Source organism: Rosa chinensis, chromosome 1, assembly GCF_002994745.2.
Source record: "Rosa chinensis cultivar Old Blush chromosome 1, RchiOBHm-V2, whole genome shotgun sequence".
NCBI lineage: Eukaryota > Viridiplantae > Streptophyta > Magnoliopsida > Rosales > Rosaceae > Rosa > Rosa chinensis.
This window is the reverse complement of record NC_037088.1, coordinates 44,771,059-44,832,006: the sequence shown is the minus strand read 5'-3', so window position 1 is coordinate 44,832,006 and position 60,948 is coordinate 44,771,059. Positions and strand designations below refer to the sequence as shown.

Below are 60,948 nucleotides of genomic sequence, written 5' to 3'. Positions count from 1 at the left end.
CTTAATTCAAACTTTATTTGAAAGATATAAGAGCCAATGGTTTTCATGTGGAAACACATTGTGAGAATGGACAACAGTTCCTTTGTATCACCTCTAATGTAGGGCTGGGCTCGGGTCGGGCCGGGCCCGAAAATTAGTGAGACCGAGACCGAACCCGAAAATGTCGGTTCGGGCCAGTTCGGTCTTTTTGTGAACTGAAAACCGACAGAAACCGAACCCATTCGGGCCGGTTCGATTTTCGGGCTTTTTCGGGCCCAAACATTTATTTTCAGTTTTACACCGAAAAACAATAATGAAACATTTTTTTTTCCTTTTCTAATGCCCAACACCACATCATTGTATATGTTACATGTGATCAAGATAAAGATTTCATTTAGCTACAAAATCAAAGGCCACCAGCAGCCACGGGGCCCCTGGATAGGTCTCTTTCTGGCAACCTAATATAAGGTGTGTCACTGTGTTGTAATATATAAATTGTAAAGTATCACAAGAATATAACTATCCTAATGGAAACTACAAGGGAACCTTTCTAGGTTGTACATTGGAACGTTTTACAAGTCATCCTGCAAAGAAAAGAGAAAGGAAAACTTATGTAAGGAAAACTTTCGGGTCGGTTCGGGCTTTCGGGCCCTGAAAATATGGAACCCGAGACCGAACCGATTACATAAATTCGGGTCGGGCTTTAGACCGAACCGAAAATTTCTATTCTAAAACCGAACCGAATCGGGCTTTTTTCCTCTGTTCGGGTCGGGTCCTCGGTCTTTCGGGTCCGAACGCCCAGCCCTACTCTAATGACTACGGACATAAACGAGTATTAGAGAAACTTATGTGTCGCTCTAGTGGGTTGTATGCAACCACTATTCGAGTCATTGAATCCAACCATGTCATGAGAGATGATTTATGGGATTCTGACACATATAGACTTTGGCATGACTGTTTGGGACACCCAGGTCGTGACATGATGATCCGTGTATTAAAGACTTCACACGGACATCCATTTTTCAGAACGAAAAGAAGTAAGAACCAAGAATTGGTTCGAGGAGCTGCACATGCGCCTCATGGCGCCATGATTGTGCAAGACTGGCCACACATGGCCAGCACCGCCTACCCCCTGCGGCCAGCACATGGCATTGACTCCATGTATGGAGACTTGGCTCCTCTCTCTACTTCTCGAAGTAAATTGTGACATTCTGGCTCAACCAAAACCTTCATCGATTGATTATACGGCCAATCTTTCGTTCTGTAAAGCCTGTTTTTTTTAAGGATCACGACCATCCTATGCAAAGGACACTAAAGGAATAATTTCATTCTTACAAAGAATCCAAGGGGATTCTGTGGATCGACTCAACCAACTTGCGGACTGCTTAGATGTTTTATGTTGTTGGTTGATATGTGGACACGCTGGTCACGTGTTGCACTATCGTCCACTCGTAATACTGCTTAAGATGCACTCCTAGCCTAAATCATATGGCTACGGGCTCACTACCCGGATCATCCTGTTCAGTCAATTCGACTTGAAAATGCTAGAGTGACAAGACCCGCCCCGAATTCCACCCTGGAATCCGAAGTGGCCCTGCGGGACCCACCTCTAAAGGAGATTTACCAAAATTTTCGGCATAACCTCCCTAAAAAATGGGTAACCCAAAATCCTGTTGAAAGCTAATAATTCACTTCAAAAAAAATCCAACCACAACTCCTGGAGCACCCTGCTCCCAAATTTAAACAACCCAACTCAAAGCTATCCACATCAAACATAAACTCCGAAAGATACAATTTACTACAATCACCAAAGTTAGGTCATCGACCTCGAATATAATACATATAAGTTGGGTCACATATCCCTTAGTAATCAGAGCATTCTAGGAATATAAATAGACAAGGAATACAGTAGGTTAACCAGGTAACCTACAGAAGGTGATGGCGGAAGCAGGTGCGGTCACTATGGCTCACACTCGTACACCGAGCAACAACACTGCAATCTGGGCATTTGAAACCGAAGGGCCCAGGGAAAAGTATATAAGAACGTTAGCGTGAGTGGACAAAAATAAGTAATTGAAAGAAAAAGGGTTTTATACTTTTCCACAATTATCTCAATAAAACTCCCGATGCATGCAATAATTAAGAAAAGACCGACTAGCCCCGCTAGTCAAGAACAACAACAAAGAATATGGGGAAAATGGGTTCACCATACGGGAATGGAGCCCCTCAGGCTCAACCTACCCTCGATTGCCACTCACACATAGATTGTGCGAGGAGGAGAACTAATAACCTCAACTTCCATTCACACATAGATTGTGTGAGGAGGAGAATATCACCTCGACTACCACCCACGTGAGGAGGAGAAAGCTACCTCACTGCCACTCACAAACACAAAGTAAGTGAGGAGGAGACCTATTCACATGACCCGCGTATGGTGAGGAAGAAGATCGTAGAAAGCCAATAAATCTGTATAGTTTCCCCACATATCTCAAAAGCAATTTCGGAAACAAATCAATAAACAAAGTATTAATATGAGATAATACGAAATCAATTTATAATCTCATACTCGAAATGTAAATTGATGAATAAATAGAGCATAATTTTTTTTTTAAAATAATGCATGCATCAATTACTTAAAAACAAAAGTCCACTCACGATATACGGCTAACGTGGTATCCAAGCGTAAGGATCCTCGTCAAGCGATAGGTCGGTATCACGTCCTGTACACAATTATAATCCGTAAACAACAAATTGCTAAATATTTACGATAATCAATAATTAAATCTCAAAACCCAAAACCTCAACTTCTCCAATCCTCTTTCACACCCAATCAAACTTCACCATTAATATCCATCCGTCGATTGATGTATTCCATATCGGAACAAGGGAAATCCGAAGGTCGGATTCCCACAATTCAACAACCGAAACTCCCAAACTTCGGAAATTCACAAACAATTCCAAACTCCTCCAAAATTCACCAAACTTCACATACAAGCTCTATGATAATTATAGAATTTAACTAGCCAGAAATTGAAATTAAAAAGCTACCCTAGCCGCCGTTACAGCCGCCCACAGTGGCGGCGCCGCCGCCACTGCCACCAACTCCAATGGACACCAAAATTTGACAGTAGCACCTCCTCAACACACTGATTCAACTTCTCAACTACAACATTCCCAAATAACAATTAAAAACGGCCGAAATCGATCAATGAACAAAAACCCAGAAATCCTCAAGAACCCTAGAATTTCAATTCGTCGATTCGGCATCTACACAACAAATCGTGATACAAGGCCATAGGGGAAATGATCAGTGATGAAAACCGAACCTTCGACGGCGAGATGGGGACCGGAGGTGGCCGGAATCGCCGGAAATCGGCAAAAACTTCAAACTGCAGCCGGGGGGAATTTGGCTTCGATCCGAGCTTTTCCGGTCAAATCGTCGAAAACCAAGGTTACTAGGGTGATGGGAGGGAGGAGGCGCTCCTCTGATGACCGGTTGGTGGCCGGAAAGCGGTAAATCGAAGGGAGAAAGAAAAAGGGCCGAACGGAGAAGAGAGAGGTCGGGGGAGAGGAGAGAGAAAGAGGAAGGGGTGGGTTTCCGGAAATGGAAACCTACCTCGGTAATTTTCTATTTTTATCAAAATTTTACCATGAACAGTAACTTCCTTATTTCGCTCATAACTTTCGCATACGAACTCCGATTTTTACGCACTACATATGCACGCGCTCAGTTTAACGTCCCCAACAACTTTCATGAAGGAAATTTTCTCAAATTTTGACCCGAACAAAAAGTCGACTTTTAGGGCCACTAAACGTACTGAAACGATAGTAAAAGTGAAAATAAAAGTCGTTTACCGTCCAAATGACTAGTAAACGGGTAATTGAGATACGGGACGTTACATAGAGAGTTTACATCGAAATTTTTTGATGACTATTGCATATAATTGGGTATTGATATCAAGTATCATATTCCCATGTACACACCCAATTGGTCTCGCTGAAAAGCCACCATTAAACGACTACGATGGTAGCCCGGACATTGGTAATGCGCACCAATATTTCCGCTTGGGTTATGCAATATAGCATGCAGCTATACTAATTCGTTTACGACTTATAGCAGCCACTCAACTTTTATTTGCGTTACAGCTAGTGACTAGGTTCGAGTCTAGTATCTCGTACTTATGCATATTTGAGTGTGCGGTTCATGTGCCACTTGCGCCGCCACAGCGCATCCACATGAGTCATTGCAACGAATGCATATATATATATTTGTTGGACATGAGTCTCCAACTATAAGTCCGCTATGTAGAACCCTTGACAGGCGATCTTTTTTCCGCTGGATTTGCGGATTGTCACTTTGATGAGACAGTCTTCCCATCGTTAGGGAGAGATTAGAACGCCAACGTTCAACAAAAACGACAGGAACTGTCATGGTCTGTCCCCACTATGGCTCATCTTGATCCCTTAAAAGTGACGAGATTACATATACCTGCTGCAAACATGTCTGCAAGGATTGATGTCCCCATAGGAGGACATGGTGCTACCCAGAGGAGATAGGTACGGCACCACTACCATGGATGGTGGTATGGTGACGCCACAAAGTGGCATAATGGCGTCATAGACCATGGGTTCCGCTAGAGAGCGTAGGAGACTCATAGGTTCGATGGATTCTCACCCTAGGAAGAGAGCGAGTTTGGCACAACTTGATCCATTGATCATTGATACTCAAAATCCGTCTCATGAGAATATCCTGGATTGTGGTTATGTCCAAGAGACATCATTGGGGGACGCCTCAATGTTAGAACCAATTCCTGAGAATATAGAGATCTCTACGAATTACACTAGTGTACATGGAGACGTGGAATTATTTTGACCAATGACATTGAACCTTACTCCGTTGAAGAATGCCAACGTAGAGAAAATTGGCCTAAATGGAAAGATGTGATCCAGGTTGAATTGGATTCACTAACGAAGAGGAAGGATTTCGGGCCTGAGATGCCAACACCTCCTAACATAAAACCTGTTGACATTAATAGGTCTTCGTTAGATAGCGTGATGAGAAAAAGAGATGATAATCTCGCCTTATGGCGCAAGGCTTCTCACAAAACGCCCTGGAATCGACTACGAGAAGACATATTCTCTCGTAATGGATGTCATTGCACTCCACTACCTTGTCAGTTTGGTAGTTTCCAAATAACTGAACATGCAGCTTACGAATGTGGTCACTACGTATCTCTATGGGGATCTAGATACGGAATATAATGAAGGTTCTTGTGGACTTCATTTACCCAAATCAAGTGGCTCTTGACCACAGAGCGCGTTTGTAATGAGGGTGAAACGCTCACTAAAGTGACAATTTGATTGGGAAGAGATATGATGAACTATGCCCCTGCGTTTTCATGACAAGTTCTGGATTTGCAATTGTCATGGTTTATGTTGATAAACATGATTGCAACCCTTGAGAGTTAAGGGAAACCGCTGAACACCTGAAATCCGAGTTTGAGATGAAGGACCTTGGGAGAACACGGTTTTGTCTAGATTTAGAACTTGTAACTGTGTCAATAAATGCTTTGCATTTTGATAAAGTCAAAGATGCACTCCCATGGTCGTCCGGAGTCTTGGCCCTAAAAGGGATCCGTTTCGTCCCAGGGATGATGACGAAAACGTGTTAATAGCAAAAGTGCTTACCTGAGTACAATAGGCGCATTATTGTACTTATCACAATACAAGACCGGACACCTCAATTGTTACGAACTTGTTGGCTAGATATAGCCCCGCGCCAACGCAACGTCATTGGACTGGTATAAAGACAATCTTTCGTTACTTAAAATGTACGATAGATATGGGCCTGTTCTATCCCTGCAGAGAGAAAAGAATAACGGAAGAATGAGAAAGGATCTCATTAGCCCAAGTGGCGCCGTCCAAGACGCCATGACCGGCAAAGCTGCCACCGCCAAGGGTGGCCGGCGTCATCCTCCTCCCTTACACCAAAACGATGGTGATGTTTGCTGATGCAGAGTATCTCTCTGACCCTCACAAATGTCGCTTCCAAATGGGTTATGTCTTTACCATGGGAAGCACTGCGATATCTTGGAGGTTTACAAAGCAGACCCTTGTTGCTACTTCCTCAAATCATGTAGAGATTATCGCTCTACATGAAGCCGCGCGAGAATGCAATGGCTAAGGTCTGTAGTTAGACATGTTCGAGGAACTTGTGGTTTGAAGTCTACCACAGATGCACCTACATGCATTTATGAAGATAATGCAGCTTGTATTGAGCAAATGAAATTAGGTTTCATCAAGGGCGACAACACCAAGCATATATCGCCTAAGTTCTTTTACAATCAGCAACAACAAGCACTTCTAAAGATTGAAGTGAATCAAATCCGATCAGAGGATAATGTAGTGAACTTATTTACTAAGTTGTTACCTAAATCCACCTTCGAGAAACATGTGAGAAGTATCGGATTAAGAAAGTTATCCGAACTCCCATGATTGTAGCAATCAGGGGGAGATATGATGTCTACATGTTTGATCTCGAACAGTGAAGGACGTGTTGTGCTCTTTTTGTCCTTCGACCAGGGTTATTTTTGTCCCACAGGGTTTTTGTTACCTGACAAGGTTTTTAGTGAGGCAACGATCCAAGCGTCATCACCAAGTTTGAGCGGCACAAGGGGGAGTGTTGAAGGATGTTGACATAATGTGTGCCTCTACAAACTAGAGTTTAGAGTTGTAATAGGAAAGTGTTCTAGGTATTTAATTGTATTCTGATTACTTTTTATGTACCTTGTAACTCCCTATATAAGAGCTCCTATTATCAATAATAAACACAATTACAATTCTCCTACAACATAAATGTGCCTATGAGACCATGTTTACTAAATTTAGCATCCGTTTCCTCCCTTTCCTGCTACGATTGAAAATCCTGTATTTTACATGACATGACTACCAACAGCAGCCATTGGGAAACTAAATTAAAGTCCAAATAAATGCATTGTTCGTAACAGTTTTTGCTGTTGAGATAGAAAACGCAACAAAAGTTGCCGTGTATTAGCTTTAGTTTTCATCTAGAGTACCTTATAAGAATTCCCCCTGAATGGTCACAAACCTCATTAATTTGCTTTGCTTACCAGAAGACTAACTCCTCACTCTACAATTCTAACACCTTGAACAGTGAAGTTAAACAGTAAACAGAATAAGGACTATCAGCATCATCACTTCATTTGCTTCAATGACAAAAATTTGACAGGCAATTAAGGAATATAACTGGGTCGGGCCCTTATACATTACAGTATCCATGCGAACAAGGAGTTCAGTTAAAAAATAGCTTTGATACACAAAATACAGGCAAACAAAAAAGGGCAAATAGAATCATATTTATTCATCCATAGACTGGAGTAATCAACGGTTTATTGGAGAAGAAAGCTTCCAAATTGGCGATCATTACTTCACTTCCTCTCTTGAAAGACTCTAGGGTATAAACAGACTTATGTGGAGACAGAACAACATTGTCCATTGCCATAAGCTCTTTCGGTATATGAGGCTCATTCTCAAACACATCCAAACCAGCACCTCTGATCTCTCCATTCACCAAACACTTGACCAATTCTTTTTCATCAATAATTGCCCCACGCCCTATATTAACTATCACTCCATCTTTTCCCAATGCAGATAAGACTTCCTTGTTGATCATGTGGCGGGTTTGGTCTGTCAATGCACAACAGATGATGAGAGCATCATTATTAGCTGCAAGCTCACAGACATTGGAATAGAAGGGGTATGACAAAGATGGCCTTTCACTCCTTGAGTTGTATGAGATCTTGCAGCCAAAGGCCTCAAGTCTTTTGGCAACTTCATAGCCAATGCTTCCCAATCCAACAATACCTACTCGCTTTCCACCTATCTGCAATTAAGTTAGGAAGTTGTTGAATTATGAGAAATCACAAGTTGAAGCTGAGTAATCCTGAGGACTACATCCACATTTACTTGACAAAAATTATTGTGATGGGGCGGGCTAATGCATGCCATTAGAGAACCGTAAGTCTACCACTTATCGGATTTTCTCTGAAGATATGAGTTTTGGTGGATTTTCTACTGGGCACATCCCTTACCAAACTGCAACTACTATATTCGAACAAGATAGACAGACGCACAAATCCTTGGTTGCATTAGTATGCGGAGATGGGAATGAGGCAGTGCCACTAGGACACACACACACACACACTCATAATCTCATTTCTAGCCAGTTCCAAACAAAACACTTGGCAACAAACATAGGATTTGAAATCCAAAGTTCCTAACTTAAATTCCCTGATCCAGTTAAACACATAGAAAAGTTAATAATTCAATGTTGGGTGGAAGTAATGAAAGACCTTGGAACCAAGAGGATAGTCTCCTTTGCTAGACCAAAGCCCACGTCTCACATACCAATCAGCTGCTGAAATTCTCCGATTCACATCGATGAACAACCCAACAGCGATATCAGCAACATCTTCCGAGTACACATTTCGGGCATTGGCCACAGCAATCCCACGCCGCCGGCACTCCGCTTTGTCCACGTGATTGGCGCCGGTGCTGACAGTCACCACGAGCTTCAGGGCCGGTAGCATCTGGAGGAGGTCGGCGTTGACCGGAGTCACAGCGCGGCAAAGGAGGGCCTGGACTGATTGGGCGTGGGTGGTGAGGAACTGGTCCAGAGGGAGTGGTGATTCCCATGCTCGGAGGATGTTGAACTTCTGGGTGAAGTCGGATTCGAAAGATATGAAGGCCGGTGGTGGTTTGATGATCAGGACATCTGGGAGGTTTTGCAACTGCTGGTCCATTAGAGACTCAGAGTGAGATCCAAGATTAGTTTTGCCTTTTGTTCCCAAAATGATGCACAGAAAAGATAAACTGTACCGACACTGATTTTACAAGCTGAAGTTCTTGTATGTTTAGTGCTCCTTGAGATCAATTTTGGAGTTTTGGAATTATTTTCTAAAAATGTTTCGCATAAATCATGAATAACTCTCTCGGTCATTCAATTTGACAATAATGGGGTAAAACTAAGATAACCTAGGCTCAAGAATTCTCTTATGATTCCACATCCCAAATATTTCTCGTATCATTCCACTGTAACTTTTTTAAAACAAGAACAAAGTTTTCATTACGCTTTAATCAGTGAGCAAGTAGCTAAAGGAAAATCAGTACCACTCACTAGTAGTCTAGTACAATGAAGCTTTGTTTATGAAGCCTATTACTAAAATCTAGTCTCAACTCTCAACACGCTTAACCAAACTAAATGAATATCTAACCGTCAATGCACTCAACAAAATACTCTTTTATCAAAAGCAAAAGAAATAAATGATAGCTGTAAACAAAGGGGCATATGAGTCGCTCCAAAACACTAACCCCCTACCCGTATAAACCAAATGATGAGTGAGTGAGGGTGACAAAACATCATCTATACTTGTTTGAGCAGCCCAAGCACAAAATCCAACCCAATATAGGCCCAAGCTTGAACAGCACAACCTCCCACCAAAAAGCTTGCTGCGTCGACCGCGTTGTCTCTCCACAGCAGCCGCGACGATCTCTTCCGGTAGCCCTTGTCACCATCCAACCTTGATCTTCAATCTGACCATATTCCGACGAAGTGAAATTTTGACACCCTAGATCCCATTACCGCTGTGACTGCTTCCAAGATTAAAATGTCACATCGTTGGAAAGAAAAGATAGGAAAGATCCCCTCCAAAGCCGTATGGATGATTTTCATCGAATATAGCTTTCTATGGAATTTTATATCTATCTACGCGATTGAGTATGAAATTCTGTTTACTCGCACTAAGTTTACGATTGAAAATCCTATATTTTACATGACTACCAATAGCAGCCATTGGGATACAAAATTCAAGTCCAAATGAAAGCATTGTTCGTACCAGTTTTTGCTGTTAAGATAGAAATGAAAGCAGCAAAAGTTGCCCTATATTAGCTTCAGTTTTCATCTAGAGTACCTTTCAAGAGTCATGGTGACAAACCTCATTTGCTTACCAGAAGACTGACTCCACACTTGCCAATTCTAAAACTTTAAATAGTGAAGTTAAACAGAAGAATGGCTATCAGCATCATCACTTCATTTGATTCAATGACAGAAATTTGGAAAGGCAAGGAATGTATTCTTCAATTTAAATGGAAGTAAGACTCACTCAACAAGAAATCATATTTATTCATCCATATATGACTGGAGTGACCAAAGGTTTATTGGAGAAGAAAGCTTCCAAATTGGCGATCATTACTTCACCTCCTTTCTTCACAGACTCTACTGTATAAACAGCCTTATGTGGAGACAGAACAACGTTGTCCATTGCCACGAGCTCTTTCGGTATATGAGGCTCATTCTCATACACATCCAAACCAGCACCTCTAATCTCTCCATTCACCAAACACTTGACCAATTCTTTCTCATCAATAATTGCCCCACGCCCTATATTAACTACCACTCCATCTTTTCCCAATGCAGATAAGACTTCCTTGTTGATCATGTGGCGGGTCTGGTCTGTTAACCCACAACAGATTACGAGAGCGTCACTGTCTGCTGCAAGTTCACTGACATTGGAATAGAAGGTGTATGACAAAGACAGCCTTTCGCTTCGTGAGTTGTATGAGATCTTGCAGCCAAAGGCCTCGAGTCTTTTGGCAACTTCATAGCCAATGCTTCCCAATCCAACAACACCAACTCGCTTTCCACCTATCTGCAATTAAGATAGAAAGTTGTTGAATAATGAGAAATCACAAGTTAGAAGCTGAGTAATCCTGAGAACCACATTTTCAGATATGTACTTGTGACAAAAATCATTATGATCGGGCTAATGCATGCCATCAGAGAATACGTAAGTTTCCCACTTATTGAATGTTTTCATTGCAGAAATAATTTTTGGCGTATTTTCTACGAGCATGGCATAGTTTTCCAAATTCTATGCATGAACCAATGAGATGGTGTCCCTGGAACTGGGGCAGAGCCACGACTAACCGAGACATAAGGTACTAAAAAAATAAATGCAACATCTTCAAATCGATTGACAACATTATCTATCAATTGAAATCGAACTCCATGATTTGTACTTAACAGTCAAATAAACTTTTAAAATCATCACATCAATGTAAATAAAAATCGTACAGAAAAGTACTCTATTGAATTGCATCAAAGAAAAGATGTTATACGAAAAGAAATCACAGACCTTGGAACCAAGAGGATAATCTCCACTGCTACTCCAAAGCCCTTTTCTCACATACCAATCAGCTGCTGAAATCTTCCGAAACACATCGATGAACAACCCAACAGCGATATCAGCAACATCTTCCGCGTACGCATTTCCTGCGTTGGTCACCGCAATCCCACGCCGCCGGCACTCGGCTTTGTCCACTTGGTCGGCGCCGGTGCTGGCGGACACCACGATCTTCAGGGCCGGTAGCAGCCGGAGGACGTCGGCGTTGATCGGAGTCTCGGCGCGGCAGAGGAGGGCATGGACTGATTGGGCGTGGGTGGTGAGGAACTGGTCCAGAGGGAGTGGCGACTCCCATGCGCGGAGGATGTTGAACTTCTGGGTGAAGTCGGATTCGAAAGATATGAAGGCTGGTGGTGGTTGGATGATCAGGACATCTGGGAGGTTTGGCAATAGGGCCATTGGGGTTTCTTTCAGTGGTTCTGAACTGGGATGAGGATCCAGGAATATAGTAGAGGGTAATCAAAATCAATTTTTGCTTTCTCTTCCCAAATTATGGAAAGAACAGAGAATTAAACACTGGGCACAGTAAGTCACAAATCTTGTTCTCGTGAAACAGTAAAGGATTTTTACCGAGCCTATTCCATTTACCCGGAGGCAGAGTTAAAAGTGTTTGATAAAATTAAATAAAGAAGTTTATTTCAAAAGTTACACCGTTAAGTCGCCACTTATAGAAGTTAATAAAAAAATAGCATTCATAAGCCGAAGGCTGCAGCTATTTTTGAATGAAACTAATTTTTGTGACGCAAGTTTTTTCTCGCTTTCGAAATCAAATGAGGTCAGAAACAGAAATTTGAGAAATAGCAGGCAGGGAGAAGCCTAATTTTGCATGAAGGTCAAATCCCTATAACACGAGTATACTATTACTCCCGCTAGCCATAACATCAAACCTATCCAATAAGAATTTGAATATGGTCGTATCAATTTTTTGTTCTTCCTCCTAGAAACATATTTGCTACTACTGGATGCTGCTTACAGCAAATTTCCAACTGAAAACCACATCGAACATTATACACTAGACTTCATTTGAAATCGGACTCATTGAGTCCGTACAGAACAGAGTTCAGTGACAAAAAGCTTTAAGAAACAAAAGATGGACTAAATAATCCAGCTAATAGGATCAAATTTATTCATCCATGACAGGCGTAACCAGAGGTTTATTCAAGAAGAAAGCTTCCACATTGGCGATTAGTACTTCTTTCACGCTCTGCAAAGATTCCGGAGTAAAAATAGCCGTATGTGGGGATAGAACAACATTGTCCAATGTAAAGAGCTCTTCAGGAACTTGAGGCTCATTCTCAAACACATCAAAACCAGCACCTCTTATTTTCCCACTCACCAAACACTTCACCAGTTCCTTCTCATCAATTATTGCCCCGCGGCCTACATTAACAATCACACCGTCTCTTCCCAGTGAAGCGAAGACTTCCTTGTTAATCATATGGTGGGTTTGTTCTGTTAACGCACAACAGATGATGAGGGCATCACTATTGGCTGCAAGTTCAGATATGATGGAATAGAAGGGGTATGACGAAGTTGGCTTTTCCCTCCTTGAATTGTATGAGATGATGCAGCCAAAGGCCTCAAGTCGTTTAGCAACTTCTAAGCCAATGCTTCCTAATCCAACAATCCCAACTCGCTTCCCACCTAACTGAAATTAACCAGTTGACAATTGCATAAGATCAGAAAGTTGAGCAACCATTTGAACTTGCAGGTTGAACAAGATTGAGCACTACTGAGGAATCACATTTTCAGACCGTGGTCGTATTAGTTTACAACATAACGTGAAAAATTATGTGCATGTGTCTATTGCACTAATCAGACTTTGAGTAATGCTTGAGGGATCAGATTAACTAGGGATCTTGGTTATGTATCCGTATGCCATGTTAATTTTGAAAGTCACATGTTTTAAATAACACAATGTTAGCTTCTGTCATAGGTGGGTCATCTTCTCACCATCTTATTGCCTCCAAGCCAAAATTGTGGTAATCACCCTTACTAATAAACTCAGTACCTTTACAAATAACTCGATAATGTTTCCTAAAAAACATGGCATATATGCAGAATTAGCAAGGCGTGCAATCCATAGCAAAGAAAAACAATATTATGAAACAATCAACAATCCACTCAAAATGGAGGTAGAGGTAACCTTGGAACCAAAAGGGTAATTTCCTTTGCTACTCCAAAGCCCTTGTCTTACATACCGGTCTGCTGCTGAAAGTTTTCTAAGCACATCAATGTACAACCCAACAGCAATATCAGCAACATCTTCCGAGTATACACTTCCTGCATTGGTAACAGAAATCCCACGCCGCCGGCACTCTGCCATGTCAATGTGGTTCACACCAACGCTGATTGTTATGATGAGTTTCAGTGCCGGTAGCTGCTGAAGGATGTCTGTGTTAATCATAAGAAAGCCGCGAATGAGTAGGGCTTGGATTGAGCGTGCATGGCTGATCAGGAACTGGTCTAGAGAGAGTGGTGACTCCCATGCTTTCAGGACACGGAACTTTTCACAGATTTCAGATGGGAGACGTGTGAAGGATGATGGTGGATGAATGAGTAGGAGATGTGGGAGTTCCTCGGATGGTACATCATCCTCATTGGCATCACGGAATTGCAATCTGGCCATTTTAGCTTCCTGCCTGGTTGGAATCTGCGAAGATAGAAAGGAGACGATGAATCAGTGGAAGATATATGATTAATTGTCAATTTCAAATGAAGAATAGTCTGAACTTTTAATTTGTTTTGTTTTGTTTTTTTTATTCAATTATTGAAGCATAAAGAATCCAACATAGTGGAGAACGTCAAGAAAAGCCCTTTTTAAGTATTTTTGAGCTGGGGTGGGTGCTGAACCCTTGCCGGCCACAATAAATTGATAAAAATTATACGAAGTTGACATGTTAGGTGTATTGCCAAATATCTTAGAGAAAAATTCAGTCACCGTCCCCAAACTATGCTGCCAAGGCCAATTTGATACCCGAACTCTCAAAAGTATCAATGTGATACCCAAAGACATATTTTGATATCAACGTGATATTTCCGTCAAAAATTCCTAACGGCTCCGTTATTTGATGACGTGGCAAGCACGTGGAGACAAAAAAAGAGGTTAAATGACCAACTTACCCTTTTGTTTTTGTTAATTCATTTTTATTTTTATTTTTATTTTTATTTTCCTTTTCATTTCTTCTTCTTCTTCTTCTTCTTCTTCTGTTCTAACTAAGCCGCAACCTCCGAAGCAAGCTCCGCCACCAGCCACCAGCCACCAACCACTCACCCCAAAATGAATTCCGATTTTGGCCTCGAACGTGAGCTCAGCCCCGACCACAGTTACCGCCCCCAACATCAAGAATCTCACATTACATGCAAATGCAGCAATTTGAAAACTTCTAATCCAATTCAAATTGAGAAAACAAGAACAAACAATGTCTGAAAACAAGAACAAATAATTCAACTTCTAATCCAAAAGTTCAATCTCCCATCTCCACTCCCAAAATTGGAATCCCACCTGAAAACTTTCACGGTCAATCTCCTCATCACCACTTCCATTACCTATCTGCTCTGCACCACTTATCTCACCTTCTTCAAGTTCACAAGCCTCCTCATTGCCCTCCTTCTCCGCCTCCGCCTTCACATTCCCTTCTCCATCCTTCTCCTCATCCATATCATCACTCTCTCTCTTTCTCATCCTCCTCCTCCTCATCACTAGAGCGACTACTCGAAGAAGATGCTGCTACTGATGAACTCTCACTCTCAATCTCACTTTCCAAATCCGAACTTTCGCTCTCAATCCCACTCTCCATTTTGCTCTTCACACCCTCCACACCTTCGATTTTGGTCTCCAAATCCTCACTCACTTCATTCCCACTATCAAGAACCAAACTTTCTTCATTCCCTCCAACCAAACTAACCTTCCCCAACTCTTCTTCAATAGAACTCCTCAAATTTTCTGAAATTTCAGACTTCACGTTCACCACACTACCAAGCCACAATCAATTGGGTCGGACCCATTAACGATTTGGCCTCCACCACCTACCTCAGACTTCACCTCCACCACAGAACCACGCTCATAGTCAATTGGCTCGTCGTCGCTCTCTCGGTTATCGCCAAATTAGAATCCTCCCCAATCAAACCAGACGAGAGCTTCGACCTTATCTCATCAATCCTCCCCACATACACATTCACCAAGTCGTCTCCCTTTGTAATCGTCTGCAAATCCGACGTCGTACCGGCGCCAGAGCTTGAAGTCTGAGGTGAGCTGCGCGGTGGGCTCGACTCCGGCGTTGAGGGCGAATTTGTCGGGGGTTTTGATGGTGACGTCGACGTTGCCGTAGAGGCCGTGGGCAGTGAAGATGGTGATCATGAGATGAGGACCAGATAAAGTAGTTGGTGGGTTCGAGGCGGATGGGTATGAGATATGATGTGTGAGGACCAGATTTGGGGTTTTTGGGTAGGAGGAAGCGGCCATGGTGGAGAGAGAGAAAGGAGAGAGGATCAGATTGCGAAAGGGGGAGAGAGATCAGATCTCTGTTTTTTTTTTTGTTTTTTTTAAAATTAATTAATTAGTAGAGAAAGACAATTTTACCCCTGATAGAAATATCACATAGGACCCACGTGCTTGCCACGTCAGCAAACAGACGGCCCCGTTAGGAATTTCTGACGGAAGTATCACGTTGATATCAAAATATGTCTTTGGGTATCACATTGATACTTTTGAGAGTTCGGGTATCAAATTGGCCTTGGCAGCATAGTTTGGGGACGGTGACTGAATTTTTCTCAATATCTAATATCTTACGTCATGATCGGGGAAGCAGGGAGATATGGTAAAAACATCAAACACTAGCAATGTGTTAAAAACTAGTATCTGCATTTACTACCCAAAAATTTCACAAAGGAATTGAACAGCTCACACAGAGCCATTGAAGCCTTGAAGAATCCCGCCAGCAAAATGAAAAAGGCAATTAATTAAAGCTTCCATTTCCTAATCTAAACCTAAGTTATTAATCATCTATGATGCACGGATACGGCAATTTGGCCTCGTATCCCGTATCGATCAGGGATACGGGTACGATACGGCTTGGATACGCTCGGATACGCGGACCCAGATTGGATACGGTTTGGATACGTCAGTATCCTTTGCGGATACGTAGTATGTAAATAAACCGGATACGCCGCTTGGTCATTCACTTCTCTTCTCATCTTCTTCGCAAGTCACAGACTACAGATCAATCAGACTTGTTCTTCTCTTCTCCTCTTCTTCGATTCACCTGGAACTTGGAGGTTGGAGCTTCAATTAGGCTCGCTTCGTTACGTTCTCCCCTCTCTTCTTCTTACCCATATGAATTTGATTGCTTCTGTGATGGTACAAGTTCTTCGATTGGTTTTAAGGGTGTGATGCTTTCATGGGTTTGATGATAAAAGGATAAGGATGAAAGGATTTATGGGTTTGATTTCTTTGATTCGACCAGAAAGGTCTGATGCTTTGGTTATATGGGTTTGATTGCTTCGATTCGACTAGAAAGGTCTGATGGTTCTGGTTTTTTTTTTTTGATGACAATCTGATGGTTCTGATGGTTTTATGGGTTTGATGCTAAAAGGATAAAGGATATTTTAATACCTTTTTAAAAAATATTAGTTGTTGCCACTCATAGTGATGTTAGGATTCGGAAGAAGATAAGTATAAAATATATATATATATATATATATATATATTATTTAATTGACGTATCCTTCTCGTACCTGTATCCAACTATATTTCAGATTTGCCGTATCCACGTATCCGATCGTATCGTATCCAGATACTCGTACCCGTATCAATGCTTCTTAGTTAATCATAGATACACCAATTGCTGCATCTTCACAAACAGTGGGATGATGAGGGAATGAAACAGATGGCTTCTTCTTCGTTAAGTTGTACAACAATTTGCAGAAAGCTCCACTTTTTTTTGCAACTTTTACAGCAATGCTTTCCAAACCAGCAGTCCCTACTTAGTACTTACTTACTTCCCTACTCAATTTAGCAAATTATCAACATTGAACAAAAACAAAAGAGCATTTCTATAACATTAACATGATGTAAACTCTGCATTCTAGACATCAAATCACAATCCCCATCCATTAGCTATAATTCTTACCCCAAATAATAAAAAATTAAATTGCAACAATTCATTTTGCCTAATCGGAATTAGAATTATTGTGTGAAATTAATCTTCATATTCTAATAAAAAAGAGAAACGAATACAGTAAACCTTTTACACCGATTAATTCCTCTATTCTCCTTCTGGTCTCAAAGAATGACAATAAACATAGAGGGAAGCTACACAGTGGCATAGAAAGAAGCATCCATTATATCATACGCAACATTAAAGCTGATTGATACATCAATACATACAAGGTACATATGTTTTCAGATGAGACTACGGCATACTGATTCCGTAAGAGATGGAACCCTCTTGAAAACCAGAGCTAAAGTTCAACAATCAACATCATTGGCAATCTCTTTATACTGACCACAACTTCTGCATAATACCAGTAACTATAAAACTGCAGTTATTAAGCACTGTCTTCCCTCATTGCCTTATTAATTGTATCAATTTTGTACCCTGCATTGATTCAAAAGAAAGTGCTGCAACTTTCTAAAAGAAAAATTACAACAAATGTCGCAGAAACTCTAATTTGAAACTACACAGATTGCAAGCAAACCAAAATGACGTGCAATATGCTTACAAAAGTATGAAGATACTAACCTGCAAACAGAACTCCATTCAATCAATCACAGCCGGAGAAAGTAACGGTTTGTTTGAGAAGAATGCTTCCAAATTCCCTGTTACTAATTCACCCAAACCCACGAAAGCTTCATGTGTAAGAACAGCTTGATGCGGTGACAGTACAACATTATCCAATGCAAAGAGCTCTTTAGGAACATCAGGCTCATTCTCAAACACATCCAGGCCAGCACCCCTTATCTCTCCTCGCACCAAACACTGCACCATTTCTTTCTCATCGATAATTGCTCCGCGCCCTACATTAACAACCACCCCTCTCTTCCCAACGCAGACAAAACTTCCTTGTTGATCATGTGGTGGGTTTGCTCTGTCAATGCGCAACAGATGATGAGAGCATCACTGTCTGCTGCAAGCTCACACACATTGGAATAGAACTGGTATGACAGATACGGCCTTTCGCTCCTCGAATTGTACGACACACTGCAGCCAAATGCCTCCAATCTTTTTGCAACTTCGAACCCAATGTTGCCCAATCCAACAATACCGACCTTCTTTCCTCCAATCTGAAATTTTCAATCATCATAACGCCTATAAATTTCTCATTACATCATTCAATTAGTTTCATGCTTAACCCAAATAAATAAATAAATATTTAATTTAGATATGTGACTATATATATGAGTAGCTAGAATTGCTGCTAACCTTAGAACCAAGAGGATAGTCTCCTCTGGTAGACCAGAGCCCATCCCTAACATACTGATTCGAAGCCGAAATCTTTCTCATGACATCAATGAACAGCCCCACAGCCGAGTCAGCAGCGTCCTCAGCAAAGGCTTTACCGGCGTTGGAGACGGCAACACCGCGGCGTCGACACTCGGCCAAGTCAACGTGGTCAATGCCGGCGCTGGTGGTGGCTATGAGTTTGAGGGAGGGGAGCAAGTGGAGGATTTGGGTGGTAATGGGCGGCCCATTGGCGGAGGAGATAAGGGCCTGGACGGAGCGGGCGTGGGTGGTCAAGAACTGGTCTTGAGGGAGAGGAGAGTCCCAGGCTTTCAGTAAGTTGAATTTTTGGGAGAGTTTGGGTTCCATGAGACCAATGAATCCGGATTGGCGAAGTATCAAAACTGTAGCCGTAGGGAGCTCACTTTGATTATCATCCGCCATCGGATTTTGCCCTTCTTTCACGGTTCATAGTACGCCTTTGTAACAGGAGAAATATGTCAACTACTTTTAAAATCATTGCTTAGGACTCATCATAAAGCCCGCAGATTAAGTGAACCGATGGAGACCCGCAAGTCCGACAGATGAAAGCCCGGCCTACCTACGCTTGTATAAAAGCCCTCTTTAGTGGGTAGAGGACCGGACTTCGTTTAGGAGTTTAAAATCCGGCCCGAACAGCCAAAGGCTCGTAAAAGCCCACCCAGCCCGTAAGCCCGCAAATTAAATATTATACCATGTGTAGTCAAAATTATATACTATTGTTAAAGGAAAAACACATTATGTGACTTTGTCAAAGTAACTGACGAAGAGGAAATTAAAGAATTAACGATTACAGCTAAATCAGCATCTACTGTCATTATTGTAATTAATATTTTCATTGTGATTCTCTCCTATAGAAAATGGACTATCAAATGAAATGAATAGACCAATTCCCATTTTATATTTACAACTATATATATATATATATATATATATATATATATAATGTATAATCTTTAACCTCACACTTTAATTTCAGAGTGAGACCTCACTTTGTATCTGTATGTATGTGTGTGTGTGTGTGTATATATATATATATATTAACACAAAAGGAGAAATTTTATTGATGTAGCAGAAATTTTTGTAAGAGTTTGGACAAAGAAAGGAAAGAGCAACCAATTACAAAGACAAGTATGGATGTGAAGAGACCGTGTCCCTTAACTTACAACATCACTCCTATATATACAATTGAGAAGTAACTATGGTTAACAAAAAGTAACTTGAGTTAATTAACTACAGTTACAAAAATAACCTAACTAGAGTTACAAATTATCAAGTCACTAACTATGGTTAGGTTGAAGTGACACCTATACAATATTTACAAACCTCTACCACCTTCGAAGCGACTGTAGACCTTTTTATCTTGTTGTCGTTTTTGTTGTTCTCTTCTGATTCAGGTTATTGATTGTGGGTTTCGGAAATTGGGAATTGAGTTTTGTTGTGTTGGGTTTGATTAGCTTTTTACGGTTAGGATTACTGAATTAGGGGTTTTCTTGGGTGATTGAATTTGATTATGTAATTTCAGAGTTTCGATTCTGAGTTTGTTGAAAGTTAAATTCAGTCAATCATTGTGTTTATGCTTAATTGAAGAGTTGGCTAAGATTTGGTATCTACCGAGGCCTGTAAGTATTGTAATAGCAACATAATTTTTTTCCAAATTTGGTTTAGTGGTTTCCATTTAGTTTTGATTTACCTTCTTTAAGTGAAAAAAGGGAAGTGTTTAAAGGGACATCCTTATTACTGCTGTGTTCAAATAGAAAAATGAACGCTGGTTGTTTGGTATTCAGTTTACTGTTGATATTCAATTTATGTTGTCTCAGAACTAAACAAGATCTAGTTTGTATATAGCCTTCAAAGCTTGGAAGCTTGAGGAAACTCAAGCATCAAGTTTCATCCTTGTACATATCCATCTACCAAGTGTTCTTACTATGTAAATTACTTTTCGATTGTTATCTTATTGTCATACTTCTTTGTTCATCTATTAGAGCTTAAATTTTGTTATAAAAAGATTTGATATACATATTTCATAGTAAAACCTATACTCTCTCGAAGCTCATATCCTTACATAGCCATTTAAACCAAGTAGTGGTTGTTAGGCTTTTTGGGAACTGGTTTGAAGCACTAGAGAGAACCGGCTTTAGGTACCATCTATGAAGTATTAATGGCTAAACTTTTTGTAACAGAACCTTTAGAATGTTTATATGATGAACAAAATTATGATCATACATTACATATTCCTAAAAATTATAATAAGGATATTTCTGTTCTTAGTAATACTGTAAAATTTATCTGTGATATGTTACATATGCTATCAAAAAATCAAAAAACATATAATGAAAAAGTTGAACAACAACTTTCTAATCTTAGTACTACAACAAGCAAGATTGAAAAAAAAAATCAATCTCTTGCTCAAATTGTAGACATAGATCTCAAAACAGAGACTAACGAACAAATACAAGAATTAACTAAAACAGTAATTAATACTCTTATCTTACAACAAGATGAGATGAGTTACCCTGGAGATAACCAAATCCCCAAATTGTTCTACGGAACAGAAGATATAATGGTTCTTCAAAACAAAGAACAAAATCAAGATGAATATAATAATATAGTTGAAATTTTAGACCATTGGAAAACAATCTATAAAGATCCTCAGTCAACAATTGAGGAAATAAATCATATATTTTAAACCAAATAGGAACAACTTGTTGGGAATATGAAGATTTACTTTCTTATTTCAACTATGATATTAATACGCTATCTGATGATGAAACAACATCTTCAGAATCACATGAAGATGAAAATGAAATAAATATTTTAAGTGATGAAGAAACGGATACAGAAGAAAACACTTCTGAATCTCGGTGATGGTCTTGTTAATAGATCCGAGTCAGACTGCAAGGTTGTCAGGGAGGCTATTTGAGCCGAATTAGGCTGTTCTTGTTTCCAGTCTTGGGGGATTTTTGCTCAGTCCGGTGGGCAGATTCCTGTTGTGAATGGTTGGATGATGATTTGTCGGAATGGTTGGTCGCGGGAGATGGCAGCAGTGCCACTTTGGTAGATGGTGCGAGCTGGCTGTGCTCCTGCTAGCTTTGCTAATGCTTGGTCCTGGGCTTGGACTCAAGTTTGGGTTGTTTTGGCCTCTCTTAGGGGCTTTCAAGGAAGGTGCCTTGCCACCCTCACATATTACTTAGTACTCTGGGCTGGCCTAGCCCGAGAGTTGAACCTACTTGGGCAGGTTAGGCCTTTAGGTGGTCTACAAGTGCTAGTTATGCAAATCATGACTTCTGTAAGAGTTGGTAGCTATCTTGAATGTGAGTATGTAATTGGTTTCAAGCCTAGTATGCATAGGGATAACTTCTAAGAGCTTTCTAAGATGTTTTTATTCTTCATATGTGCCACAATTAAGTGTAGGCAGCGATTTTTCCTTGGGAGGCGATGGTATTTTTATTTGTACTAGTCTTACATTTATGCGAGCTTCCTTGGTTTGTAATGAGCTACAATGGTTGGATTTCCTTGCCAATTGCTCTGTTTTAAGTGTTTGGCTAACAAAGTCTATTCTCTTAATAATAGTATAGATATAGATAAATGAGAAAATTAAAAAAAAAAAGTCGGCTATGTATCATAAATTTCTGTTTAATACAATCTTTCAATATAGTTTTTGATTCATTGTTGAATTATTTACTAATTAATTCAACATCAATATGGTAATTACTAATTACTAGTTGATCGTCATATTCTATATAAAAGGATAACCGTATTGAGTAAACCTTTTACACCAATTCATTCCTCCATTCTCCTTCTGGTTTCAAAGAATGACAATAAATATAGAGGGAAGCTACACAATGGCATAAAAAAAAAGTATCGATTATATCATCCGCAACATTCAAACTGACTGATACATCACTATATACAAAGCTGCATATGTTTTTGGATGAGAGACTAAGACATACTGATTCCGCAAGGGACGGAAGCCTCTTGAAAACCAGAGCAAAAGTTCAACAATTATCATCATTGGCAAATTATTCACGCTGACCACAACCAAAAGATAATACCAGTAACAATAAAACTGCAGTTCTTCAGCACCGTCTTCCCTCGTTTCCTTATTAATTGTATCAATTTTGTACCCTGCATTCATTCAAAAGAAAGTGCTGCAAACTTTCTAGAAGAAAAATTACAATACAAATGTAGCAGAACCTCCAATTTGCAGCTACTCAAATAGCAATATGCTTAGAAAAGTATGAAGATACTAACCTGCAAACAGAACTCCATTCAATTAATCACAGCCGGAGAAAGCAACGGTTTGTTTGAGAAGAATGCTTCCAAATTCCCTGTTACTACTTCACCCAAAGCCACGATAGCTTCATGTGTAGCGACAGCTTGATGCGGTGACAGTACAACATTATCCAATGCATAGAGCTCTTTAGGAACATCAGGCTCATTCTCAAACACATCCAGGCCAGCACCTCCGATCTCTCCTCGCACCAAATACTCAACCATTTCGTTCTCATCGATAATAGCTCCGCGCCCTACATTAATGATAACCCCCTCTCTTCCCAACGCGGACAAAACTTCCCTGTTGATCATGTGGTGGGTTTGCTCTGTCAATGCACAACAGATGATGAGAGCATTACTGTCTGTTGCAAGCTCACACACATTGGAATAAAATTGGTATGACAAAGATGGCTTTTCGCTCCTTGAATTGTACAAGACACTGCAGCCAAATGACTCCAATCTTTTTGCAACTTCTAAACCAATGTTCCCCAATCCAACAATACCAACCTTCTTTCCTCCAATCTGAAATTTCCAATCATCATAACCCCTATAAATTTCTCATTTCATCATTCAATCAAAGTTTCATTCTTAACTCAAATAAATATATATAAATGTGACTGCATAAGGAGCTAGAATTGCTAACCTTAGAACCAAGAGGATAGTTTCCTCTGGTAGCCCAGAGCCCGTCCCCAACATACCGATCCGAAGCCGACAGCTTTCTCATGACATCAATGAACAGCCCCACAGCCATGTCAGCAGCGTCCTCAGCAAAGGCTTTAGCGGCGTTGGCGATAGCAACGCCGCGGCGTCGACACTCGGCCGAGTCAACGTGGTCAATGCCGGCGCTGGTGGTGGCTATGAATTTGAGGGAAGGGAGCAAGTGGAGGATTTGGGCGGTGATGGGCAGCCCACCGACGGAGGAGAGGAGGGCCTGGACGGAGCGGGCGTGGGTGGTCAAGAACTGGTCTTGAGGGAGAGGAGAGTCCCAGGCTTTCAGTAAGTTGAATTTTTGGGAGACTATGGGTTCCAAGAGAGCAATGGTTGGGGATCGGCGAAGTACCAGAACTGTAGGGGGCTCACTGTGATTACCATCTGCCATTGGATTGCCTTCTTTGACTGTTGAGAGAGTGAGAAAGGTTCCTCAAGTAGGGAGGGGTTCGGGAGACGAGAGAGTAATCTAATTTCTAATTCATCAGGAAAAAAAAACAGAATTAAGTGTTGGAACTTGGAACACTATAAAGGCAACAGGCAACTCCAACCATTATGTGCTATTTGGTGGCTATCCTCATTTTAACCCTTCCTTTTGTAACACTATTCATATAGCACTTATTCTCATCTCTAATAATAAGGTGTTATATGAGTGTTATTTTCACTATTGTTGATTAAAAATATAATATAATAATAATATTTATGAATATTATATTGAAAATATATTAATTTAATTAAATAAAGTAAGATTTCATATTTTTATTTTTATTATGAATGATAAAAATAATTGTTATCATTTAATAATATTTAATATAAAAAAATGTCAGATTATATTTTGTTTGTCATGTTGTATCGGCATGTATGACAAACGATGAAATTATTAAGAAGATATTTTGACCATGTGTATATAGATAATTTCTTATCCCGAATTTGGGTTGATTTTGTTGCCACGTGTCAAGTTGTATGTGGTTGTCTAAATTACGGTTTATATATTATCTGCCACGTGTCTTTTCTTATTTGATGATCTCCTTTCAAATCGTCCATAAATATGGAGTCATTGTCACCTTCATCTCTCACAAATTCACAAAGACCTCTCATATCCAAATCCTAGAAATCTCCATATTATTTCCTTTTGATTTTTTCAGTTCATTTGCAATGAATCGATTAACGAAATGGTTGTTAAAAGATCAAGAAGATGCGGTCACGAGAAACCATCGAAGATCCATGATGATGTTTGCCGCTGCCGTGCATATCCAATCCCAGGAAGATGAGGAATCACAATGGGGCGGTTCTTCAGAAGGTCGTAAGTATGTCCGCAGAGATCGAGAGCTTATGGATCGACCACTCAAAGCTCAATACTTCACCGACCTGTGCAGGTATGAACCAAACATATTTTGTAGGCGATATATAATGCAATCTTGGGTCTTTGACAAGATGATGCGTGATGTGGCCAACTATGATCCATATTTTATCCAAACAAGAGATGCTACCGAGAGAGTCAAAAGCTGACATGCGCTATGAGGATGCTTGCATATGGCATTACAGCTAACGTCTTTGATGAGTTCCTAGACATAGCAGAATCAACTGCCATTGAGATTTTGGAGCACTTCACATGAGCTATCTAGAATGTATACCACGAGACATACCTCCGCCGACCAACGAAGGTAGATTTGTGACGACTGCTTGACAAAGCTGAAGAAAGAGGATTCCCGGAGATGGTCAGGAGACTTGATTGTATGCACTGGCAGTGGAAAAAATGTTCCGCCGGATGGTCAGGGCAGTATACTGGCTACAAAGGAAAACCAAGAATCATCTTGGAGGCGGTGGCCTCTTACGTTACTTGGATTTGGCATGCCTTCTACGGACTTCCAGGTTCCCTGAATGATATTAATGTCCTTGGATGTTCACCATTGTTCAATGATGTATGCCTTGGTCAAGCTCCTCAAGTCCATTACCATGTAGGTGATAGGCAGTATGACTATTGTTATTACCTAGTTGATGGTATCTACCCTAAATGGGCGGCATTTATATAGGCAATTAGAAATCCGAGGACGGCAGAGACACAACATTTCACAAAGATGTAGGAGGCATACAGAAAAGATGTGGAGAGAGCATTTGGTATTCTCCAAACTCGTTGGGCAATCATCAGAGAGCCAGCTCGTGGGTGGAGTAAAGAGAACCTTCAATACATCATGATGACGTACATTTTCTTGCACAATATGATTGTCGAAGATGAACATGATGAAGATGCAGCAGAGCCATTTGACCCTAACGATATCTCGACCCAACCAAGGAAAGCACATATATACGCTAGACAGGAAATTGACACCGATGTTCATCGCAACCTACAACGGCTAAATCAATTATTGCGTCGTTATAAGGAGCTTAGATCGATGTCCAGTGATGAATAAACACCTCCAAGAAGATATTGTCAATCACCTGTGAACCATGAAGCTGCAAGTTGATCAGAATCACCCATGAGGAGTTTGAGATTTATTGCTTTAAATTAGTGGCCATGTTGTGATATAGTTTGTTTGTATTGTTGTGTGGTGTGTTTTTACTTTGTGTGGTATGATTTTCCTTTGTTTTTTTTACAAAGAAATTTAAAATTTGGGAAAATGTCCATTTACCCAAAATTGAGCTACATTAACCCCACTTACCCAAGCATCTTATAAGATTTCCCACTTACCCAACAAATTATATATATTTTTTCCATAATACCCAATTAAGTATTTTTTTAATTATTTTTTGTACATTATTGAGACAATTTTGCCTTCCCTCCCATTGTCACTTAGAGAGAAGTCAACGGAGACTTGACCGGAGTCTAGTCAATGCTTGCCGGACTCCGGTCACCGCCGCAGGATTCCGGCAGCCGGAGTCTCATCACCAGTCGCTGGAGTCCGGTCAATGCTCCCCAGAGTCCTGTAATTGGCCGCCGGAGTCCCGTCACCGGTCACCGGAAGTCCTCAAAAAGCTCGTTGGAGATCTCATAGGTCACGGGAGAATATTATTGCTCCTCAATAATATTATTATTGCCTCGCAATAAAAACATTATTGGGGGCAATAAAAATATTATTAAATAACAAGTAATTTTCGCTGACCTGCAAGTCTACAACCTACTCCTAGTATGAAAAAACTCTACGGAGAGACTCTCGACAACAATCACATATATAAATATGGACAAGGTCCAACTCACAAAAAGAATCTAATCAGGAACAAAGCTGGGTGATATGTCTAGAATGATTGTTAATATGGAAAGGTAACTGTATAACCAGAGAGAGAAATAACAGTTCATGATGAAGCAGTTCATCAAGGATATATTACATGTACAACTTCAGACTGATAAGACTTGGTACAATTGGAAAGCCTATTAGCAACAGTAAATCTCCTCCCTTATACAATGAAGGATTCAAGCAAGTAGGTTTAGATGAAGTTTATGCATGTAAATTCTTTTGGTAGGATTCAAGTTAGTAGGTTGAGAGTTAGTTTACGACATTGCAAGTTTTCTCCCTACTTATCAGCTGACTTTTCTAGATTCAGGGTCACATTTGTATCAAGTTATTCTTAGTATATATGCAAGTTGTTCTTGTTGTTTACTATATTAAATGCAAAAAAAAAAAAAAAAATCTTTCCTGCAGTATCGCTCGGCTGGGTTAGCTAGTATTGATTCTGAAAGGATGAGACCCTAAGCCTAGGGATTCGTGCATAAAGGCAGTCATGTCTGATTGCATCTAGCACCAGCCTGGGCTTGGTGAAACGGTACTGGATCTCGGCTTGTCGAGGCAGACAAGCTCTATGCGGTCGTGGTGGTTTGGCAAGGTTGGTCGATTCCAACCCTGGTGGTGGCGGCGTTTTGGTTTATAGGGCGCGATTTGATTGGAGCGCGTGAGGTGTGGGGTCTCAGGTGTCACTAGTAGAAGCCTGACATCGGTGATGGTCTTATCAATAGATCTGGGTCAGACTGCAAGGTTGTCAGGGAGGCTATTTGAGCCGAATTGGGCTGTTCTTGGTTTCCAGCCTTGGTAGATTTTTGCTCGGTCCGATGGGCAGATTCCAGTTGTGACTGGTTGGATGATGATTTGCCGGAATGGTTGGCCGCCAGAGATGGCAGCGGTGCCACTTTGGTAGATGGTGTGAGCTAGCTGTGCTCCTGCTAGCTTTGCTAACGCTTGGTCTTGGGCTTGGGCCTGGACTCAAGTTTGGGTTGTTTTGGCCTCTCTTAGGGGCTTTCAAGGAAGGTGCCTTGCCACCCTCACATATTCCTTAGTACTTTGGGCTGGCCTAGCCCGAGAGTTGAACCTACTTGGGTAGGTTAGGCCTTTAGGTGGTCTTCCAGTGCTAATCTATGCAAATCATGACTTCTATGAGAGTTGGTAGCTATCTTGAATGTGAGTACGTGATTGGTTTCAAGTCTAGTGTGCATAGGGATAGCTTCTAAGAGCTTTCTAAGATGTTTTTATTCTTCATATGTGCCACAATTAAGTGTAGGCAGTGTTCTTTCCTTGGGAGGCGATGGTATTTTTATTTGTACTAGTCTTGCATTTATGCGAGCGTCCTTAGTTTGTAATGAGCTATAATGGTTGGATAGAGAGTTAGTTGTTTCCTTGCCAATTGCTCTGTTTTAAGTGTTTGTTCGTCTCTGACCGTTTTGGCTGTTAATCTCATGTTATCAACTTATCTGAAGAAAGAAAGAAAAAAAAATAGGGACAAATTTTATATGATTACTTAATGCAAAACTCTAAAACATTTTTTGTCTCATTTTTCCATCAAATTTCCATCTATGCCCCTTCTCATTACATAAATAAATGAGAAAAAAAAAAAAAAAAAAACAGACGGCTATGTATCACAAATTTCTGTTTAATATAATCTTTCATCCCAGTACCATTTGGTCTAGTGACATAAGTCTTCCCTTTATAAGTGGGAAGGTTGTGAGTCGAACTCACAAAAAGATTAGTTATTGATATGATCAAAATATATATATATATATATATATATATATATATATATATATATATATATACGGGCGGGTTCTGAAGCGGACGTCCGCACTTGGCTAAAGTGCGGACGGCGACGCAGCGGCGGCGTTCCAGGCTTGGCCGGCGGCTCGGGGCTTGGCGGACGGTTCTGGGCAGCGTTCGAGGTCGGAGGAGGTCGGAGTTGCAGGTTTCTGGGCAGCGAGCTCACCTGCAACTGCAGGTTTCTGGGCAAGGCTGCAACCACGTCGCCGGTGACTCCATCGACTGCAGACCCGTCCGTCTGACCCGTGGCGTCCGTTCGGCAAGCTCCGCCGCTCCGTCGCACCCCGAGCCGAGCTGCAGCAGCGCCGTCCGCACTTTAACAAAAGTGCGGACGTCCTCTTCAGAACGCGGTCGTATATATATATATATATATATATATATATATATATATATATATATATAATCTTTCAATATTCTATGTAAAAGGATAACCGTTCAGAGTAAACCTTTTACACCAATTCATTCCTCCATTCTCCGTCTGGTTTCAAAGAATGACAATAAATATAGAGGGAAGCTACACAATGGCATAGAAAACAAGCATCGATTAGATCATCCGCAACATTCAAGCTGACTGATACATTGGAGCTGCATATGTTTTCGGATGAGAGACTAAGACATATTGATTCCGCAAGGGGTGGAAGCCTCTTGAAAACCAGAGCAAGAGTTCAACAATTATCATCATTGGCAAATTATTTACACAGACCACAACCAAAAGATAATACCAGTAACAATAAAACTGCAGTTCTTCAGCACTGTCTTCCCTCCTTGCCTTATTAATTGTTCAATTTTGTACCCTGCATTCATTCAAAAGAAAGTGCTGCAAACTTTCTAAAAGAAAAATTACAACAAATGTAGCAGAACCTCCAATTTGCAGCTACTCAAACAGCAAGCAAACCAAAATGGCATGCAATATGCTTAGAAAAGTATGAAGATACTAACCTGCAAACAGAACTCCACTCAATTAATCACAGCCGGAGAAAGCAACGGTTTGTTTGAGAAAAATGCTTCCAAATTCCCTGTTACTAATTCACCCAAAGCCACGATAGCTTCATGGGTAGCGACAGCTTGATGCAGTGACAGCACAACATTATCCAATGCAAAGAGCTCTTTAGGAACATCAGGCTCATTCTCAAACACATCCAAGCCAGCACCCCTTATCTCTCCTCGCACCAAACACTGCACCATTTCCTTCTCATCGATAATAACTCTGCGCCCTACATTAACAATCACGCCCTCTCTTCCCAACGCAGACAATACTTCCTTGTTGATCATGTGGTGGGTTTCCGCTGTCAATGCACAGCAGATTATGAGAGCATCACTGTCTGCTGCAAGCTCACACACATTGGAATAAAATTGGTATGACAAAGATGGCTTTTCACTCCTCGAATTGTACAAGACAGTGCAGCCAAATGCCTCCAATCGTTTTGCAACTTCTAACCCAATGTTGCCCAATCCAACAATACCGACCTTCTTTCCTCCAATCTGAAATTTTCAATCATCATAAAGCCCATAAATTTTTCATTACATCATTCAACCTAAGTTTCATGCTTAACCCAAATAAGTAAATATTTAATTTAGAAATGTGACTATATATATGAGTAGCTAGAATTGCTGCTAACCTTAGAACCAAGAGGATAGTCTCCTCTGGTAGCCCAGAGCCCATCCCTAACATACCGATTCGAAGCCGAAATCTTTCTCATGACATCAATGAACAGCCCCACAGCCGAGTCAGCAGCGTCCTCAGCAAAGGCTTTACCGGCGTCGACGACGGCAACGCCGCGGCGTCGACACTCGGCCAAGTCAACGTGGTCAAGGACGGCGCTGGTGGTGGCTATGACTTTGAGGGAGGGGAGCAAGTGGAGGATTTGGGCGGTGATGGGTGGCCCATCGGCGGAGGAGATAAGGGCCTGGACGGAGCTGGCGTGGGTGGTCAAGAACTGGTCTTGAGGGAGAGGAGAGTCCCAGGCTTTCAGTAAGTTGAATTTTTGAGAGACTATGGGTTCCAAGAGAGCAATGGTTGGGCATCGGCGAAGTATCAGAACTGTAGGGAGCTCACTGTGATTACCATCTGCCATTGGACTTGCCTTCTTTCACTGTTGACAGAGTGAGAGAGGTTCCTCAAGTGGGGGTTCAGGAGACGAGATATCCTGAATTGTTTTCTTTGGGCGAAATAAATTTCCTAAAGGATCCAGGACTGTTGGTGTAGCGGACTAAAAGAGTTTAGGTGGCCCAGGACATTAGTGGAATCTTCTGCAGGTTTGAGACACCACTCAATTTTTTTATACCCAAAAAAAAAAATCTTAAAGACTATTTGCCTGCTTCTAAAATTTATTTAAATATACTTAGTGTTTAAGGATATCTCTATTTGTGTTTGGTCCAAACTCTAGGTTACTTAACCTAGTGGTAATATGGTTTAATTAGAAGAGTCTAGAGATTATCTTTCCTTGTATGATTCTAACTCTATGCATTGTAATCCTCCATATAAAGAGGCCTCTATTATCAATGAGAATACACAGCAAATTTCTCTCGATTTCTAATTCCCTAAAACACGTTATCAGCACGAAGCCCTAACCCTGAAAACCCTAATTTCGTAAATCTCGAAATCCGGCAACCACCACCCTACATATCGAAGCCCTAATCCCAAGGAACCTAGAACCGGCGACGGAACCACAGGAATCGGCCGGAATAGACCCGAACCGGCCATCGGAAAATCCGAACCGGCCCCTGCCTTGTGCCTACCCTCTGCGAGCCTTGCCAACAGCTGCCGAGATCTGCCGAGCCCTGTGCCTGCACCTGCTGAGAGTTGCCGACAGCCCCTGCAAGCATCTGCCGAGACCTGCTGACAGCCCCGCGCAGGCCCCTTCCGAGAGTTGTTGAGACCTGTTGACAACCCCGCACAAGCCCCTGCGCTGCACCTGCCGAGCATCTGTCGACATCTTCCGACAAATCCCCTGCACGCCATCGACAGCTGTCGACAGCCCAGCCTAGCACCTGCAAGAGCTGCGCAGCAGCCTTGCAGCAGCTTCGCACAAGCCCTACAAGGCTCTGCCACCTCCGCCTGCAGCCACCACCAGCTCAGCTCCGGCCACTGGTGACCACCACTTTTCCGGCGACCTCCGGCAAAGTTTTCCGGCCAATTTCAAAGTAAACTTTTCTAAAAGTTCCCGTTTTTGAAGTTTTTTTTTAATTCTTTTCTTCTTTTCTCGGGGACTTGCAACCTCCCTTCTTCTACCCCCCTTTCTTCTTCATAGGGGAGACCAAAAGCCGAACTGTGGGGGTTCGTACTCACTCCAAGCTTAGAGCTTGTAGAATCCTCCAAACTTAGAGTTTGTTGAGAAGAATACGATCAACCACAAACATCATTATTTCGATCTAATCCAACCCCTCTTGGAATTGAATTTCTTGGAAGCGACTACGCTCGAAAATTCCTAATTTCTTGGAAGCGACTACGCTCAGAAATTTAATAGTTTTTCGTGGTAGCCTTTTCCGCTCCGAAACTAACCCTAATCTTGTGTTGTTTTTCAGGATGAGTTACCTGAATAAGTTAAACTTTGTTCCACTAGAGACAAGTAGCACAGGATACCATAGGTGGGTCCGAGATGTGCGCCAACATCTTAAGGCTGATGGACTTTTGGAAGCCATCCAAGAGCCTAGTCAGAACGTGCTTTCCATTGAAAAAGCTACTGCTTTTGAAGAAAATCAAGCTAAAGCCATCATTCTCATAACAAGGCACATGAATGACGCGCTCCAAAGTGAATACCTCAATGAGGAAGACCCAAGAAAGCTATGGGTTGAACTTGAGCAGCGATTTGGCAACGTTCGTGACTCCCTGCTTCCTGATTTAGAAGTGCGATGGCATAGCCTCCGCTTCTGTGATTTCAAGTCTGTGCTTGATTATAACTCGAAAGCTCTTCGTATCAAGTCTCTGATGGAGTTTTGTGGCCAAGCCATAACTGATACGATGTTGATCGAGAAGACTCTCTCTACTTTCCCCATCTCTGCCCTGATGATTTCAAAGAATTATCAGATTGATGTGAAAGCAGGACGCATCACAAGATTTCATGGCACCATGAACGTAGCTGAAAAGCACGACAACATTCTTGTGAAGAACTATAACGCTAGTCCCGTGGAAACCAAGTCTATTCCGGAGTCTAACTATAGTCGCGCCTCCAAGGGAGGACGCAAGGAGCGAAACCCTAAGAGTAGGGACAATTCTGGACGTTTTGGTCCATATTCTCACCCTAAAGAGGAAGGAAATCGCCAAGAGAGGCGTGCACGGAACCGAGGAGGTCAACGTGTGAAGAGAGAGAGAGGCGGAGCCTCCGACTATGGTGGTGACGCCACCAAGAGTAATGGTCGTCCAAATCATGCACCAAAAGCATCTCGATCAAGGGAGCTTGACCATAAAGATGTTTGTCTTCGATGTGGATCAAGTGGACATTGGGCAAAGAAGTGTACTGCATCCCAGAACGTTGCAAACGCATACAAGATGTATCGTGAAGCAAGGGAGGCAAATTACATGGAACAAGAAGATCAAGATGGCGATCTTGATCTAAGGGTGGAAGACTACAAGGGTCAAGACCCAGAAACTGGCTATTTTGATTAAGTCTTTTTATTTTCCAAGAGATGTAGGCAATTGCCACATTACTTTTATAGTAGATGCCAATGATATTAGTCTTTCTTCAAAGTAGGCGTATTCAATGTAAGTGTGATGTCTAGGAAGGTTTTGAGATAAGTGGTACTTAAGCGAGCTTTGCTCCACCGACATCTCTCTACTCACCTGGTCACATTTACATTAGAATTACCGAAAGGAGTTAGACGACTACCATTGTTTTGCATTAACTAGTGTATTGGATTAGATTTCCTTTGGTTAAAGAAATGATGATGTAATTCCATTTGGCTTATTAATAAAAGTTGAGTTCTTTTCATTATGACTCCTTTTTAATTACGAGCTTTTCTTTTAGGAATGGATGAACTACAATGTCTTGCGGATAGTGCGACTACGCAGACCATTCTACGACATAGGCAATTATTCTTCGAGATGTTGCCTACATATTCCTCTGTGACTACGATGGCTGGGCCATCAAGTTTAGTTCAAGGACATGGAATGGCACTAGGCCAAAAATGCTAACAGACAACGGACCAAAATCATTGTGTGATTTGGACGATCTCCGTTGTGTATCGGAGCGTTGTGTGATGAAAAATCACACAACGGTGCTGCACCGTTGTATGACATAAAAACAGTCAACATATTTTTGTTATAAGTGTTGTGCCTTCCCTCGACAGATGCTAGGCAAAGCTGCTGCGCAGCCATGCCATGCGTGGCAAGTGCATGCTTCAGACAACAAAACTTGTTTTCAAACTGTTGTTGGTTAAGCTCGTCAGACAACATGCCTTTGAATTTTACTGTTGTGTGATTGCTCCTCCCACTTCAGTTTTTAGACTATGACTGTTGTATGATTTAATTTCACACAACTAAATTTTGGTGTGTTATAAGAAGTCTGTTGTGTGAATTGTTGCTTGATTATTATGTAATAATCCAAATTTTGCATAATTAATACTCCATTGTTATCTAAATAATAGTATCAATCCATATTAGAAAGAAATCTGAATGCAATTCATCAATTCAAGTACTCCAATCCATACATTAAAGCATCAAATGTACCATAAACATAGTATTTCTCAATCATTCATACATTAAAACACAAGAACAACATTGAGAACAATATCACTAAAGGCTGAACAGCTACTCTTCCTTGAACCTCTTCTTCACTTCATCCAAGCTTTCAATATCTCATATAAATGACTTTATCTCTCTGTTTTCAAATACCCAGCAAATCAATAATCTCAACTGCAATAGTATTCCAATCAATCTTTGGAAACATTTGCGCTCCCCAGAAACAAAAAGTTCTTTTAATTTCCTGCACACCGTAAACATCTAACTTTAGAGTCAAACAAAAGAGCAGAATTGAACTACCTTCAAGTACAATGAATCATTAACTAATGAGTAAAATTTTAGATATATGTACGCTTAATTATAGATATAGAAATACATGGAGCTATTCAATAAACCAAGATCAGTACTTGAAAAGCAAACACCAACTAAGATAAAGATCACTTACACGTAACGTAGACTAAGCAAACTCCACCAAAATGCCCACCAATCTTTCAGCTTAAGACAAATATATCAATTCCATTAGTACTCAGTGTTAACTCCCATGTTTGATTACCAAACTGCCCAAAATGGGATTCTTTTGAAACCCTTAAAATGATAGGAATCCTCTTAAGACACTTACTTCTGCCACTCAAACCCAGATGGGCATGGGTTGAACAAATAGGGAGCAAAAAGCCAAGAAAGTGCCATGAACCAACTGGTCATTGTAAGAAGAATGTATGATAGAGCACTGCCATCATCATATCTATAAGCAAGGTATACTATGAACAAAAGAACTACTTCCAACCTGCAAACCAGAAGGAAAATAAATTATCAGTACACATACAAAACCTCCAAATCAATTTTCTTTTATAGGAAGCACATATTTCTTTGCTAACAAAGAAAAATATGGATTATACCTTTTTTTTAATGCATTATCTCTTGATATATCACTAAACTGCACATGATAATTGACCATGTCTATGTTGTGAAACAACATTGCTGGGAGATTATACTTGAATAAATTAACTTGCAAGTAAAAAATTAGAAATATCCCAACATATCTGCCAAATTTTATTACTTCCCAACCTTCCCAGATGCTATAGCAATATAGAATTTCATAATTCACCATTATATAGTGCAACTTGTCAAAAAGAGAAGAGCGAAGAGAAAGAACAGGAATCACACCCTTGGATAAAATGACTGCGGAAGTAAAGCCTGTAATTCTCTGTAAACTTAGTATGCCGGACTACAAATCCCTTACCAATTGCTTGATAGTATTAAAAAAAATAAGCAGAAGCCCAATTGACAAAAATCCCAAACTGAAAACAAAACCACTCAAGAGCAATCAAATCAAAACTACTTGCCCTCTTTGTGTTTCCTCAGATACTACATCTAAAAAGACATGACTATACCCTCAGATTCAGCTAATTCAGCTACTTTGCTCAACTAATAGAATAACTTATTTTCATTCCTTGTGACTCCTAATGGGTTTCCACCATAAAAATGTGCAAAAGGAACAAACTTGATCCTTGGATTCAGCTACTTTGATCTTCATATACACAAACAAATTAACTTATTTGCATTCCTAGTGAATCCTAATGGGTTTTCTCCACAAATCTATGCACAGATTCATAACACGAAAGTAAAAAGGTAAAAGATCTGGGAAAAAAATTACCTTATGAGGTTACTTGGGGACCTTTCTGGGAGGCTTGGGACGGGTACAGCTCACATGAGGCCCACCATACTATGGATCCCAAAGTCAGAGAAAAATAAAAACAAGGCAGATGTGATGCAAAGCTAAAAATCTTCCACTGGTAAGACCAAACTGACCCATTTGAAGCTAGAATGCCTTGGTCGAATAGTGGCTAGCGGTCCTTAGATAGATAAAAGGAAATCCCCAAGCTCAAAGATGTACGCAGGCTAATTTCTTTTACCATCTCTATATCTGTAATGAGTACTTGCTGTATGCTTACTATAAAGTAACAAAACAAGAGTTATCGAGAACTTCTTTTCATATTGTCACTACTTACTGTAAAAAGACAGGTAGGATAACCAAAAGAAAGGTAAAGGTAGTAAACCACAGAAGTCCATCTTGTACTAATGGGCATTCCAGCCAAATTTACAACACCAATTGAATCTCGAATGCTATCTTTCCACTCTGACTCCTCTGCAATTACGATTCCTGGAAAGTTCCCGACTACAAATAGCAAGAAAACATTCACGTATGTAACCAAATTATCTAAAAAGAAGGTACAGACAAGACTAGATTCATATTACCAGAAAAATAAAAGCAGTGACATTTAACAAAGAAACCAAGAGTTTTCTGGAAGTTAAATTTGGTGTTAATTTTAATTTGTGTACTTATATAATAGTTTGGTAGATTAGCAACATTCCAATTCCAATCGAAAATTGTTTGTGTTACTCGTCTATGATCCTTCCAAGCCTAAAGCCTTAAGCTATTAGTAAGCAACTCCAGAATGCATATCAAGCGCAATTCAACTCTATGCACTGACACTAACATGTACACCCACAAAACTGAACCCAATGAGGACATATATGAGAGCAACAGAAATTACCAGAACCAGTAACTTAAGGAACAACCAAGCTCTATACTAACACTAATGAGAAACAGAACCAAACATGTCAAGCATGAAACAATAACACATACTGTTTGGAAGGGAAACATATTAGTAGTAGGCTCAATGACTATTGAGTACTGGAAGGAAAACATAATCGTAACTTCTCTAAGTTGCCATAGCCTTTGGTCAGTGATCCTAAAATTCAAAAACCATCATATATGATGCAAATTAATCAGAAATATTCAACTTAATTAAGTAGTATTTACCACACTATATGAGGGTTGGACTAGAACATTTAGAACATTTATAACCGTTTGTAAAAAATTTAGAGGAAAAAGAAAAGGTATTCTTCCATTGCTTTTTGTGGTTTCTTGGGAGGGGTAAGACCAATTTCGCATCCTTCCAAACTATTAACCTATCTCTAATGAGTAGTTACTCCAAGAGTTTGCAAAATTGGATTTAATTAACTATAAGTAGGCAATACCTTCTTACCCGGAACAATTAACTCAGCCTTTGATCTAGACCGTGTCAAGACATGCACACTATGATTATCTGCATTCCAATTTTGGAATAGAAGAAAGTTCGATTTTAGTGCAACAACCATAGACATGTAGTATAAGTATCAGTTTCATAGACAATAGGTGTTAGGAATGACCTACATGCAGCCTTTAACCTGGCAACGTCATGTTCTGCATCTCAGACCAAGCTGCAAACCACACCAAGTAGTCTTATTAACCACATTCATTCTTTATATATATATATTAACCAAACCAATCTGCTTATCATCAGAAACTATACTTCAAAGTTAGAAATAAAAAGAGCCAGCAGAACATTAACAAATTTAGCACTTGTGTTAATATATATATATATATATATATATATATATATAGGCCAGCAGCAACATTTATACACAGCTTAAGATGAAATTATATAATCTTGATGTGAATCTGATTACTACATTCCAGGTTATATAATTTCAAGTTATAACCATGGAGAAGGGACTAAAGGGTTGTATTATAACTTGAAGCAATTGATATGACAATAACAGTATTTACATGTAAATCTAAATGCCACTTAATTTGTCCTCTGACTAAGATTCATTAGGAATCGGTTATACTATATCTTCACTTCCATATGTAATAGATTTCATTAAAAGAGTAGAAATACAATCATGCTTTGCTGAGGGTTGTAGGTCTTACAAGATTACCAAAAGAAAAAGGGCCATTTATTTCAAAAACTCCAGAAAGAAAGGAATATGCATGCCCTAAACTGAACTAACCAATACCTCTAGTGAGAATTTTTGAACTAATGATAAAATTTGGGTTAACTTGTCAGAGAGACATCAACAATGGCACATACGCATACTTAACTTTGTGAAAAGATGAAAAACAACAGGTGTATAGGGCATCCCAACACAAGGCATGTATTCGATGACTTATGAAATATCCCAAACATACTATATCCAACTAATCTCCTAACATACTGTCAGAAAATAATTAGAAATCATATAAAGTTGCAAAGAAGATAATATAGAACCCGTTAATACAGAAATTGAAATTGAAATTGTAAGGAAGAAACTTGGGATATGAACAATATACCTGATAACAACACTGGTATTGGCTTGAAAAGCAACGAATGAACTCCGGTCTTCCACAGCGCAATACCTGATAACAACACTGATTTGTACCATCCACTGTCAAAACAAACAACCAAATTAATCCATTTCGAGAAAGAGACGTACTGAGTAATCGATGAGCCGTGAGGAGGCTCTCTCTAGAGGCATCAATTGGGGCCAAGAGGAACGTGGAGGCCTTCTTCTTTAGCTTCTAGTCTTGGATTCGAGCGAAGAATTCGTCCGGGTGCTCCGACGGAGATTCTTTTAGGGTTGACTTGGGGTTTGGTGACGGGTAGGCTTTTAAGAACTGGAGTTGATGGCTGGGTTATGGGGTTTTGGTTAGGTTTTGGTGGCTGTGATTGGATTTGGTAGAAGAAGGTGTCGGATCCATTGAGGGTTTAGAGATGGAAGATTTAGGGTTGATTTGCAGAGAGAGAAGTGAAATTAGGGACAATGAGGACTGGACTCTGGGGAGAGAGAAATTCCCAAAGCGCGATGTTGAAGGATATAGTTGAGATTTCTGGGAGAGAAGAGAATGAAGAGAAGACGAGAGTGAGACAGGAGGGATGAGAAGAAGTTTTGCTATATTTTGACGAAATGTCGAAGACGAAAAATGAATATTGGTTGGGGGTGCTTCTATCTCTCTTTCTTCTGGGACGCATATAGATTTTTCTATTTTTTTTACTCATGACTCATACAACAGATAAATCAAATTCTGTTGTCGGATTATCTACATATAAAATTTGAGTTGAGAGTCTGAGAGGGAAAACTCCCGCCTATGTACAATCACAAAATCAGTTTTTGAGTAGATGCTTATCCTTACTCATTCAGACAACATAAATATATCATTACGTTGTAAGAACCTAAAATTATCACACAAGTAACCAACATTTCAAGAAAATTTTTGTCATTTTTGGGAACATCCAAATCTTGCCGCCTACATTTCCCTCACTTGGACAACACAAGGCTAAACACTGTTGTATGACATTTTACAAGTTACACTCATACAACATAAACAAGCAAACTGTTGTACTATGTAGTAAAAATTAGTGCATGTGAGGTAGAATTTGGAGCCAAATTTGAGTGAAGGTAGGAGGGAAATCTGCCGCTATTTTTTTTATCATTCACACAACAAAATATTCTTATCAGTGTTGTGCAATCACCTTCTACATAAAAACATCAAAAATTTTATGGTCTTCTACAACGTGAGGTTCTTAATCGTGTTGTATGATTGACTTTCCATCATCACACAACATCTTTTTTTTTTTCGTTGTGTAAAAACTGTTGTATGTTGAGGTTATTGGCCTAGTGTGGCCCAATTCCTTTTGCCCAATGGCACCTTGATAAAAGTCACTGAAGCTCTCTACGCTCCTAGGCAAATCAAACCTTATTGAGGTTTAAAGATATAAGAGCCAACGGATTCCATGCGGAAACGCATAGTGAGAACGAAATAGAATTCCTTTGCATTACCTCTAATGATTGCGGACGGAAGCGCATCTTAGAGAAGCTTATGTGTCAATCTAGTGGACTTTATGTCACTACAATTCGACCAATTGAATCCAATAATGTCATAAGAGAAGATCTCTTAGATTCAGACACATATTGGCTTTGGCATGACTAAATAGGATATCCTGATCGTGATATGATGCTCTGTATACTTAAGACTTCACACGGGCATCCTTTCTTCAGAGTGAGAAGAAGCAAGAATCAAAAATTGATTCCAGGACTTAGCAAGACTCCAAAAATTGCAGCTTCTGGCGCTGCTGCTATCTTGGGCTGCCGAAAGGCCACCTCTGTCCCTAGTGATGACACCATAAATGGCGCCAACCATGAGCATGACGCCATGGTTGCTCCTCCTAGTGGCCATGAAGCCACACAAACCAATTTCCATGACTCTAATGCCATAATGGGAGATGTAGTCACACACTTTGCTTCTAATAGCGCCACAGACGCTCAGCCCTAACCAAAATCTTCATTGGTTGCTTCTAAGGCCCCTCGCTCATTTTGCAAAGCTTGTTCCTTCGGGAAATTAGGCCCGAGACCGTCCTATGCAAAGGATCCTAAAATACTTATTCCGTTCTTACAGAGAATCCAAGGAGATATTTGTGGACCAATACTTTATGGTATTGGTTGATGTGTCGACATGTTGGTCATATGTCGGGATGTTGTCCACTCAAAATGCTGCTTATGCTAAACTCCTCGCCCAGATTATCCATCTATGGACTCACTACCCTGACCATCCTATTAAGTCCATTCGACTTGATAATGCTGGGGAGTTTACATCGAAAACGTTCGATGACTATTCCATGTCACTGGGGATTGATGTAAAGCATCCAGTTCCCCATGTTCATACCCAAAATGGTCTCGCAGAAGCCGCTATTAAACGACTACAAATGATAGCGTGGACATTGGTTATGCGCACCAATCTCCCTGTTTTCGCTTGGGGATATGCAATATTGCATGCAGCAACGCTGATTCGTCTACAACCCACGGCCACCCAATCTTACTTTGCGTTATAGCTAGTGACTGGGTACGAGCCTGATATCTCGCATTTACGCATTTTTGGGTGTGCCATCTATGTGCCTATTACGCCGCCACAACGTACTAAGATGGGTCCACAACAACAAATGGGCATCTATGTTGGCTATGAATCTCCAACTATTGTTCGCTATCTTGCACCCTTGACAGGCGATCTCTTTACCGCTAGATTTGCGGATTGTCACTTTGATGAGACAGTCTTCCCATCGTTAGGGAGAGATAAGAACACAGATGTTCCACAGGAACGACATGAATTGTCGTGGTCTGTCCCCACTATGTCTCATCTCGATCCCCATACCGCACAGTCCGAACTTGAAGTGCGACGAATAATTGAGCTCCAGAATGTAGCAGATACTCTGCCTGATGCTTTTTCTAATGTTGCCAAAGTGATAAGATCACACATACCTGTTGCAAACGTGCCTGCAAGGATCGATGTTCCAAATACTGGACATCACGCCACTCCTATGACACCAGGAGATGGCGCCATTGCCTAGCATGGCAATGATGTGGCGTCTATGGCCGTAGGTCCCGTATGGAAGTGCGGTAGACCAATTGGTTCGAAGGATACTCGCCCTAGAAAGAGAGCGAATAATGCACAAACAAATCCTTTGATCATCGATACTCAAAATCCGTCCCATGAGAATGTTCCGGATTATGGTTATGTCCAAGAGACATCATTGGGGGACGCCTCAATGTCAGAACCTATCCCTGAGAACGTAGAGATCTCTGTAAACTACACTAGTGTACATGAGACGTGGGAAAGAAACTCCATCATCATTGATGATGTATTTGCGTATTCAGTGGCGCGTGAGATTATTGAGACTGATGACATCGAACCACGCTCCATTGATGAATGCCAACGTAGAGCTGATTGGCCAAAGTGGAAAGATGCGATACAGGCAGAACTTGATTCTCTAGCAAAAAGAAAGATATTCAAACCAGTTGTGCCAATACCGCCCAACACCAAACTAGTTGGTCACAAATGGGTATTCGTTAGAAAGCATAATGAGAAAAACGAGATTGTAAGATACAAAGCTCGCCTTGTGGAGCAAGGCTTCTTACAACGCCCTGGAATCGACTACGAGGAGACCTATTCTCTTGGAATGGACGTCATTACGTTTCGCTACGTTGTCAATTTGGTAGTTTCCGAAAAACTGAACATGCAGCTTATGGATGTGGTTACTGCGTATCTATATGGGGATCTAGATACGGAAATATACATGAAGATTCCAGATGGAATTCAGTTACCCAAATCAAGTGGCTCTAAACCACGGAGCGCGTTTGCGATTAGATTGAAACGTTCACTATATGGATTGAAACAATCTGGACGGATGTGGTATAACTGTCTAAGTGACTACTTGATTGGAAAGGGATATGTCAACAATGAACTATGCCCATGTGTGTTCATAAAAAGGACAAGTTCCGGATTTGCAATAGTAGTGGTTTATGTCAATGACATGAATATAGTTGGCACTCTTAAAGAGTTCAGAGAAACCGCTGAACACTTGAAATCCGAGTTTGAGATGAAAGATCTTGGGAAAACATGGTTTTTTCTCGGTTTAGAACTTGAGAACCATAGAGATGGTATCCTGATTCATCAATCAGCTTATACCCAAAAGATGCTTAGGCGCTTCAACACTGACAAGATTAAGCCTTCAAGCACCCCAATGATCGTCCATAGTCTTGATCCAAAGAAGGATCCATTTCGTCCAAAAGATGACGACGAAGAAGTGCTAGAGGCAGAAGTGTCCTACTTAAGTGCAATAGGCGCATTGTTGTACTTAGCACAATGCACAAGACCAAATATCTCATTTGCTGTGAACTTGCTAGCTAGATATAACTCAGCGCCAACACGACGCCATTGGACTGGTATTAAAGATATCTTTTGATACCTAAGTGGTACGATCGATATGGGCTTGCTCTATCCCTACAGAGAAATTATGGATTCGGACCCATCAAGTGCCATGGTGGACTGCGTTCCCTCTCCCCATCCCAAAACGATATAAGTGTTTTGGAAGGTTTTGCTGATGCTGGGTACCTCTCTGACCCACACAAAGGTCGTTCCCAAACTGGCTATGTTTTCACCATGGGAAAGACCTCGATATCTTGGAGGTCTACAAAGCAGACCTTAGTCGCTACCTCTTCGAATCATGCAGGGATTATTGCTCTTCACGAAGCAGTTCGTGAATGCATATGGCTTCGATCCATAGTTACGCATGTTTGAAGCAATTGTGGTTTGAAATCTACCACAGATCAGCCAACGAGCATTTATGAGGATAATGCTGTTTGCATTGAAAAAATGAAGCAAGGTTACATCAAAGGCGGCAACACCAAGTATATCTCGCCCAAATTCCTCTATAATCAGCAACAATAGAAGCTCCTCAAGATCAAAGTGAACCAGGTTCGATCTGAGGACAATGAGGCAGACTTGTTTACTAAGTCATTGCCCAAATCGACATTCGAGAAACATGTGGCAAGAATTGGCTTGCGGAAATTATCTGAACTCCCATGATCGTAGTCATCAAGGGGAGGCGCAGACATGTTCACCTTGAAATGTGAAGGTGCGTTGTGCTCTTTTTCCCCTTCGACCGAGGTTATTTTTGTCCCACTGGGTTTTTGTTACTCGGAAAGATTTTTAACGAGGCAACGAGAGAAGCACTGCGTTTGGACAACACAAGGGGGAGTGTTTAAGGATATCTTTATTTGTGTTTGGCCCAAACTCTAGGTTACTTAAACTAGTGGTAATAGGGTTTAATTAGAAGAGTCTAGAGATTATCTTTCCTTGTATGATTCTAACTCTATGCATTGTAATCCTCTATATAAAGAGGCCCCTATTATCAATAAGAATACATAGCAAATTTCTCTCGATTTCTGATTCCCTAAAACACTTAGCAAATTTTTTACATCCAGCAAATCTCTACTACAATAAATCTCTACGCATGAACTACCTACTCAACTGAGAATTGCCTCATTTACCAGTTATAACCAATTAGAAAAATCATGATCTGAACATGAATGCGGGAAGTTATCAATGCTCAATGGGCTCACCACGATTTACTGACTATAAAAGATGGAAGATGGATGATCAACCCAGAAAAAGAAAAAAAAAACTGAATTCCTGCAATTTCAATTTGGTTTTTTTTTTTTTTTTTTCAAAAGAACATTAAACTGAATCATATTTGGTGAGAATCAGTGAGCAATTAAGGTATCAGATTTGGACAAAGCTTTAAGGTTATATTAAAATTGATTTCTAGAATCAGTTCATCTCTCTACTTTTCTTTGTCAATTTTGTTGTTCTCAGTAAAATAAGATACATGATTATGAAATATGTTTTAACTATGTATGCACAGGTTACAGAAGTGGATTTGATTGTTAAAAGTAAGTTGATGGGTTTTGGTCCACAACTCTTATGGTGAAATATGAATGTTTATGTCATATTGATTCTTTCTGGTAAAAGTCTTGAATCTGTTTCTTTATGTGATTGCAGCTAGATGTGCAGTACCTTTATCTTAATGCAGCTATTGATTCCAGCATAGGCCTTAGCCCAATCCCTATTTTAGAGTTATCAATAACAATTGGAAGTTACTGCAAAATTGGCAGAAGAGTGTTTTTCGGTATCGACATGAGGAGCTACAGGCAGTTCAACAATGACTTGAGTCTTTGCCTTTTTCAGTTGAATAGGTGGAAGAAAAGAAGAGTTTAACTGCAAGATATCGGGAATTACAATCCATGGAAGAGACCTAGTCAAGACAGAGGGGTAAAACTGACTGATTGAAGGATGGGGACAGGCAGTGGCTGAGCCAGGTTTCGATTTAAGGTAGGGCACTCATGAAATATGAAAACTTACTTTAAAAAAAAAATATAAAAAGGGAAGCTAAGGTTGTCGCAATTGGACATGAGATTTTGTGAGTGGAATTACTTGCTAGATGTGAAATTTAAGCCAAAGTGATATACATCTTGTAAATTGTCTAAAGCAATAACTATATTAACTTTTATAATTCAAAAGTAGAACAATAGCACTACATACGTAATATATAATTATATATATAAACACACATGTTCAGACCAAAAAAGAAAAGAAAAAAATAGATCCTCAAAGGTTACAACAAGAAGAATCAAACCCATGACCATTTTGTTAATGATTCAATCAGACAACCACTACACGAGAATAGCTTTATTGCATTATGGAGAAGTTAATATATATTTGTACTTAAAAACTCTAGTGGGTCACGGGACCCACTAGGCCCCTAGGTGGCTCCGCCCCCTGGGGATAGGAATACAGCTTATTTCCATCAGTGTGCATCGATGAGAAAACGAAGGAATGCCATTAAGGGGCTAAATAATGAGTTTGGCCAGTGGACGACATCTGTTGGGGACATCGAAAACATTGTTACAAACTACTATTCTAGCCTGTTTACTTCACAGGGAGCGAATGAAGTTGCATTGCACACCATATTGGATGTGGTCCCTTAGCAGAGTTACTAGGGATATGAATCGGAAGCTCCTAGCCCCTATACCGATGATGAGATTCACCAAGCTTTGTTTCAAATGCATCCGTCCAAGTCCCTTAGACCAGATGGGAAGTCTCCTTTCTTTTATCAGAAGTATTGGAGTATAGTGGGACTAGATGTGTGTTTTGCAGTCAGGGAATGCTCAAGTCGCACTCTATGATGCGAAAGAACAATTACACGCATGTAACTCTTATTCCCAAAGTGGAGACGCCAGTGGACATGATGCAGTTGAGGCCTATTGCCTTATCCAATGTTATTTATAAAATTTGCTCTAAAGTTCTAGCGAATAGGTTGAAGAGGGTTTTGAGTGTTGTTGCTTCTTTGTTGCAGAGTGCCTTCATCCCTGGTAGGTTAATCTCTGATAATACTTTGGTTGCAAATGAAGTGGCATGCTCTTCAAATGCATATCAATAGGAGGTCAGGCGATGAAACTTTCGCTTTGAAGCTTAATGTTAGCAAAGCCTATGACAGACTTGAATGGGAGGTTTTGCAACATATTCTATTGATACTAGGTTTCGCTTCTACTTGGGTGGATTTGATAATGTTTGGTTTGACATCTATATGGCACTCCTTTAATCTCAATGGAGAACCAAAGGATTATTTGACTCCTCATCGCAGCATTAGACAAGGGGATCTACTCTCTCCTTATTTGTTTATTCTCTGTGCGGAAGGCTCATCTGCATTGATTTCTCATTTCATTGAGCAAGGTTGGTTACAGGGAGTAAGGTTGGCTCTTACGACTCCAAAACTTCATCACTTGCTTTTCGCAGATGATAGTTTGTTATTTAGAATGGCTATTGTAGAAGAATGCTAGCAAGTCAGGAATATCTTGTATACATATGAGCTTGGTTCTGGACTGAATGTTATATTAATTTGGATAAAAGTAGCGTTGCTTTCTCAAAGAATGTCTGATTGCAGACTCATATGGAATTAGCTACAGTTCTGGGTGTACAACGGGTTGACAAACATGAAAGATACTTGGGTTTGCCTACACATGTGGGTCGGTCAAAAGTAGAAGCCTTTGATTATTTGAAAGAAAAGCTTTCTAAGAAGGCTGTTAGATGGAAGTCTAAACTGCTCAGTAGAGGAGGCAAGGAAATTCTTATAAAAGCTGTAGCGCAGGCAGTGCCCATGTACATCATGAATTGTTATTTTCTCCCTTAGGACCTACGTTATGATTTACATTAGTTGTGTGCACAGTTTTGGTGGGAGATTCTTTTGATAAGAAAAAGATCCATTGGCAATCGTGAATGATTATGCATTCCTAAGAATGAAGGAGGTATGGGTTTTAAGGACCTACATCTTTTTAACTTAGCTATGCTTGCGAACAAGGTTGGAGGCTTCTATAAAATCCGGATTCATTGATTGCTCGTTTGTATAAAGCTCTATATTTTCCAACTACCTCTTTTTAGGAAGCAGAGTTGGGTCAGCAACCTTCATTTCCATGGAGAAGTGCATTAGAAGCTCGAACTGTTTTGGGAAGCAGAGTTGGGTCGCATTGGTTCACGTTGGATGGTGGGTAATGGAACTGAAATTGAGATTTGGAACCATCAATGGATTCCAATAAACCAATACCAAGGTATGTAGTGAATCCTTGGTTGCTGTCCCTTGAGGATGATCCCAAATATGTGTCCGAGTTTATGCTTCCGGGCCCAGCTTCTTGGAATGTGCCTCTGCTGCAACAACTTTTCTCACATCGTGAGGTTGAATTGATCAGAGCTATACCTCTTAGTCATCCTCTACCATCCATCTGATAAACTGGTGTGGCATCCCCATAAAAAAGGTATCTTTACTACTACCAACACCTACTTTGTGGCACGTGATCTTTCTCTTAATCAAGTTATGCAGCCTCCGCCTTTTGATGGTTTGAAAAGATTGTGGAAAACGATTTGGAAGGCAAAAGTTCCATAGAAGGCAGTAGCCATTTGTGTTTGGAAAGCACGTCAAAGCATTCTCCCTACCAGAGAGAGGCTTCTAACTCAAGGATACGAAGGGGAAACAACTTATGTGCTTTGCAATTGTCCTCTTGAATCGGTGGGACATGTACTTGTTGAATGTCCTATTGCCAACGAAGTATTGGGGTTCCATTTCTTTGCAGCTTACGGTCCCTTTATATCCGGTATTTGCGTTCAAGGAGTGGATGTTGGAATGTGCTACAAAGACATCGTTGCAGCAATTAAAAAAGTTCATGATGTTTTGATTTGATTGTAATAGGAATGCAACTTTACGAGAGGATACGCCTCAACTCCCAACTGACATAGCCATAATCACTTTAGGATGGTTTAATGAATACAAGTTAATTCATGGAGCTGCCATTCCTATGGTCAGAGTGATGCCCAGGTGGAGTTGTCCTCAAGATGACTTTATAAAATGTAGTGTTGATGCCAGTTTTGATTCAGCTCATTCTAGGGGTGGTGCGGGCTGTGTGTTATGGGACAACCAAGGTCAATTTTAAGCAGCTGTAGCACGACCTATGGACGTGGTGACAGTAGAAAAGAATACTTGAATTCAAGGTTAATTATATGATTCTATTCATCCCACAAAGGGGGAATATATACAAGTACAAATGAGTAGTCTAACTCTAATAGGAAACAATCTTTCCATGATTACAGGATATCCTAATTAAATAAGAATCCTAATTATATACAGATTTACAACGATTCTACATTCCCCCTCAAGTTGGTGCATAGATGTTTATCATGCCCAATGTACATACTGATGGATATTTCACCACTAAGGTTTGGCACTATCAGCTAGGGCCCGTAGGAAAGCCCAGCTACCATGCCATGGACTGGGTTCAAAACCCACCATGATGGTGCTCATCGGAGGCAACACCTCGGATGCCAAGAACCCAGGACTTGGCCAGCACAGTCCGTCCAAATGCACACCAGAAAGCTAATAATTACAAAGGGACAACCTGCGTCCCACATCAAAGATATGGGAAACACTTTTCCCATGCTCGAGTATTAAAGATCAACACAACCCCCTTTTCTAGGCTAATAACTCTTTTCCTTTTACTAGTACTCGATCCATTTGTATATTAAGAATCTCACTCTAGCATCAGAGAGGTATAAACCGTCCGGTACGGTTTATTCCTTTAACGGTTCGTTATTAGTACATGATTCAGTAGGTGGTTCGGTACCCCGAGCGGTATAGTATTCTGCATGAAGTACTCGGAGAAATCCACCAGAAACATTGGCGCACCAGATAGGGGAACAAAATCATGGCGGAGCCAAAAGAAATGGCCGGTGAGGGCAGATATGTTGCCCGGGCGTTAATATTCACTCCTGACACTTCATCAACAGGGACGCCAAGTGTCGGGACAGAAACACACTGTCTGGGATTCTTGGACCCACATGGGGCAAGTAACCCACCTGCTGAGGACCCATTGGCCCTGGTTTCAGAGCTGGAGGCCATGTGAGTGGAGATCGTAGCCTTCTGGGAGTAGGCCAGGATCGACCGGGAACAATAGAGACTCGATAAGGAGACTAACCTCTTATCACAGCAGAGATTACAGGAGTTGGAGGATGAGAACACTGCACTCGCTTAGGCACTGGACCAACGACACCAGCACAATGAAGTGCTCACTCAAGCCTTCGCTAGAGCCTCGCAGGTAAAGATGATAGAATTAAACGCTGCCCCAGTTACAGGTGCGACCGGTATCGGACCAACCACATCCGCCGATACCGGCCAACGGGTCATCCACATACCGGTAGATTTGTACCCGGAGAGCCTAAGGCATATGCCGCCACTGCCTTTGCCTAGACCCCCTCAAATTGAGCCACTGGTAACTGACCCATACACGGCACTGCTCTTACAAGTGAGCAACTCTCTGAATGCCCTTCAAGCAAGGGTGGAGGCAGCGGAGAACCGGGACACCTGGCGTCCACTGACGACATTCAAGGACCGTCCGGGTCCTTTCACCCAAGAGGTTAGAGGTGCAATACGCTCCAATGCATCAAAGCCACTGAAGATCCACTATACGGGAATTGGGGACCCGTATCAACATCTGTAAGCTTTCCGCTCACAAACGAGCGCCAAGGGATACATGGATGAGGTTTGTTGCAACATGTTCTAAGAGACCTTGTCTGGCGAGGCTTTGAGTTGGTTCTACGAGCTACCAGCTGGTTATGTGGGGAACTTCAAGGAACTCGTAGACAAATTCGTAGCTCAATTCATCCTACGTACTGATGGGATAAATACCCCAAACAGACTGCTGAAGGTGCAATAGGGAGAGAACGAAACAGTGAAATCTTTTGTCAACCGGTGGCAAACGGCTACAGCCATGTGCCTGGATCTTAATAAAGAGCTAGTGGAATTGGCTTTCAAGAGGGGCCAAAGACCCAGGGACTTCCTTTATGGGATTAATCATCATCCCCCGGCTAGCTACGATGAGCTGATGGCCACGGCCATCAGACACGCCTAGGCAGAATTTGAAACATAAGGGGATAACGTCAGACGAGAAAGAAAGGCCGCTAACCCGGCCTCTGTGGTCAGGGATGAGCCAAGAAAGTGGGAATGGGCCTAGGATGGGGGACGATCACCCCACAATTCCAACAAGAGGAACAGGGAGTCCTCATCCAAATCTGGTGGGTACTCTGGCACTCAGTTTCACCAGGAAGACCGAACTCAACAGAACCCTAAAACACCACCTCCCCCGGCACGAGGTATTCACTCTCCTAAACGCTTCGTACGAAACTATTTGGAACGAGAACAGAGCTGAGATACTGGGACCACTGCCCCGAAAATTCCCAAAAAGCAAGCTTACTCAACAAGATACCGGCAGTTCTGTACGTATCATGAAGATGTCGGGCACAATACAAACCTCTACGTGGCCCTAAAGAATACGTTCGAGCCGCTCATTCAGAAAGGTAAACTTCAGCGGTACCTCCCCATCAAGAAGGTAGGAGCCATCGATGTATACGACTGGATCCTCACGATCCATGGTGGAGGGCCGAAGGATATACCTCTCCGTAGGAGGAAGCGAAGCTCCAGTTTTTGCCATCTGGAGGTTTTCAATTTCCATAACACCCTGCAGCAAGGAGGTGTGACTGGATAGAAGTCCATCACTTTCTTGGAAGAGGAGGACGCTAACCTCAAAATGTCCCATGATGACCCCTTCTTGATCACGCTCCAAATGGGCCACTATATTACTTCTCAGGTACTCGTGGACACAGGGCTTCTGTTAGTGTGTTATTTTGCTATGCATATACAGCTTTGAATAAGAGACGATCCAAATTGTCACAAGACAATGAACCCCTTATCAGTTTCTACGGGGATATCGTCCAGCCACTTGGATCAGATTACTTATCGATCACGGTGGGAGAAAGTCTAAACTGCTTTACCATTAAAACAGAGTTCATCATGGTCGACTGTGCCTCATCCTACAACACGATCTTGGGCCGATCGGCACTTTTGCATTTGAAAACATTCATCGCTAGCCATATGCTCATGATGAAGATTCCAACCCCGGTGGGGATAGCAACTATCTGGGGTGATTAGGCTGTGGCAAGGCATTGCTATTCTTTAATGGTATCCCGGGGAAAGGGAAAGTCAGAAATGTTGCTAGTAGTCACCTATCTTCCTCTTACAAACTGGTATGAGGACCTCAGAGATGATACAGACTCTGATGAAGAGCGGCCCGGTGCTGTGGAAGACATTGATGAAGTCATGTTGTCTGAAGAATTCCCTAACAGAACAGTCAAGATAGGTACTAAATTGACTCTAGCTATCAGGGAAAGTTTGATCTCATTCCTACGTTCCAATACATCAGCTTTCGCTTGGTCATACGAGGACATGCCTGGGATACCAACTGACATAGCCATGCACAAACTCAGCATTGTTCCTTTCTCGGAACTGGTAAGACAGAAGCGTCGGGCCTTCAACCATGATAAATACGAGGCTATCCAGGCGGAGGTAAAGAAACTCATGGCCATCAATTTCGTCCTGGAGGTGACGTAACCTCGGTGGTTAGCCAATGTGGTCATGGTACCAAAGAAAGCGTTGGGATCGTGGTGCATGTGTGTAGACTACACAAATCTCAACCGGGCATGCCCTAAGGATAGCTTCCCCCTCCCGTGAATCAACCAACTCATCGACTCCACCGCTGGGTACCGGCTGCTCAGTTTCATGGACGCGTTCAGCAGGTATAACCAAGTTAGAATGAATCCCGCGGACGTGGGGCACACCACTTTCACCACTGACAAGGGTCTCTATTATTACCAGGTCATGCCTGTCAGACTGAAAAATGCAAGTGCTACTTACCAATGACTCATCAACTCCATGTTTGCAGATGTCATTGGTACTATATGGAGGTATACGTGGACAATATGCTAGCCAAAAGCCTAACCGCCGAGGACCACGTGACCAACCTATCAATTGTCTTCACCATAATATTACACAATGGTATGCGGCTTAGCCCACAGAAGTGTATCTTCGAGGTTAAAATAGGGAAATTTCTCGAGTACATCATTAGCCATAGGGGATGAGAAGCAAATCTGGAGAAGGTACATGCTATATTAGATATGACGTTACCCACCTACCGAAACGAAGTCCAATCCCTTACAAGTAAGGTGGCCGCTCTGTCAAGATTCATATCAAGAGTCACGGACAAGTGTACCCCTTTCTTCAAATTGCTGAAAACCCAGCATATTGAGATGATAACCTGGACTGCTGAGCACGAAGCGGCATTTCTCGGCCTAAAAGCATACTTGGCGGCTGCACCCCTACGTACTGTCGAAACCTATTCCTGGAGAGATGTTGTGAATATATCTCGCGGCATCTTCAACAGCCGTAAGCTCGGCGCTGATCAGACGGGACTCTAATTGTGAGTACCCTGTATACTACTCAAGAAAAGGTTATACTGGTGCAGAGTCACGATACCCGGACATTGAGAAGGTAGCATTGGCCCTCCTTGTGTCGGCTAGGAAGCTCCGACACTACTTTTAGACACACTCAATCACTGTTTTCACTAACCACCCATTGAGACAGGTACTTCAAAAGCCAGAGACCTCAGGAAAACTGATAAAGTGGGTCATTGAATTGGGAGAATTTGACATCCATTACAAGCCCCGGACAGCTATTAAGGGCCAAGAAGCGACAGATTTCATTTCTGAGCTCATTCTTCCTCATGATCCGCCTAAGGTAATGCTGGAACCACCAGCCCCGAACCCACAACCACCAAACACTTGGTGGTTGTATGTCGATGGGGCATCTAACCGGAAGACAAGAGGGGTCGGCATTTTGCTAATCAGCCCGGAGGATCAAGTCTACGAGTACGCCCTGAAATTTGCCTTCAAAGCATCCAACAACACTGCAGAGTATGAGGCACTCATCGCGGGTCTACAGGTCGCTAGAGAGCTAGGCATACAGCACCTTCAAATCTTCAGCGACTCCCAGTTGGTGGTAAACCAGGTCAACGGTGACTTCGAGGCTAAGGAACCTCAAATGTCATCCTACCAAGCTCTCGCTCGGGCATTGGTACATCGATTCACCTCCTTTATCATTACTCAAACACCAAGAGCCAAAAATGACAAAGCGGATGCCCTCGCCAAGCTTGCGGCAAGTTCTCCAAGTTCTGCATACAGGGCCACAAAGGTGGAATTATTGCAAAAACCAAGCACTTCCAAAACGGTGTCGAAAATATTCACCATTGATCACACAGCCTCCTGGATGGACCCAATCTTGAAATACATGGTGGACGGCCTAACCCTAGACGATAAGGTTGAGGCAAGAAGACTACAGCTGAGGTTGGCACGATACACGATCATGGATGGCAAACTGTACAGAAGGGGTCATTGTTTCCCCAACCTCAAGTGTGTCACACCTAAAGAGGGCCACAAGATACTAAAGGATATACACGGGGGTGTGTGCGGAAACCATGCAAGGGCCCGATCTTTGGCACACAAGGCCTTACGAGCCAGATATTTCTGGCCAACCATGTCTGTGCTAGCCTAAACAATATCAAGTTCTTGCCATAAATGCCAAATGTATGCTAACATCCCTAGGGCACCGCCTATCACTCTCTCCATCCTTCTCGCACCTTGGTCTTTCTGCCAATAGGGCCTGGATCTTATCTGTAAGCTCCCTATGACAGTTGGACAATTCAAGTACGCCATTGTAGCCGTTGACTACCAAACAAAGTGGGTAGAGGCAGAACCTCTCGTGGCTATTACTACAGAGAAAGTGAAGAACTTTCTATGGAAGAATATTTACTGCAGGTTCGGAGTCCCGAACACCATAGTCAAGGACAACGAGGCCCAATTCGACAATGATGAGTTGAGAGCTTACAGCGAGAACATAGGAACTAAGATCCTATATGCTTCCTCGGCACACCCACAAACCAACGGCCAATTTGAGGCTATCAACAAAATAATCAAGAAGATACTAAAAAGAAGCTTGACGATGCCAAGGGCGTATGGGCTTCTAAACTCCCGAAGGTATTATGGGCCATCAGAACTACAGCTACCGAGGCTATCAGGGAGACCCCCTTCTACATGGCTTTTGGAACATAAGCGGTCCTCCACATTGAAACATATATCCCAAGTGGCAGGATCGAGCACTTCGACGTAGGTACCAATGTAGAGGGCCTTCAGCTCGATGCTGATTTACTCGAGGAACGCAAAGATGTAGCGCACATGCATAATCTTACAAACAAGAGAAGAATAGCTCGTTACTATGATGCCAAGGTGCAGTCCCAGATGCTGAAGTTGGGGGACTGGGTGATGAAGCAGGTTTACCCAGAACCCTGGGGATTGGATCCTTCATGGACAGTTCCTTATGAGATCATTGAGGAGGTAGGCCCGACAACCTTGTACATTCGGGACATGGACGAAGTGGTATTCCGGCACCTGTGGAACACACAACGCCTCCGTTACTATTACAAATTACTCCCGGAGCATCTTTCCCTAGCTTTTGATCTTCCAGCTGTGGCAACCTACCCAACGGGTACTTATTTTGTATTAACCACCATGTGGTACTCGAATGGAAAAATGAATTATTCAGACCATTTCTTGCATTTTTACCTTAAGTTATCAGGTCCCCGAGCCAATTAACTTTACTGTCTGTTACTCTATTCCAGTAATAAGTAATGGAGACATAAACGCTTGGACAAAGGCATAAAATACAAGAAATTTTAATTCCTTTCAAAATTCCCATTTGAGTTGTTAAAAATCACCATTCACAAAAGCCTGGACTACCAGGCAAAGGAATTAAAGGGTAACCTTGTTACCAGCTTATTAAGCCATTGTTCGAAACAAGGATAGTTACTACTAAAACTGAAAAAAAAAAAAAAAAAAAAAAAAAAAAAAAAACTGAAACTGCTGATCTGCAGCAGTACTTTGACTTTGAGACCCGCCGGCACCCCCCTTACACTACTACAAAAATTTAATCACACAGCGGAACAGAAATCGTCTGTTGTGTGTTTAAGTAAACTGTATTGTACAACGGTATTAGTGATGTTCTGTTGTGTGAATGTCAACAAAGTTATAACTTTTTTCTCAGAACTACATTGCATAACACAATTAAGTATTGTCCGTTGTCTAAGTCTTAAAAATTTACCAACAGATTTCTCTCCACTCTCGAGTCTTGGTTGCCTCTTGAAATCTGAAATTTGGGCTACTTGGTACAACGGTGCTTGAGATTTCCGTTGTGTGATTAAAAATTGGATGCCAAATTTTGAGGAAGATTGCTTGAATGTATTCCACAAGGTAAACCTAGTGCAAGTTGTAGAAATTAGACAACAGAAGTTATACTTTTCTGTTGTGTGAACTGGGAATATAGGCGGCAACATTTTGAGCCAAAATGTTGTAGGTAGCATGTTTCCCTCCATGTTTCCACATTTTGATTTTATGTAGTGCACTCATACGACAGTTGGTGAGGTTTATGTTGTGTGAGTAACGTTGAAATTTTTTTGCTAGGTTTAATTGCCACATTGTGTCCAAGGGAAAGAAAACAAATTAAACCTAGCTAGCCCTCAACCCTCTCTCGACACTCCCGACCCTAACCTCCCGACACACACACACACACTCTCTCTCTCTCTCTCTCTCTCTCTCTCACAGATTAAACCTAGCCTCTCGACGTCTCTCTCTCTCTCTCTCTCGATTGAATTGTGGGTGACCTGATTGAAGATCTCTATCCACCGTAAGCTCCTCTCTCGATTCCTCAACCGCCCTTCTTCCTCCTCCTTTCTCCCTTTCCCTGCTTCTCAAACCCTCACCGCCCTCCAAGTCCCGGATATACTCTGATGTCAACATCATCCGCCCCAAGGAGTATTGGGACTACGAGGCCCTCACCGTCCAATGGGGGTCAGTCAATCATTTTCTCCTCTCTTGTTCGTCTGGATTGTGTAAAAGTTGTTGAATTTAGAGAAAATTGGATGCAAATGTTTTGATTTTTTAGCTGCAATGGAATTCGTAACGATGCTCTGAAAATTGGATTGTGTACTTCCCTCAAGGCCACAGCGAACAGGTGCATGGATAATGCCGTAGGTGGCTTTGTGCTTATCTGTTAGAACTGTCAAGTATAGTTTACCTTTTGTATAAATTCAATTCTTGTTTCAATGCGGCTATGATATCGAGCTCATTTAGTATTTTCCTCTACTGTTTTTAATTGCAACTCCTTGATGAGCTTCGATTTCGAAAGGCTTGGTAAATTATAGGCAATTTTTGGTTTTTCTTGTTACTATGATTGGCATGTTATCGTTTTTAAATCCCTTGTGGTGTGGAAGTAGTTTTTGCCTCATGAAGTAGTCTGGTTTATTGGCTGTGAACGATTTAAAGCTTAGCAAAGAGAGGAAGGTATTCAGTTCAGTGTGGGCTCATTATTTCTGGGCGGTTTGTGTTGCTACTATTATAGTCGTAACTGAGTATTAACTAGGGTAGTTGTGTTTATCAAATATAGCACCACGTTTTTATTTGCCTAGGGAAGTGTCTCATTTCACTTGAGCTCTCCCAGTCTCCGTCTTACAATATCTCACTAATTTAGCCTTTTCATATGAACTGAAGTGAAGCCAAGCACTCTCCTTCCATTTGGTTTTCCTCATCATATCACAAGGTAAGAGCCAATATTTTCATCTTTGTCTTGAGAATTTCCCTTGTTTTTATCTTTAATTCAAAAGCTCTCACTTGGGTGAGAAATATTTTCTATTTCGTTGAATTCTGTCTGTTACTTTGTCTAAGGTTGATCATGGAATATGCTTTTGATTAATTTAGGACAGCCCAAAGTAAAATTAGCTGGTGCCTACTAGGTGTTTGATAAAATGCCACAAAGGGAACATCCAAGCTGAAAACTGCTCTATTTTTTATTGGGCAATGGTCCTAGTCTAGTTTAAATAGAACGCTTGTTGTTAACATTCTACATGATACTGAAATCTTTGAAACTAATTTTGTTTTAGACTTGGTCTTTCTCCAATACCCATGTTGTTAAAAAAGTGAAATGTTTATACAGCTACTGGGTTTCGACAATTCTCTCAATATGTTCCATAAAATGTCGCAATTCACAGAAAGACTGTATCCATTGTTTCATTCATCTTATTTTTGTTTTTCTTTTATAATCTCCAGGTTCCACTGTCCTTCGGTCGTGAAGCCTGCATTGGCTACCACTGCTTTTGGTCGTGGAAGGTTAACAAGAAGCAACCATGGATGGTACGTGCAAAGTTATATGCTTTGATGTTTATTAGTATTTGATTTTGTCGTGCTGATAGTCTCAACTCTCAACAACTTTTACGTTTTGTTTTTGTTTTTTGTGTGTTGATGAAAATTGGAATCGAGTCTACTGCTGTAATGGTCTTGTGTCCACCAAATTGTCTCACTATCTTTACAATCATCATGATTTCAATTGTGTTACCTTGTACTATAGGACTATGTTACCTTGGTTTCAATAATTTATTGATGCTAAATGATTTTGTTCTGGTGACTTGGAAAAAGAATTTTAAAACAACAAATATGAGTTCAACTAAATGGCCTTCTTCCGTAAATTAATCAAAAGTTTTACTTTAGGTATGAAACCGCAGTGGAAAGCGATAGATTTCAAGTGGATAAGGGAGAACAAGGATGTTGTTGCTTGGGTAAATGCTTTATCATTCTGCATATGGTTTATTGAGATCCCATTCATTTTGTTTATTGAGATATGGTAATAGGCTGAATTGAGAAATGCTTCTGGTAATGTGAATTGAGAAATGCTTATAATTTTTATTCTCTTTTTATAGTATTGCAGCCTAGTTTCATTGAATTTCGGTGATATCTGGTATGAGTCTGGTATTACATCCTTTTCATATGGCTTGATTATTGAGATTTTGATTCATTTGTAAATTTGCAGTTTCTAGAATTGAAAAACATATAATATTTTGCTTGTTTTAGAACTGGGTCTTCTTTTTTCTAGCACACACCACTTATACTCGGTCGGTTAAGTAACTTCTTTTATTCCTATGTGGTCTTTATAAGTGTATAATGCCTAGGTATCTGATAAGTGGTTCTTGATGACATGTTTGGCTTTTAATTTTTTTTATACTAGAATGCATGTTATACTAACTATTGAATTCCAATATGTGTAAGAGACCTAACCTCAGGAAGTTGTTAGGTTCTTTTTAATTGACTTTGTTTTTTATAATCTTAATCAGGATTCATTGGAATCTCCTGAAGAAGGAAGACTTTCAGATGCCAAAAAAGGTATATGCATGCCTATGTACTAAGATAAACTACCTATTGTGCTAGATGTACTAGCTTCTAGGTGCACTCTCTGTTGTGCTAGGTGTACTAGCTACTATATATATATTGATCATCTTTTCAAAGATGAAGTGAATACATGAAAATTTAGGCTGTTCTCCAACCTACCTGTGACTCTGAGATTTATTCCTCATTTTCTATGATTTTTAGTGATTGCTTCCTTTTAAACTTGAAGTCCATTACCGTTTTGGATTTTGGGTAATGCTGTTCATGTGGAAGCCTAGGATATTTTGTACATAAGGTAATGGTTACCATGAAACAATGAGGCTGTGAATGCAAAACTTGCTAGAAATGTTGTGCAGCTTAGTTGGAGTTTAGCTACAACTGGAGTTTTGAGTGGATGGATCACAGGTGATATTGGAGAAGGACAACCTAATGGAGCAATGAAAGTTACAGACAGGAAAAAGAACATATTTAAACTGTCTCAAGGTGAATATGTTGCTCTGGAAAGCATTGAAAGCAAATACTTGCAATGCCTCCTTATTACATTGGTATGTCGCTAAATTCTATATTCTACTAGACTTGTATGATGAATGACAAGACTTACCTTTATTTCATCAATAAATGAGTTTGTCTTTGTCTTTGTGCTACATTTGAATTTTGTGCTAGTGTCCAAGTTATAGAGGGATATCGTAACATCTAAACTTTCATCTTGTCAGTAGATTTGGGTTTATGGGAATAGCTTCAAGTCATTTCTTGTTGTTGTGCTTGTTCATGACAGAAAAGGTCTTGGAGGACTGGGCAGCTGAGCATCATTTGACTGATGACTGATGCAAATAAGAATATAGTGCACAAGATGCTTGATAAAATGGCACAGGAAGGTTTTGTTGAAGCGAAAAGATATTATATCAGCTTTTGATTCATGTATAGCTAGCTAGGAATGCTTTCTTGTTTGGTACATTATGTAGTTACTTGAATGTATGGATGTTTGAAAAATGGCAATTGAATGATATGGATTAGAGTACTGTTTGTGCGGTAATTATTGTCCAATATTCAATCATACAACATAAAACAAAACAATGTGTTGTATGACTGCAAAAGTGTTCAAAATTAAGGCATTTCCTACAACGGTCATTGGCTGTTAGCCAATTTGATTACTATATTCACACCACAGCTAACTAAATGTAGCTATTGTGTGAACAAACAACCAACAACAAAAGAAACAAAATTCTGTTGTGTGAGATAGATAACACACAACAGAAATAAAATTGTCTCTGTTGTCTGAATGCAATAACAGACAAGGGAGATAATTTCATTTTGGTTGTCTGTTACTTATCTCAGACAACAAAAAATGAGATATATCTATTGTGTGTTATGAATCTCAGACAACAAAGAAAGAGTTATAGCTGTTGTGTGTTATGAATATCAGACAACAATTAATGAGTCATAGCTGTTGTGTGTTATGTGTCTCAGACAACAAAGAGAAAATTATAACTGTTGTGTGTTATTGATCTCACACAACAAAGAATGAATCATAGCTGTTGTGTGTTATGAATCTCAGTCAACAAAGAAAGAGTTATAGCTGTTGTGTGTTATGAATCTCAAACAACATCAGAAATGATCTTCTATTGTCTGAATGGCCGAGGCATCCCCGCGCATGCCATGCGAGGCACCTGCTGCGCAGAATTCACACAACGGAAAAATAGCTATTCTGTTGAGCCAACTACAATCAGACAACGGTGGAATTACCGTTGTGTGATTTTTCAATCACACAACACTGACATAGACAACGGTGGACTTCTTTATCAGACAACAGAAATCCACCGTTGTCTGATGAATTTTTTGTAGTAGTGTTAGCTGCAACTTCCTCCTATTTTTTCTTCTTTTTTTCAAGAGCGCCTCGCTTGAACTTGGCGTCATCTATGTACCCGACCGCTACCCATTCCCGGTACTTGAGGATAATTGCCTTGTCTTAGGTACTCAGCAGCATCTCCTCCAACTCACTTAAAGCCTTGAACAACTCCACTGCCTCGCGCAGCTCCTCGGGAACCTAACCATTCCTTCTCTTCAGCATCTCGGAGAGGTTCCAACTCCTTCTTCAACTCCCCGACCATTCCTTCCAGCTCCGGGACCCTCCTCTGAAGCTTCTCAACCTTGGCGGTCTAGGAGGTCACTTGCTTCTTTAGCGAGTCCCGTTCCTTCTCCAGCTTTCCTTTCTCTTCATGGAGGTATTTGACCTACCCAGAGAGGCTGCTCACCTCCTCCTTCAACTGGGTATCCTCTTCACTTGCATCGATAGCATAGACGTTATAAATCGCCAGTACAACGTAACAGTGGCATTAGCACTTGAAAAAACAAAGGGACATACTAGTACAACTACAAACCCCACGTACCCGCTGTAGACACCAAAAATTTAATGAAAATAAATTCATTAAATAATTCGGTCAACACTCAAAATTATGACTGAACAAATTTAGTCGACATGTGGGTCCCACAAAATGTCCACGTGGCTTGTGAGTCAGCAAAATCACACAGACTCAGAGAATGACACTTGGCGACACATGAAAGGCCCGACGGCAATAAATGAATTTGCTCCGACTAAATCAATTGATATTAAAGCGGATCAATCAAATTAAATCAATTGATTCCGAGTCAAATCAAGTAT

The 60,948-nt window shown here is 41.0% G+C and overlaps 6 protein-coding genes, 2 long non-coding RNA genes and 1 pseudogene across 23 annotated transcripts; 1 reads left to right on the top strand and 8 right to left on the bottom strand.

Moving 5' to 3' along the window:
• Nucleotides 1–7,211: 7,211 nt before the first annotated feature.
• Nucleotides 7,212–9,043, bottom strand: LOC112178919 (glyoxylate/hydroxypyruvate reductase HPR3). Its single transcript, XM_024317194.2, has 2 exons — nucleotides 8,352–9,043; nucleotides 7,212–7,882 (listed from the first exon to the last, which is right to left on the bottom strand). Exons 1-2 carry the CDS (start codon nucleotides 8,799–8,801, stop codon nucleotides 7,361–7,363), a joined length of 972 nt encoding a protein of 323 aa, XP_024172962.1. The 5' UTR covers nucleotides 8,802–9,043; the 3' UTR covers nucleotides 7,212–7,360.
• Nucleotides 9,044–9,776: 733 nt separating this feature from the next.
• Nucleotides 9,777–11,782, bottom strand: LOC112178909 (glyoxylate/hydroxypyruvate reductase HPR3). The gene is made up of 2 exons (XM_024317183.2): nucleotides 11,193–11,782; nucleotides 9,777–10,706 (listed from the first exon to the last, which is right to left on the bottom strand). The coding sequence occupies exons 1-2, from the start codon at nucleotides 11,637–11,639 to the stop codon at nucleotides 10,182–10,184; spliced, it is 972 nt and encodes a 323-aa protein (XP_024172951.1). The 5' UTR covers nucleotides 11,640–11,782; the 3' UTR covers nucleotides 9,777–10,181.
• A 445-nt stretch (nucleotides 11,783–12,227) lies between these two features.
• LOC112178879 (glyoxylate/hydroxypyruvate reductase HPR3) lies at nucleotides 12,228–18,122 on the bottom strand. Of its 2 annotated transcripts, none has more exons than XM_024317136.1 (3): nucleotides 17,984–18,122; nucleotides 13,387–13,893; nucleotides 12,228–12,888 (listed from the first exon to the last, which is right to left on the bottom strand). In XM_024317136.1, exons 1-3 carry the CDS (start codon nucleotides 17,999–18,001, stop codon nucleotides 12,364–12,366), a joined length of 1,050 nt encoding a protein of 349 aa, XP_024172904.1. In that variant the 5' UTR covers nucleotides 18,002–18,122; the 3' UTR covers nucleotides 12,228–12,363. The 2 variants fall into 2 exon arrangements, with proteins under 2 accessions (XP_024172904.1, XP_040371523.1); XM_040515589.1 differs by lacking the exon at nucleotides 17,984–18,122 and adding an exon at nucleotides 16,977–17,307.
• On the bottom strand, nucleotides 17,565–19,183 carry LOC112178884 (annotated as a pseudogene).
• Nucleotides 19,184–22,567: 3,384 nt separating this feature from the next.
• On the bottom strand, nucleotides 22,568–24,229 carry LOC112178893 (glyoxylate/hydroxypyruvate reductase HPR3). The gene is made up of 3 exons (XM_024317160.2): nucleotides 23,640–24,229; nucleotides 22,976–23,518; nucleotides 22,568–22,849 (listed from the first exon to the last, which is right to left on the bottom strand). The coding sequence occupies exons 1-2, from the start codon at nucleotides 24,093–24,095 to the stop codon at nucleotides 22,994–22,996; spliced, it is 981 nt and encodes a 326-aa protein (XP_024172928.1). The 5' UTR covers nucleotides 24,096–24,229; the 3' UTR covers nucleotides 22,568–22,849; nucleotides 22,976–22,993.
• Nucleotides 24,230–29,249: 5,020 nt separating this feature from the next.
• On the bottom strand, nucleotides 29,250–30,882 carry LOC112178898 (glyoxylate/hydroxypyruvate reductase HPR3). Its single transcript, XM_024317174.2, has 3 exons — nucleotides 30,342–30,882; nucleotides 29,662–30,204; nucleotides 29,250–29,516 (listed from the first exon to the last, which is right to left on the bottom strand). The coding sequence occupies exons 1-2, from the start codon at nucleotides 30,795–30,797 to the stop codon at nucleotides 29,680–29,682; spliced, it is 981 nt and encodes a 326-aa protein (XP_024172942.1). The 5' UTR covers nucleotides 30,798–30,882; the 3' UTR covers nucleotides 29,250–29,516; nucleotides 29,662–29,679.
• A 3,435-nt stretch (nucleotides 30,883–34,317) lies between these two features.
• On the bottom strand, nucleotides 34,318–35,128 carry LOC112182372. Its single transcript, XR_002929416.2, has 3 exons — nucleotides 35,019–35,128; nucleotides 34,845–34,894; nucleotides 34,318–34,643 (listed from the first exon to the last, which is right to left on the bottom strand). It is a non-coding gene; the product is annotated as an uncharacterized LOC112182372 (long non-coding RNA).
• Nucleotides 35,129–37,287: 2,159 nt separating this feature from the next.
• On the bottom strand, nucleotides 37,288–39,203 carry LOC112180221. 2 transcript variants are annotated; one of them, XR_002928161.2, is made up of 4 exons: nucleotides 38,699–39,203; nucleotides 38,556–38,633; nucleotides 37,613–37,663; nucleotides 37,288–37,509 (listed from the first exon to the last, which is right to left on the bottom strand). It is a non-coding gene; the product is annotated as an uncharacterized LOC112180221 (long non-coding RNA). The 2 variants fall into 2 exon arrangements; XR_005804765.1 differs by having other exon boundaries at nucleotides 38,556–38,621; nucleotides 38,699–39,200.
• A 16,351-nt stretch (nucleotides 39,204–55,554) lies between these two features.
• LOC112177439 (long chain acyl-CoA synthetase 4) lies at nucleotides 55,555–59,285 on the top strand. Of its 14 annotated transcripts, XM_040517567.1 has the most exons (8): nucleotides 55,564–55,925; nucleotides 56,020–56,088; nucleotides 56,625–56,673; nucleotides 57,180–57,263; nucleotides 57,618–57,685; nucleotides 58,238–58,286; nucleotides 58,695–58,834; nucleotides 59,070–59,285. In XM_040517567.1, exons 4-8 carry the CDS (start codon nucleotides 57,257–57,259, stop codon nucleotides 59,112–59,114), a joined length of 309 nt encoding a protein of 102 aa, XP_040373501.1. In that variant the 5' UTR covers nucleotides 55,564–55,925; nucleotides 56,020–56,088; nucleotides 56,625–56,673; nucleotides 57,180–57,256; the 3' UTR covers nucleotides 59,115–59,285. The 14 variants fall into 14 exon arrangements, 11 of the variants coding, with proteins under 11 accessions (XP_040373546.1, XP_040373501.1, XP_040373525.1 ...); XM_040517612.1 differs by lacking the exon at nucleotides 56,020–56,088 and having other exon boundaries at nucleotides 55,555–55,761; XM_040517591.1 differs by lacking the exon at nucleotides 56,020–56,088 and having other exon boundaries at nucleotides 55,565–55,925; nucleotides 56,630–56,673.
• Nucleotides 59,286–60,948: the final 1,663 nt, after the last annotated feature.

Coding starts and splice junctions, on each gene's coding strand:
- LOC112178898 (XM_024317174.2), bottom strand. CDS start 30,797: ATGGCAGATGGTAATCACAGTGAGCTCCCTACAGTTCTGATACTTCGC. Junction 30,205..30,341: donor ACTATCCTCTTGGTTCTAAG/GTTAGCAGCAAT, acceptor TGAAAATTTCAG/ATTGGAGGAAAGAAGGTCGG.
- LOC112178909 (XM_024317183.2), bottom strand. CDS start 11,639: ATGGCCCTATTGCCAAACCTCCCAGATGTCCTGATCATCCAACCACCA. Junction 10,707..11,192: donor ATTATCCTCTTGGTTCCAAG/GTCTGTGATTTC, acceptor TCTTAATTGCAG/ATAGGTGGAAAGCGAGTTGG.
- LOC112178919 (XM_024317194.2), bottom strand. CDS start 8,801: ATGGACCAGCAGTTGCAAAACCTCCCAGATGTCCTGATCATCAAACCA. Junction 7,883..8,351: donor ACTATCCTCTTGGTTCCAAG/GTCTTTCATTAC, acceptor ACTTAATTGCAG/ATAGGTGGAAAGCGAGTAGG.
- LOC112177439 (XM_024315749.2), top strand. CDS start 55,865: ATGTCAACATCATCCGCCCCAAGGAGTATTGGGACTACGAGGCCCTCA. Junction 55,926..56,624: donor GCCCTCACCGTCCAATGGGG/GTCAGTCAATCA, acceptor TATGAACTGAAG/TGAAGCCAAGCACTCTCCTT. Junction 57,264..58,237: donor ACAAGAAGCAACCATGGATG/GTACGTGCAAAG, acceptor AATCTTAATCAG/GATTCATTGGAATCTCCTGA.
- LOC112178893 (XM_024317160.2), bottom strand. CDS start 24,095: ATGGCAGATGGTAATCACAGTGAGCCCCCTACAGTTCTGGTACTTCGC. Junction 23,519..23,639: donor ACTATCCTCTTGGTTCTAAG/GTTAGCAATTCT, acceptor TGGAAATTTCAG/ATTGGAGGAAAGAAGGTTGG.
- LOC112178879 (XM_024317136.1), bottom strand. Junction 12,889..13,386: donor ATTACCCTTTTGGTTCCAAG/GTTACCTCTACC, acceptor GGTTAATTTCAG/TTAGGTGGGAAGCGAGTTGG.